Source organism: Pseudophryne corroboree, chromosome 1 (genome assembly GCF_028390025.1).
Source record: "Pseudophryne corroboree isolate aPseCor3 chromosome 1, aPseCor3.hap2, whole genome shotgun sequence".
Lineage (NCBI taxonomy): Eukaryota > Metazoa > Chordata > Amphibia > Anura > Myobatrachidae > Pseudophryne > Pseudophryne corroboree.
Window position 1 is genome coordinate 1,204,568,602 of NC_086444.1, and position 72,089 is coordinate 1,204,640,690.

At 46.5% G+C, this 72,089-nt stretch overlaps 1 long non-coding RNA gene across 1 annotated transcript; it reads right to left on the reverse strand.

The window, feature by feature from the left end:
• Window positions 1–10,465: 10,465 nt before the first annotated feature.
• Window positions 10,466–48,585, reverse strand: LOC135021041 (uncharacterized). The gene is made up of 2 exons (XR_010218408.1): window positions 48,437–48,585; window positions 10,466–10,934 (listed from the first exon to the last, which is right to left on the reverse strand). It is a non-coding gene; the product is annotated as an uncharacterized LOC135021041 (long non-coding RNA).
• Window positions 48,586–72,089: the final 23,504 nt, after the last annotated feature.

The following is a 72,089-nucleotide window of genomic DNA, read 5'->3' on the forward strand; positions in this document are numbered from 1 at the left end:
TTCACCTGCATCCAGCAGGCGAAGCAGAATCCCTGGAAACAGACCCATTTTTGTTCGAAAACGGGGCTGATTCACACGAAAACACACAGGTTTTACTGAACCTGTGTGTTTTCAGGAGAAGGGTTTTTTTTTACAGGCGATCCATCTGGATCGCCTGTAAAAAAAAATCGGTGAAACATTGGAAAAAAGTCTGCGATGTATTACCGGGGATAATTGGATATCCCCCTCTATCTGTTTGTTTTAACCTTCACTGCTAATTTCCATGATATTTGTAATTTTAGACATTATTTTCCGGCTCAGCGCATTGTACAATTGCATACCTCCCAACTGCCCCTATTTCAGCGGGACAGTCCCGCTATTCGGACACTGTCCTGCTGTCCCTCCCGCTGATGGGGGGGCAGTTGGGGGAGGCTTTGATCACCTACTGGCCGCTTCTCTGCTCTGCACAGCAGCGAGTGATCTCTGAATTGATGCTGGGCACGCCCCCCAAACTACAGAAAATGGGTCCTCGGTGCATGGCCATGTCCACTCCGTCATAGCTGCGCCCCTCCCACTCAAAGCCACACCCCTTTTGGGGGCGCGTGCAACTACGGCGCGCGAGTGTCCCAACTAAGAAGGATTCCAAGCTGGGAGCTATGCAATTACACTCCCAACAACATCACCCTGATCATGTAGTATATTTACAAACTATTCCTAAATTTGCACCATTGTATGATAGTAATAGTTGCAGGTGACAAACTACAGTATATAACAGTCATACAGATGTGTCCTCATACACTGTTGCTCAAGTTGCACCAAATAGCCCCTCTTGACTCGCCAGGTCCCACGTGACTCGGCCACTGAGAGTGCCTTTGTCACTGTGTCTTATTTGTATAAATGAAACAATCAGAAGAAACAAAATTACACTGCTAGCTTGCACAAATCAGCTTGATGTTTTACTGCCTGTGTCCAGCCCTCCTGTGTGCTGTTATGGACATTGTTAGCTGTATTCCCACTGTGGTGACATGCCGCACATCACTTATAAAGGACAGTGCATTGTCTTCCACCCGTGTCTACAGCAGCTCTATCTTCGTTTGGGTCTACCACAGCTATATATTGGTATGGGTCTATCGCAGCTCTGTCTTGGTATGTGTTTGCCTCAGCATTATCTTGGTATGGGCCTACAACAGCTTTACCTTGGTATGGGTTTAACACAGCTCTATCTTGGTATGGGTTTACCTCAGCACTATCTTGGTATGGGCCTACCACAGCTCTATCTTGGTATGGGCCTACCACAGCTCTATCTTGTTATGGGTTTACCTCAGCTCTATCTTGTTATGGGTCTACCGCAGCTCTGTGTTGGTATGTGTTTACCTCAGCATTATCTTGGTATGGGCCTACCACAGCTTTACCTTGGTATGGGTTTAACTCAGCTCTATCTTGGTGTGAGCCTACCACAGCTTTATCTTGGTATGGACCTACCACAGCTCTATCTTGGTATGGGCCTACCACAGCTCTATCTTGGTATGGGCCTACCACAGCTCTATCTTGGTATGGATCTACCTCAGCTTTAACTTGGTATGGGCCTACCACAGCTCTATCTTGATATGGATCTACCTCAGCTTTAACTTGGTATGGGCTTACCACAGCTCTATCTTGATATGGATCTACCTCAGCTTTAACTTGGTATGGGCCTAGCACAGCTCTATCTTGGTATGGGCCTACAACAGTTTTATCTTGGTATGGGTTTACCTCAGCACTATCTTGGTATGGGCCTAGCACAGCTCTATCTTGGTATGGGCCTACCACAGCACTATCTTGGTATGGGTTTACCTCAGCACTATCTTGGTATGGGCCTAGCACAGCTCTATCTTGGTATGGGCCTAGCACAGCTCTATCTTGGTATGGGCCTACAACAGTTTTATCTTGGTATGGGTTTACCTCAGCTCTATCTTGGTATGGGCCTACCACAGCTCTATCTTGGTATGGATCTACCTCAGCTTTAACTTGGTATGGGCCTAGCACAGCTCTATCTTGGTATGGGCCTACAACAGTTTTATCTTGGTATGGGTCTACCTCAGCTCTATCTTGGTATGGGCCTACCACAGCTCTATCTTGGTATGGATCTACCTCAGCTTTAACTTGGTATGGGCCTACCACAGCTCTATCTTGATATGGATCTACCTCAGCTTTAACTTGGTATGGGCTTACCACAGCTCTATCTTGATATGGATCTACCTCAGCTTTAACTTGGTATGGGCCTAGCACAGCTCTATCTTGGTATGGGCCTACAACAGTTTTATCTTGGTATGGGTTTACCTCCGCACTATCTTGGTATGGGCCTAGCACAGCTCTATCTTGGTATGGGCCTAGCACAGCTCTATCTTGGTATGGGCCTACAACAGTTTTATCTTGGTATGGGTCTACCTCAGCTCTATCTTGGTATGGGCCTACCACAGCTCTATCTTGGTATGGATCTACCTCAGCTTTAACTTGGTATGGGCCTAGCACAGCTCTATCTTGGTATGGGCCTACAACAGTTTTATCTTGGTATGGGTCTACCTCAGCTCTATCTTGGTATGGGCCTACCACAGCTCTATCTTGGTATGGATCTACCTCAGCTTTAACTTGGAATGGGCCTACCACAGCTCTATCTTGATATGGATCTACCTCAGCTTTAACTTGGTATGGGCTTACCACAGCTCTATTTTGATATGGATCTACCTCAGCTCTATCTTGGCATTGGCCTACTACAGTTTTAGCTTAGTATGAGCCTACCACAGCTATAGCTTGGTTTGGGTCCACCACAGCTCTATTTTGGTATGTGTTTACCTCAGCACTATCTTAGTATGGGCCTATCACAGCTCTATCTTGGTGTGGGCCTACCACAGCTCTATCTTGGTATGTGCCTACCACAGGTCTATCTTGGTATGGGTCTACCTCAGCACTATCTTGGTATGGTTCTACAGCTCTACTTTGGTATGTGTTTAACTCAGCTCTATCTTGGTATGGCCCTACCACAGGTCTATTTTGGTATGGGTCTACCTCAGCTCTATCTTGGTATGGGCCTACCACAGCTTTATCTTGGTATGGGTCTACCTCAGCTCTATCTTGGTATGGGCCTACCACAGCTCTATCTTGGTATGGGTCTACCTCAGTTCTATCTTGTTATGGGTCTACCGCAGCTCTATCTTGGTATGTGTTTACACAGCACTATCATTGTATGGGCCTACCACAGCTTTATCTTGGTATGGGTATAACTGGGCTCTATCTTGGTATGGGCCTACCACAGCTCTATCTAGGTATGGGTGTACCTAAGCTCTATCTTGGTATGGGCCTACCACAGCTCTATCTTGGTATGGGCCCACCACAGTTCTATCTTGGTATGGGTGTACCTCAGCTCTATCTTGGTATGGACCTACCACAGCTCTATTTTGGTATGGGTGTACCACAGCTCTATCTTGTTATGGGTCTACCTCAGCTCTATCTTGGTATGTGCCTACCACAGCTCTATCTTGGTATGGGCTTACTGCAGCTCTATCTTGGCATGGGTCTACCTCAGCTCTATCTTTTTATGGGTCTACCGCAGCTCTATCTTGGTATGGGCCTACCACAGCTCTATCTTAGTATGTGTTTACCTCAGCACTATCTTGGTATGGGCCTACCACAGCTTTATCTTGGTATGGGTGTACCTAAGCTCTATCTTGGTATGGGCCTACCACTTCTATATCTTGGTATGGGCCTACCACTTCTCTGTCTTGGTATGGGTCTACCTCAGCTCTACCTTGGTTTGGACCTACCACAGCTCTATCTTGGTATTGGTGTACCTCAGCTCTATCTTGGTATGGACCTACCACTGTTCTATCTTGGTATGGGTCTACCTCAGCTCTGTCTTCGTATGGGTCTACCACAGCTCTATCTTGGTATGGGTCTACTGCAACTCTATTATGGTTTGTGTTTACCTCAGCTCTATCTTGGTATGGGCCTACCACAGCTCTATCTTGGTATGGGCCTACCACAGCTATATCTTGGTATGTGCCTATCACAGCTCTAGCTTGGTATGGGTCTACCACAGCTCTATCTTGGTATGTGTTTACCTCAGCACTATGTTTGTATGGGCCTATCACAGATCTATCTTGGTATGGGCCTACCATAGCTATATCTTAGTATGGGTCTACCACGGCTATATCTTGGTATGGGCCTATCTCAGCTCTATCTTGGTATTTGTCTACCTCAGCTCTATCTTGGTAAGGATCTATTGCAGCTATATCATGGTATGTGTTTACCTCAGCTCTATCTTGGTATGGGCCTACCACAGCTCTATCTTGGCATGGGCCTACCACAGCTATATCTTGGTATGGGCCTACTACAGCTCTATCTTCTTATGGGTTTAACTCATCTCTATCTTGGTATGGGCCTTGCAGCTCTATCTTGGTATGGGTCTACAGCAGCTCTATTTTGGAATGGGTCTACCGCAGCTCTATCTTGGTATGGGCCTACCACAGCTCTATCTTGGTATGGCTTTACCACAGCTATATCTTGGTATGAGCCTGCCACAGCTCTATCTTGGTATGGGCCTATCACAGCTCTAGCTTGTTATGGGCCTTCCACAGCTTTAGCTTAGTATGGGTCTACCGCAGCTCTAGCTTGTATGTGTTTACCTCGGCACTCTCTTGTTATGGACCTACCGCAGCTCTATCTTGGTATAGGCCTACCATGGCTCTATCTTGGTTTGGGTTTACCTCAGCTCTATCTTGATATTTGACAACCTCAACTCTCTCTTGGCATGTGTCTACCTCAGCTCTATCTTGGTATGTGACTAGCTCATCTCTATAGTAGTATGTGTCTACCTCAACTCTATCTTAGTTTGGTCTACTTCAGCACTTTATTGGTACTGTGTGTGTCTGCCTCAGCTCTATTGTTGTATGTGTCTACCTCAGCTCTATCTTGGTATGTGTCCACCACAGCTCTATCTTGGTACATGAAAACACCGGTAATGTATCAGGCCTACAATACAATTGTCCAGAGCCGTAACTAGACATTTTGGTTCTCTGTGCCAGAGAGATTGCCAGCGCTCCCTACATTTGAAAACAAAAAGAAAACACACATTGAAGAATGCTAAGAGCATATATGCTTAGTGCACCTGTCACATTGCTCTCTGAGACAGAGCTCACAGTAATTGCTGGGTGCCTTGGGCAGTGCCAGTGACACTCCCAACACAGAAACACCACATGTCCACAGATCACATGGGAAAGCCTGCTTCTTACAAATAAGAACAAATCAAACCTCAGATTATGTGAATCTTGCTGTAAGAAGAGAATATGTGAACAGTGATGAAACTATTTTGGGTCTGAAAAGGTGGCCACGCCTCTCCAACACACCCATGATACTGTATAAAACACAACCACTATACGCACCACTTCTAGTCACCTCTCCTGCTCCTTAATGCCTGATCAGTGCTCTCTTGTCTGACAATAAAGATCTTTGAAGTTTTTTCATCCAACTTTTTATTAAAACACTGAAAGCAAGGATAGAACATAATGCATTTACTTAAAAAACAGTACAGCAGGTTTAACACAGCACAACGCACTAGACCAGAAAACGGGACTGGTGGAGTCCTCAGTGTGGCTCCTTAGGTGCAAGGGTAGGTCCCGCCCTGAGAATGGGAAAGAAGGGGGGGGGATGGTGGCATGAAGCCAAGGATAAGGAGGCAACATGGAAAGGAGGAGATGGAGGCATCACAGAGAGGAGGTGGTATGGAGAGGAAGAGAAGTAGGTAACATGGAGAGTAGTATATGGCATGGAGAGGAAGAGAAGGAAGTGGCATGGAGAGAGGAGAAGGAGATGGCATAGAGCTGAGGAGAAGGAGGCAGCATGGAGAGGAGGATAAGGAGGCAGCAAGGAAAGGAGTAGGAGGCGGAATGTAGAGAAGGAAAAGAAGGTGGCATGAGAGGAGGATAGGGAGGCAGCACAGGAGGATAAGAAGGCGGCATGGAGATGATAAAGAGATGGCACAGAGAGAGGGAGAAGGAGGAGGAATGGAAAGTAGGAGAAGGAGGTGGCATGGAGTGGAGAAGAAGGAATTGGCATGGAGGGGAGGATAAGGAGGCAGCATGGAGACAGGGCTGGTTCTAGACCTTGTGGCGCCCAGGGCAAAAGTTTCCTTTGGCACCCTCCCATATAGATATACAAAAAAAATCTGCACGCGCGCTCCCGGCAAGGGGCATGGCCTCGTTAAAATGGACATGGCCTCATCTGAAAAGACTACCCCTTACACCCCAGTTTTTGACCCTGCACCAACAGATCACGGCCACCACAGGAAAAAAAAAATTACCATCTTAAGCCCCACACAGTAATGCCCCCTGCACCATATTATGCCACACACCGCAATGCCCTTGATACATTAAATCCCCATTTTACACATTACGGCAGGCAATTGTCCCCATTTTACACATTACGGCAGGCAAGTGTCCCCATTTTACACATTACGGCAGGCATGAGTCCCCATTTTACACATTAGGCAGGCAAGAGTCCCCATTTTACACATTGCTGCAGGAAAGTGACCCCATTTTACACATTATAGCAGGCAGGTGTCCCCATTTTACACATTACGGCGGCAATAGTCCCCATTTTACGCATTACGGCAGGCAAGAGTCCTCATTTTACACATTACGGCAGGAAAGTGTCCCAATTTTACACATTATAGCAGGAAAGTGTCCCCATTTTACACATTACGGCAGGCAAGTGTCCCCATTTTACACATTATGGCAGGCAAGTGTCCCCATTTTACACATTACAGCAGGCAAGAGTCCCCATTTTACACATTACTGCAGGCAAGTGTCCCCATTTTACACATTGCGGCAGGCAAGTGTCCCCATTTTACACATTACGGCAGGAAAGAGTCCCCATTTTACACATTATGGCAGGCAAGAGTCCCCATTTTACACATTACTGCAGGCAGAGTCCCCTTCTACAAAGAAAGACAGAGTGAGAGAGAGAGAGAGAGAGAGAGAAAGTTATACTTACATTTGCAGCGGTACTTTTCCATCCCGCCTCCCGCTCTTCGGCCCACGCCGGCCCACCCTTCCTTCCTCCTACTAGCTTTGCTTGCTGGCTTCCCGGGCGGCTCCCCCTCCTCCCCATCGTCAGTACTTCACTCAGGGGGCGGGGTTTTGTGTAATGACGCATTTGCGTTGTGACGTCACGACGCAAATACATTATTGCACGAAACTCCGCCCCTGAGCAGAGTAGTAATGACAGGGAGGAGGGAGAGCATACAAACTGAGCAGGGACTCGGGAGGGAAAGTGGCGCAGCGGCGGCGGTGGCACCTTTCAGGGAGCGGCACCCCGGGCAAGAATCCTGCTTGCCCGCAGCAAGAGCTGCTACTGCATGGAGAGGAGGCAAAAGAGATGGCACGGACAGGAGGAGAATGTGGGCTGTAAGTAGGAACTCAAAAGCAGGACAGGGAAGATGTGAGACACAGCATGGGAGGCTGAGGGGCAGTGATTGTGCCACCGCCAGGGCTCTGTGCGATGGCTCCGCTCATACACCACTAGTTAATGTCAACCCTTTCCTGCCATTTTTTTCCCAGGATCCACCTCTCTTAGATAAAGGAGTTATACATTAAGTGTAACATTGGGTTCAATCTGCATATAATAACCAGTGACGCACCCAGGGGGGGTTTCCGAGCATGAGTATTATTAATACTGCTGCATGAGTATTATTAATGGCTGTCTAGCATCCTCTGCAGCCTGCTGTGTTCCTGGTGGCACTTGTAAGTGCTTAATAAAAGTTTACTTTATTTTAATTATAGTACATATATATCCATGTGCATACATATATACACATGTATATACAATATACATACATACATATAAACACACACACATATTATATATATATATACATGTGTATATATACGTGTACTGTATGTATATGTATATATATATATATATATATATATATACTGTATATATATATATATATATATATATATATATATCTCCTATATAATAGCCCAGATCTGTGACTTTGTGACTCATTTGCTAACGCTGGGTGGAGTCACAATACTGGGTGGAGTTAATCAAATGAGTCACAGATCTGGGCAAATCTATAGGAGACTAGGAGCAGAAGCAGATAGTATTGGCATGGCACAGGCAGGGGTGCATACCTCCCAGCTTTCTTCAGGCAGACAGGGGTGCATACCTCCCAGCTTTCTTCAGGCAGAAGGAGGGACACACGTGCGGCAAAAAGGGGGCGTGACCAACGAAAAGGGGGCGTGGCTTCACGGGAGGGCCCCCGTTTTCGTCAGTGAGCTGCTGGCATGCCTCCAGGGGCGGATTATGAGTCCGGTGGGCCCAGGGCACTTGAGACAGGGGAGCCCTATCTCATTGCTGTGCCTGCTGTGGGGCTGGGGGCGTGGCCTAATCGCGGGACGCGTGGCCACGCCCCCTTATGCAAATTCCGGGATTTTTTTTTTTTTTTATAAGTAATTTTGGCCCCTCAGCTAGGGGTAAATCCAGAGGAGGTGGTCGCTACCCCCTACACACCCTCACAGGCAGAAGAAAGCAGGGAGGCTGCTGCCTCCCTGCAACACCACAGACCTGCCAACACGCAGCAGCACAATGCTGTTGCTGGCAGGACGGGGAAGCATCTGAGCTGGGACAGAGCCACTCCAGCCAGGGGGGGGGGCTAAAACTGTGGGGCCCATGGTACGTACCCCCTGCCCCCCCCCCTTAATCCGGCTCTGCTGCCAGAACCCCGGGACAGTTGGGAGGTATGGGGGTGTGTGAGGGGGTATGCTGTACAGACAGACGGGCACCGGCTCACTGTGTGCTTCACCCCCCACATCAGCAAACTCAGCAGGGTCTCTTTGGCGCGGAGTAGCGTCACTTTCTGGTACACTCCATGCTTCTTAGCTGCAGTTTTGTGGGGCACCTGCTGCTGTGCAGGTTCCGTACTGCCTCTGTTATCTCCAGCCCCGGCAACCCCACCGCTAGCTGCAGCGCTGCCGCCCGCAGTGAGGTGCGTCCAGCTCCTTCACACACTTTAGCCAGCAGGTAGCGCTGCAGAAGTCTGAGCTGCTTGCAGGCTCCGACCCCTTCCTCCCTCCAGCCGCAGCATCTCCTGGGGGCTAACCAGTCACTCCCAGTCTCCCTTTACCACACTGCCCGGCAGTCGCGAGGTCCGCGCCGTGTGCATGCTATGACCCCCTCCTCCCTACAGTCGCAGCGTCTCCTGGGAGCTAACCAGTCACTCCCAGTCTCCCTTTACCACACTGCCCGGCAGTCGCGAGGTCCGCGCCGTGTGCATGCTATGACCCCCTCCTCCCTCCAGTCGCAGCGTCTCCTGGGGGCTAACCAGTCACTCCCAGTCTCCCCTTACCACAGTGCCCGGCAGCTGCGCGAGGTCTGCGGTGTGTGACTGAGGAGGGTGGGAGGGATGCTGACGGGCAGAGGAAGCAGGACTCCAGCCTGAGAGAGTCAGCCATGCCAAGTCTCCACCAGCAGCAGATCCCAACAGGTTGGAGTGGAACAGCAGCAGCCAGCAGCAGTGACTCCGGTAACACACATCTGTCTGTCACCACTGTTCTGTCCCTAATACCAATCTCTCCCGTGCCCTGTGTTCTGTCATGTCCCTGTCACTCCTGCCCTTGCCCTGTCACCCTTATCCTGGCCCTTTCACCCTTATGCTGGCCCTGTTACCCCTATCCTGGCCCTGTCACCCCTGTGCTTGCCCTGTCAACCCTATCCTGGCCCTGTCACCCCTGTCCTGGTCCTGCCGCCGCTACCCTGGCCCTGTCACCCCTATCCTGTCCCTGTCATTTCTGTCCTAGCCCCGTCACCCCTGTCCTGGCCCCGTAACCCCTGTCTTGGCCCCGTCACCCCTGTCCTGGCCCCGTCACCCCTGTTCTGACCCCATCACCCCTGTTCTGACCCCATCACCCCTGTCCTGGCCCTGTTACTGCATACCCTCCAACTACCTTTTTGGCAGGTACAGTACCCGCAGCGCCTCCAGACCCCTCCCCAATGCACCACACCTCCGCACCTTCCCCTCCACCACATGCGGCACTCCACCCCTCCACCACACGCTGTGCCTCCAGACCCCCTACACCACCCGTGGCTCCCACTCCTTCGCCCCTCCACCACCCACAGCACCTCCAGACCCCCTCCACCATCCACCCCCCCATATATGTCTCCCCCCACACCTGCCCCCCTCCACCCACAGCATCTGCAGACACCCTCCTACATCCGCGGTCCCCCCCTCACCCACCCCTCCCGCACCCATGGCACCAGTGCATCTGCTCCTCCGCCAGATAGGAAATACCAAGAACGGTGCTCGGGCGCGATATGGGCTGTTGTTCTAATGCTGCTGCTAAACAACAGGATTAGTCAATCCTGATACCTGAACATACACAAAGAGAAAACAAGGATAGCAGCGCTGAATTCAATTAATAATGAAAATTAAAAAGTGAGATGGATTGGATGAAAACAGATTAAAAATTTTTAATTAAATACTCTGATTAATAACCAATTAAAAGTCAATGTGACCACCGGCAGAATTAGTGAACCAGAAATGTCCGTTCCTTTTAAATAATTGGACACCAGTTTAGGCAGATTATACAGGCTTAGGAGCTGATTGCACAGTCCCGAAAAGGGTTATTACCGCTTCTTATGCCGCTGGAGGGAGAAATATCCCATAGAAGATCCTTCAGTTGGGAGTTGGTAGCATATTCTCAATCCTCACCAGTATGCGGAGCTTGACTTGCGGGATGGTCCTTGGTACACCTGTTGGAATCCACCAAATAGCAAACTCTGGACATCCAGTATGGTCCGGGCACTGGTTCAGCAACAAAACAACGGTGATCAGGGTGGCAGCTGACGCGTTTCGCTGCAGGTTCTGCAGCTTTTTCAAAGTGAAGTGATTGCAAGCGCTGAGTAGGTTTTGAGCTACTCTGAAATGACAAAAAAAAATTTGCAGGCGCTCTGCGATACAACCGTTCGCACTTCTGCTAAGCTAAAATACACTCTCAGTGGGCGGTGGCATAGCGTTTGCTTGCCTGCTAAAAACTGCTAGCGAGCGATCAACTCGGAATGACCCCCTTACCTTTATACTCATGGAAGATTGCACAAAAAATAATTCAATACAAGGTATACTTGAAACAAATATTTAGAACACTGGTAAAAGGATCGGTAGCTATATTATTATTATTATTATTATTATTATTATTATTATTTTATTATTATTACCACCTCTGTTTTTGTTACTATTGCTAACTTATAATTTGCTGTGAAATGAATCCATTTCAATGTAACAATACACAATATAATAGGCACACAAGTCACATACTGTATAAGCTGATAACAGACAATTAACATGTAGAATAAGTGACTGTAAAACTCATTTTAATGAGTGTGATCAGATGCAGGCTTTTATGACTAATTCAGGCTTTCTGTTACAATCATCCTGAACAATGATGTATAACCCACTGCGCAGAGGTCACCTGACTGGTGCATGTGACATAAGAGTTCATTGCTTTTATCATTGCATTTAATTAAGGACACAAATATGTGAATGCAAATGTCTTTGGAGGAAATGTGTGGGAATAAAAGGAAAATGATTCCGTCAAGTCAAAGATCACTGAAAAGTTCATGTTTCTGAGAATTGTTTTCAAGTTGAACTAACATTTTATAGAGGTTATTCATTTAGCGCACACTGTTTCCAATATGGTTATGGGTGAATTAATTTTTGTAGTCAGGTAAATTTATGGAGATTAAGAAAATTATACATTTGTTTTATTATTTTCGTATTATTATTATTATTATTATTAAAATGATAATAATATTGCTGTTTCTTTAATGAGTACAACTTTAAATAACTATACAGCATACAGTATGTCTTTCGTAAATGAAACTCCTAATAAATACCTATTAAAAGAGAAATGAATAAAGATAGTATGTAGATTACCTTCCCGCTAGGAACACTCAACAGGTGTATTTACCATGATACAAGTCACATGGCTACTGGTACATATAATATACAGTATATTCTATTTCAGATGCAGTAAAGACAGTGGTGTGGACAGAGCCGGCCTAACCAAAATGATGCCCTAGGCAAGATTTTTCCTGGTGCCCCCCAGCACCACCACTAGTTCTGCCTCTGATCCTGAACGCCTTTCCCACCACCATAACCCCTCACCCATAGCAATTCTCATTTTGGTATTCCTACCCCCTGTATTCTAAATAGGAACAGTGCACACATTCGCTGTGCAGCCCAAAAAGGGGCGTGTTTTTACTTGGAAGGTCATGGCCACAAAATAGTACTCCCAATTCAAATTATGCCACACAGTAGTGCAACTTTATTCGCATTATATCATATTATTCATGTTACATCACACAGTAGTACCAATTTACCTTATATACGTTACTCCTCACAGTAGTGCCCCTTATTAACATTAGATTAGAATTAATTGCTCTTTATTCACATTAGACCACACAGCAGTACCCTTTATATATTTACACCACACAGTAGAGCACCTTATTCACATAATGCCATACATAAGTAATGCCTTTTTTATGCATAATACATAGAGATGAGCAGGTTCGGTTCCTCGGAATCCGAACCCGCCCGAACTTCAGCCTTTTTTGCACGGGTCCGAGCAGACTCGGATCCTCCCGCCTTGCTCGGTTAACCCGAGCGCGCCCGAACGTCATCATCCCGCTGTCGGATTCTCGCGAGACTCGGATTCTATATAAGGAGCCGCGCGTCACCGCCATTTTCACACGTGCATTGAGATTGATAGGGAGAGGACGTGGCTGGCGTCCTCTCCGTTTAGAATAGATTAGAGAGACACTTGATTTACTAATTTTGGGGAGCATTAGGAGTACTCAGTACAGTGCAGAGTTTTGCTGATAGTGACCACCAGTTTTATGTATAATCCGTTCTCTGCCTGAAAAAAAACGATACACAGTCACATACCATATCTGTGCTCAGCCTCAGTGTGCTGCATGATATATCATCTATGTATATCTGACTGTGCTGAGTGCTCACTGCTCACACAGCTGAATTGTGGGGGAGACTGGGGTGCAGTTATAGCAGGAGTACAGTGCACACTTTTGCTGCCAGTGACCACCAGTATATTGTCTGCCTGAAAAAGTTAAACACTCCTGTGGTGTTTTTTTTATTTTTATTCTATAGTATAAACGCATTCTCCTGACAGTGTCCAGCAGGTCCGTCATTCATTATATTATATAAATATTTACCTACAGTAGTGTTATATATTTTTTTTTTCATCTCTATCATCTTTATCATCTCTATATTAGCAGACGCAGTACGGTAGTCCACGGCTGTGTCTATCTCTGTGTCGTCAGTGCTCGTCCATAATTGTATACCTACCTACCTGTGGTGGGGGTTTTTTTTCTATCTTCTTCATACTAGTAGTTTAGGAGTCTGCTGACAGTGTCCACCAGGTCCGTCATTATAATCCTACAGTAGTAATATATTTAGTATATTATCTATACTAGCAGATGCAGTACGGTAGTCCACGGCTGTGGCTATCTCTGTGTCGTCAGTGCTCGTCCATAATTGTATACCTACCTGTGGTGGGGTTTTTTTTTCTATCTTCTTCATACTAGTAGTTTAGGAGTCTGCTGACAGTGTCCACCTGGTCCGTCATTATATTATATACCTACAGTAGTAATATATTTAGTATATTATCTATACTAGCAGACGCAGTACGGTAGGCCACGGCTGTACCTACCTCTGTGTCGTCACTCGTCCATAATTGTATACCTACCTACCTGTGGTGGGGTTTTTTTTCTATCTTCTTCATACTAGTAGTTTAGCAGTCTGCTGACAGTGTCCACCAGGTCCGTCATTATATTATATATACCTACAGTAGTTATATATATATTTTTTTTATATCATTAATTATCATCTCTATACTAGCAGACGCAGTACGGTAGTCCACGGCTGTAGCTACCTCTGTGTCGTCAGTCACTTGTCATCCATAAGTATACTAGTATCCATCCATCTCCATTGTTTACCTGAGGTTCCTTTTAGTTGTGCCTATTAAAATATGGAGAACAAAAATGTTGAGGTTCCAAAAATAGGGAAAGATCAAGATCCACTTCCACCTCGTGCTGAAGCTGCTGCCACTAGTCATGGCCGAGACGATGAAATGCCATCAATGTCGTCTGCCAAGGCCGATGCCCAATGTCATAGTACAGAGCATGTAAAATCCAAAACACAAAAGATCAGTAAAAAAAGGACTCAAAAATCTAAATTAAAATCGTCGGAGGAGAAGCGTAAACTTGCCAATATGCCATTTACCACACGGAGTGGCAAGGAACGGCTGAGGCCCTGGCCTATGTTCATGGCTAGTGGTTCAGCTTCACATGAGGATGGAAGCACTCAGCCTCTCGCTAGAAAAATGAAAAGACTTAAGCTGGCAAAAGCACAGCAAAGAACTGTGCGTTCTTCGTAATCACAAATCCACAAGGAGAGTCCAATTGTGTCGGTTGCGATGCCTGACCTTCCCAACACTGGACGTGAAGAGCATGCGCCTTCCACCATTTGCACGCCCCCTGCAAGTGCTGGAAGGAGCACCCGCAGTCCAGTTCCTGATAGTCAGATTGAAGATGTCAGTGTTGAAGTACACCAGGATGAGGAGGATATGGGTGTTGCTGGCGCTGGGGAGGAAATTGACAAGGAGGATTCTGATGGTGAGGTGGTTTGTTTAAGTCAGGCACCCGGGGAGACACCTGTAGTCCGTGGGAGGAATATGGCCATTGACATGCCTGGTGAAAATACAAAAAAAATCAGCTCTTCGGTGTGGAAGTATTTCAACAGAAATGCGGACAACATTTGTCAAGCCGTGTGTTGCCTTTGTCAAGCTGTAATAAGTAGGGGTAAGGACGTTAACCACCTCGGAACATCCTCCCTTATACGTCACCTGCAGCGCATTCATCATAAGTCAGTGACAAGTTCAAAAACTTTGGGCGACAGCGGAAGCAGTCCACTGACCAGTAAATCCCTTCCTCTTGTAACCAAGCTCACGCAAACCACCCCACCAACTCCCTCAGTGTCAATTTCCTCCTTCCCCAGGAATGCCAATAGTCCTGCAGGCCATGTCACTGGCAATTCTGACGAGTCCTCTCCTGCCTGGGATTCCTCCGATGCATCCTTGAGTGTAACGCCTACTGCTGCTGGCGCTGCTGTTGTTGCTGCTGGGAGTCGATGGTCATCCCAGAGGGGAAGTCGTAAGACCACTTTTACTACTTCCACCAAGCAATTGACTGTCCAACAGTCCTTTGCGAGGAAGATGAAATATCACAGCAGTCATCCTGCTGCAAAGCGGATAACTGAGGCCTTGGCATCCTGGGCGGTGAGAAACGTGGTTCCGGTATCCATCATTACTTCAGAGCCAACTATAGACTTGATTGAGGTACTGTGTCCCAGGTACCAAATACCATCTAGGTTCCATTTCTCTAGGCAGGTGATACCGAAAATTTACACAGACCTCAGAAAAATACTCACCAGTGTCCTAAAAAATGCAGTTGTACCCAATGTCCACTTAACCACGGACATGTGGACAAGTGGAGCAGGGCAGACTCAGGACTATATGACTGTGACAGCCCACTGAGTAGATGTATTGACTCCCGCCGCAAGAACAGCAGCGGCGGCACCAGTAGCAGCATCTCGCAAACGCCAACTCTTTCCTAGGCAGGCTACGCTTTGTATCACCGCTTTCCAGAATACGCACACAGCTGAAAACCTCTTACGGCAACTGAGGAAGATCATCGCAGAATGGCTTACCCCAATTGGACTCTCCTGTGGATTTGTGGCATCGGACAACGCCAGCAATATTGTGCGTGCATTATATCTGGGCAAGTTCCAGCACGTCCCATGTTTTGCACATACCTTGAATTTGGTGGTGCAGAATTATTTAAAAAATGAGAGGGGCGTGCAAGAGATGCTGTCGGTGGCCAGAAGAATTGCGGGACACTTTCGGCGTACAAGCACCACGTACAGAAGACTGGAGCAACACCAAAAACGCCTGAACCTGCCCTGCCATCATCTGAAGCAAGAAGTGGTAACGAGGTGGAATTCAACCCTCTATATGCTTCAGAGGATGGAGGAGCAGCAAAAGGCCATTCAAGCCTATACATCTGGCCACGATATAGGCAAAGTAGGTGGAATGCACCTGTCTCAAGCGCAGTGGAGAATGATTTCATCGTTGTGCAAGGTTCTGCAACCTTTTGAACTTGCCACACGTGAAGTCAGTTCAGACACTGCCAGCCTGAGTCAGGTCATTCCCCTCATCAGGCTTTTGCAGAAGAAGCTGGAGACATTGAAGGAGTAGCTAAGACATAGCGATTCCGCTAGGCATGTGGGACTTGTGGATGGAGACCTTCATTCGCTTAACCAGGATTCACGGGTGGTCAATCTGTTGAAATCAGAGCACTACATTTTGGCCACCGTGCTCGATCCTAGATTTAAAACCTACGTTGGATCTCTCTTTCCGGCAGACACAAGTCTGCAGGGGTTCAAAGACCTGCTGGTGGGAAAATTATCAAGTCAAGTGGAACTTGATCGGTCAACAGCTCCTCCTTCACATTCTCCCGCAATTGGGGGTGCGAGGAAAAGGCTCAGAATTCCGAGCCCACCCGCTGGCGGTGATGCAGGGCAGTCTGGAGCGACTGCTGATGCTGACATCTGGTCCGGACTGAAGGACCTGCCAACGATTACGGACATGTCGTCTACTGGCACTGCATATTATTCTCTCTCCATTGAAAGAATGGTGGAGGATTATATGAGTGACCGCATCCAAGTAGGCACGTAAGTCAGTCCGTACGTATACTGGCAGGAAAAAGAGGCAATTTGGAGGCCCTTGCAGAAACTGGCTTTATTCTACCTAAGTTGCCCTCCCACAAGTGTGTACTCCGAAAGAGTGTTTAGTGCCGCCGCTCACCTTGTCAGCAATCGGCGTACGAGGTTACTTCCAGAAAATGTGGAGAAGATGATGTTCATTAAAATGAATTATAATCAATTCCTCCGTGGAGACATTGACCAGCAGCAATTGCCTCCACAAAGTACACAGGGAGCTGAGATGGTGGATTCCAGTGGGGACGAATTGATAATCTGTGAGGAGGGGGATGTACACGGTGATGAATCGGAGGATGATGATGAGGTGGACATCTTGCCTCTGTAGAGCCAGTGTGTGCAAGGAGAGATTAATTGCTTCTTTTTTGGTGGGGGTCCAAACCAACCCGTCATTTCAGTCACAGTCGTGTGGCAGACCCTGTCACTGAAATGATGGGTTGGTTAAAGTGTGCATGTCCTGTTTATACAACATAAGGGTGGGTGGGAGGGCCAAAGGACAATTCCATCTTGCACCTCTTTTTTCTTTAATTTTTCTTTGCGTCATGTGCTGTTTGGGGAGTGTTTTTTGGAAGGGCCATCCTGCGTGACACTGCAGTGCCACTCCTAGATGGGCCAGGTGTTTGTGTCGGCCACTAGGGTCGCTTAGCTTACTCACACAGCTACCTCATTGCGCCTCTTTTTTTTCTTCTTTGCGTCATGTGCTGTTTGGGGAGTATTTTTTGGAAGGGCCATCCTGCGTGACACTGCAGTGCCACTCCTAGATGGGCCAGGTGTTTGTGTCGGCCACTTGAGTCGCTTAGCTTAGCCATCCAGCGACCTCTGTGCAAATTTTAGGACTAAAAATAATATTGTGAGGTGTGAGGTGTTCAGAATAGACTGAAAATGAGTGGAAATTATGGTTATTGAGGTTAATAATACTTTGGGATCAAAATGACCCCCAAATTCTATGATTTAAGCTGTTTTTTAGGGGTTTTTTTTAAAAAAAACACCCGAATCCAAAACACACCCGAATCCGACAAAAAAAATTCGGTGAGATTTTGCCAAAACGCGTTCGAACCCAAAACACGGCCGCGGAACCGAACCCAAAACCAAAACACAAAACCCGAAAAATTTCCGGTGCACATCTCTAAACAACACAGTAATGCCCTCACACATATGACACACATTATTAATGTCCTTATAAACATACTCTAATGCGCCTTATTCATTATGCTAACCTTTATTAATGCCCTTATACACATAATGTCCCTTACACATTTGCTGCATATTAATGCATTTATACACGACACACATAATGCCCTTTACACATATGCCAAACATTATTGCTTAACCCACCCGCACACAGCACTCACACGGCCGCTAACACTGTGACCTCTGCCTCTGCTTGAATGCATCTTGCCTCAATACACCATACAGCAGGAGATGCCTGGTATGAGTCAGCTGGCAGCTCCCGGCCAGCTATGCTAAAGTCTGGCACCTTTTTTTGATGTTTTATTTGCATTACTATTAGAGATGAGCGCCTGAAATTTTTCGGGTTTTGTGTTTTGGTTTTGGGTTCGGTTCCGCGGCCGTGTTTTGGGTTCGAACGCGTTTTGGCAAAACCTCACCGAATTTTTTTTGTCGGATTCGGGTGTGTTTTGGATTCGGGTGTTTTTTTCAAAAAACACTAAAAAACAGCTTAAATCATAGAATTTGGGGGTCATTTTGATCCCAAAGTATTATTAACCTCAAAAACCATAATTTACACTCATTTTCAGTCTATTCTGAATACCTCACACCTCACAATATTATTTTTAGTCCTAAAATTTGCACCGAGGTCGCTGTGTGAGTAAGATAAGCGACCCTAGTGGCCGACACAAACACCGGGCCCATCTAGGAGTGGCACTGCAGTGTCACGCAGGATGTCCCTTCCAAAAAACCCTCCCCAAACAGCACATGACGCAAAGAAAAAAAGAGGCGCAATGAGGTAGCTGTGTGAGTAAGATTAGCGACCCTAGTGGCCGACACAAACACCGGGCCCATCTAGGAGTGGCACTGCAGTGTCACGCAGGATGGCCCTTCCAAAAAACCCTCCCCAAACAGCACATGACGCAAAGAAAAAAAGAGGCGCAATGAGGTAGCTGTGTGAGTAAGATTAGCGACCCTAGTGGCCGACACAAACACCGGGCCCATCTAGGAGTGGCACTGCAGTGTCACGCAGGATGTCCCTTCCAAAAAACCCTCCCCAAACAGCACATGACGCAAAGAAAAAAAGAGGCGCAATGAGGTAGCTGTGTGAGTAAGATTAGCGACCCTAGTGGCCGACACAAACACCGGGCCCATCTAGGAGTGGCACTGCAGTGTCACGCAGGATGTCCCTTCCAAAAAACCCTCCCCAAACAGCACATGACGCAAAGAAAAAAAGAGGCGCAATGAGGTAGCTGACTGTGTGAGTAAGATTAGCGACCCTAGTGGCCGACACAAACACCGGGCCCATTTAGGAGTGGCACTGCAGTGTCACGCAGGATGTCCCTTCCAAAAAACCCTCCCCAATCAGCACATGATGCAAAGAAAAAGAAAAGAAAAAAGAGGTGCAAGATGGAATTGTCCTTGGGCCCTCCCACCCACCCTTATGTTGTATAAACAAAACAGGACATGCACACTTTAACCAACCCATCATTTCAGTGACAGGGTCTGCCACACGACTGTGACTGATATGACGGGTTGGTTTGGACCCCCCCAAAAAAGAAGCAATTAATCTCTCCTTGCACAAACTGGCTCTACAGAGGCAAGATGTCCACCTCATCATCACCCTCCGATATATCACGTGTACATCCCCCTCCTCACAGATTATCAATTCGTCCCCACTGGAATCCACCATCTCAGCTCCCTGTGTACTTTGTGGAGGCAATTGCTGCTGGTCAATGTCTCCGCGGAGGAATTGATTATAATTCATTTTAATGAACATCATCTTCTCCACATTTTCTGGATGTAACCTCGTACGCCGATTGCTGACAAGGTAAGCGGCGGCACTAAACACTCTTTCGGAGTACACACTTGTGGGAGGGCAACTTAGGTAGAATAAAGCCAGTTTGTGCAAGGGCCTCCAAATTGCCTCTTTTTCCTGCCAGTATACGTACGGACTGTGTGACGTGCCTACTTGGATGCGGTCACTCATATAATCCTCCACCATTCTATCAATGTTGAGAGAATCATATGCAGTGACAGTAGACGACATGTCCGTGGCCCTCATTCCGAGTTGTTCGCTCGGTATTTTTCATCGCATCGCAGTGAAAATCCGCTTAGTACGCATGCGCAATATTCGCACTGCGACTGCGCCAAGTAACTTTACTATGAAGAAAGTATTTTTACTCACGGCTTTTTCTTCGCTCCGGCGAACGTAATGTGATTGACAGGAAATGGGTGTTACTGGGCGGAAACACGGCGTTTCATGGGCGTGTGGCTGAAAACGCTACCGTTTCCGGAAAAAACGCAGGAGTGGCCGGAGAAACGGTGGGAGTGCCTGGGCGAACGCTGGGTGTGTTTGTGACGTCAACCAGGAACGACAAGCACTGAACTGATCGCACAGGCAGAGTAAGTCTGGAGCTACTCTGAAACTGCTAACTCGTTTGTAATCGCAATATTGCGCCTACGTCGGTCGCAATTTTAAGAAGCTAAGATTCACTCCCAGTAGGCGGCGGCTTAGCGTGTGTAACTCTGCTACATTCGCCTTGCGAGCGAACAACTCGGAATGAGGGCCCGTAATCGTTGTCAGGTCCTTCAGTCCGGACCAGATGTCAGCATCAGCAGTCGCTCCAGACTGCCCTGCATCACCGCCAGCGGGTGGGCTCGGAATTCTGAGCCTTTTCCTCGCACCCCCAGTTGCGGGAGAATGTGAAGGAGGAGATGTTGACAGGTCGCGTTCCGCTTGACTTGACAATTTTGTCACCAGCAGGTCTTTCAACCCCAGCAGACTTGTGTCTGCCGGAAAGAGAGATCCAAGGTAGGCTTTAAATCTAGGATTGAGCACGGTGGCCAAAATGTAGTGCTCTGATTTCAACAGATTGACCACCCGTGAATCCTTGTTAAGCGAATTAAGGGCTCCATCCACAAGTCCCACATGCCTAGCGGAATCGCTCCGTGTTAGCTCCTCCTTCAATGTCTCCAGCTTCTTCTGCAAAAGCCTGATGAGGGGAATGACCTGACTCAGGCTGGCAGTGTCTGAACTGACTTCACGTGTGGCAAGTTCAAAGGGCATCAGAACCTTGCACAACGTTGAAATCATTCTCCACTGCGCTTGAGACAGGTGCATTCCACCTACTATATCGTGCTCAATTGTATAGGCTTGAATGGCCTTTTGCTGCTCCTCCAACCTCTGAAGCATATAGAGGGTTGAATTCCACCTCGTTACCACTTCTTGCTTCAGATGATGGCAGGGCAGGTTCAGTAGTTTTTGGTGGTGCTCCAGTCTTCTGTACGTGGTGCCTGTACGCCGAAAGTGTCCCGCAATTCTTCTGGCCACCGACAGCATCTCTTGCACGCCCCTGTCGTTTTTTAAAAAATTCTGCACCACCAAATTCAAGGTATGTGCAAAACATGGGACGTGCTGGAATTTGCCCATATTTAATGCACACACAATATTGCTGGCGTTGTCCGATGCCACAAATCCACAGGAGAGTCCAATTGGGGTAAGCCATTCCGCGATGATCTTCCTCAGTTGCCGTAAGAGGTTTTCAGCTGTGTGCGTATTCTGGAAAGCGGTGATACAAAGCGTAGCCTGCCTAGGAAAGAGTTGGCGTTTGCGAGATGCTGCTACTGGTGCCGCCGCTGCTGTTCTTGCGGCGGGAGTCCATACATCTACCCAGTGGGCTGTCACAGTCATATAGTCCTGACCCTGCCCTGCTCCACTTGTCCACATGTCCGTGGTTAAGTGGACATTGGGTACAACTGCATTTTTTAGGACACTGGTGAGTCTTTTTCTGACGTCCGTGTACATTCTCGGTATCGCCTGCCTAGAGAAGTGGAACCTAGATGGTATTTGGTAACGGGGGCACACTGCCTCAATAAATTGTCTAGTTCCCTGTGAACTAACGGCGGATACCGGACGCACGTCTAACACCAACATAGTTGTCAAGGCCTCAGTTATCCGCTTTGCAGTAGGATGACTGCTGTGATATTTCATCTTCCTCGCAAAGGACTGTTGAACAGTCAATTGCTTACTGGAAGTAGTACAAGTGGGCTTACGACTTCCCCTCTGGGATGACCATCGACTCCCAGCGGCAACAACAGCAGCGCCAGCAGCAGTAGGCGTTACACGCAAGGATGCATCGGAGGAATCCCAGGCAGGAGAGGACTCGTCAGAATTGCCAGTGACATGGCCTGCAGGACTATTGGCATTCCTGGGGAAGGAGGAAATTGACACTGAGGGAGTTGGTGGGGTGGTTTGCGTGAGCTTGGTTACAAGAGGAAGGGATTTACTGGTCAGTGGACTGCTTCCGCTGTCACCCAAAGTTTTTGAACTTGTCACTGACTTATTATGAATGCGCTGCAGGTGACGTATAAGGGAGGATGTTCCGAGGTGGTTAACGTCCTTACCCCTACTTATTACAGCTTGACAAAGGGAACACACGGCTTGACACCTGTTGTCCGCATTTCTGGTGAAATACCTCCACACCGAAGAGCTGATTTTTTTGGTATTTTCACCTGGCATGTCAACGGCCATATTCCTCCCACGGACAACAGGTGTCTCCCCGGGTGCCTGACTTAAACAAACCACCTCACCATCAGAATCCTCCTGGTCAATTTCCTCCCCAGCGCCAGCAACACCCATATCCTCCTCATCCTGGTGTACTTCAACACTGACATCTTCAATCTGACTATCAGGAACTGGACTGCGGGTGCTCCTTCCAGCACTTGCAGGGGGCGTGCAAATGGTGGAAGGCGCATGCTCTTTACGTCCAGTGTTGGGAAGGTCAGGCATCGCAACCGACACAATTGGACTCTCCTTGTGGATTTGGGATTTCGAAGAATGCACAGTTCTTTGCTGTGCTGCTTTTGCCAGCTTGAGTCTTTTCATTTTTCTAGCGAGAGGCTGAGTGCTTCCATCCTCATGTGAAGCTGAACCACTAGCCATGAACATAGGCCAGGGCCTCAGCCGTTCCTTGCCACTCCGTGTCGTAAATGGCATATTGGCAAGTTTACGCTTCTCCTCCGACAATTTTATTTTAGGTTTTGGAGTCCTTTTTTTTCTGATATTTGGTGTTTTGGATTTGACATGCTCTGTACTATGACATTGGGCATCGGCCTTGGCAGACGACGTTGCTGGCATTTCATCGTCTCGGCCATGACTAGTGGCAGCAGCTTCAGCACGAGGTGGAAGTGGATCTTGATCTTTCCCTAATTTTGGAACCTCAACATTTTTGTTCTCCATATTTTAATAGGCACAACTAAAAGGCACCTCAGGTAAACAATGGAGATGGATACTAGTATACAATTATGGACTGCCTGCCGAGTGCAGACACAGAGGTAGCCACAGCCGTGAACTACCGTACTGTACTGTGTCTGCTGCTAATATAGACTGGTTGATAAAGAGATAGTATACTCGTAACTAGTATGTATGTATAAAGAAAGAAAGAAAAACCACGGTTAGGTGGTATATACAATTATGGACGGGCTGCCGAGTGCCGACACAGAGGTAGCCAGAGCCGTGAACTACCGCACTGTACTGTGTCTGCTGCTAATATATAGACTGGTTGATAAAGAGATAGTATACTCGTAACTAGTATGTATGTATAAAGAAAGAAAAAAAAACCACGGTTAGGTGGTATATACAATTATGGACGGGCTGCCGAGTGCCGACACAGAGGTAGCCACAGCCGTGAACTACCGCACTGTACTGTGTCTGCTGCTAATATAGACTGGTTGATAAAGAGATAGTATACTCGTAACTAGTATGTATGTATAAAGAAAGAAAAAAAAACCATGGTTAGGTGGTATATACAATTATGGACGGGCTGCCGAGTGCCGACACAGAGGTAGCCACAGCCGTGAACTACCGCACTGTACTGTGTCTGCTGCTAATATATAGACTGGTTGATAAAGAGATAGTATACTCGTAACTAGTATGTATGTATAAAGAAAGAAAAAAAAACCACGGTTAGGTGGTATATACAATTATGGACGGGCTGCCGAGTGCCGACACAGAGGTAGCCACAGCCGTGAACTACCGCACTGTACTGTGTCTGCTGCTAATATATAGACTGGTTGATAAAGAGATAGTATACTCGTAACTAGTATGTATGTATAAAGAAAGAAAAAAAAACCACGGTTAGGTGGTATATACAATTATGGACGGGCTGCCGAGTGCCGACACAGAGGTAGCCACAGCCGTGAACTACCGCACTGTACTGTGTCTGCTGCTAATATAGACTGGTTGATAAAGAGATAGTATACTCGTAACTAGTATGTATGTATAAAGAAAGAAAAAAAAACCACGGTTAGGTGGTATATACAATTATGGACGGGCTGCCGAGTGCCGACACAGAGGTAGCCACAGCCGTGAACTACCGCACTGTACTGTGTCTGCTGCTAATATATAGACTGGTTGATAAAGAGATAGTATACTCGTAACTAGTATGTATGTATAAAGAAAGAAAAAAAAACCACGGTTAGGTGGTATATACAATTATGGACGGGCTGCCGAGTGCCGACACAGAGGTAGCCACAGCCGTGAACTACCGCACTGTACTGTGTCTGCTGCTAATATATAGACTGGTTGATAAAGAGATAGTATACTCGTAACTAGTATGTATGTATAAAGAAAGAAAAAAAAACCACGGTTAGGTGGTATATACAATTATGGACGGGCTGCCGAGTGCCGACACAGAGGTAGCCACAGCCGTGAACTACCGCACTGTACTGTGTCTGCTGCTAATATAGACTGGTTGATAAAGAGATAGTATACTCGTAACTAGTATGTATGTATAAAGAAAGAAAAAAAAACCACGGTTAGGTGGTATATACAATTATGGACGGGCTGCCGAGTGCCGACACAGAGGTAGCCACAGCCGTGAACTACCGCACTGTACTGTGTCTGCTGCTAATATAGACTGGTTGATAAAGAGATAGTATACTCGTAACTAGTATGACTATAAAGAAAGAAAAAAAAACCACGGTTAGGTGGTATATACAATTATGGACGGGCTGCCGAGTGCCGACACAGAGGTAGCCACAGCCGTGAACTACCGCACTGTACTGTGTCTGCTGCTAATATATAGACTGGTTGATAAAGAGATAGTATACTCGTAACTAGTATGTATGTATAAAGAAAGAAAAAAAAACCACGGTTAGGTGGTATATACAATTATGGACGGGCTGCCGAGTGCCGACACAGAGGTAGCCACAGCCGTGAACTACCGCACTGTACTGTGTCTGCTGCTAATATAGACTGGTTGATAAAGAGATAGTATACTCGTAACTAGTATGTATGTATAAAGAAAGAAAAAAAAACCACGGTTAGGTGGTATATACAATTATGGACGGGCTGCCGAGTGCCGACACAGAGGTAGCCACAGCCGTGAACTACCGCACTGTACTGTGTCTGCTGCTAATATATAGACTGGTTGATAAAGAGATAGTATACTCGTAACTAGTTTGTATGTATAAAGAAAGAAAAAAAAACCACGGTTAGGTGGTATATACAATTATGGACGGGCTGCCGAGTGCCGACACAGAGGTAGCCACAGCCGTGAACTACCGCACTGTACTGTGTCTGCTACTAATATAGACTGGTTGATAAAGAGATAGTATACTCGTAACTAGTATGTATGTATAAAGAAAGAAAAAAAAACCACGGTTAGGTGGTATATACAATTATGGACGGGCTGCCGAGTGCCGACACAGAGGTAGCCACAGCCGTGAACTACCGCACTGTACTGTGTCTGCTGCTAATATAGACTGGTTGATAAAGAGATAGTATACTCGTAACTAGTATGTATGTATAAAGAAAGAAAAAAAAAACCACGGTTAGGTGGTATATACAATTATGGACGGGCTGCCGAGTGCCGACACAGAGGTAGCCACAGCCGTGAACTACCGCACTGTACTGTGTCTGCTGCTAATATAGACTGGTTGATAAAGAGATAGTATACTCGTAACTAGTATGACTATAAAGAAAGAAAAAAAAACCACGGTTAGGTGGTATATACAATTATGGACGGGCTGCCGAGTGCCGACACAGAGGTAGCCACAGCCGTGAACTACCGCACTGTACTGTGTCTGCTGCTAATATAGACTGGTTGATAAAGAGATAGTATACTACTAATATTATATATACTGGTGGTCAGGTCACTGGTCACTAGTCACACTGGCAGTGGCACTCCTGCAGCAAAAGTGTGCACTGTTTAATTTTAATATAATATTATGTACTCCTGGCTCCTGCTATAACCTATAACTGGCACTGCAGTGCTCCCCAGTCTCCCCCACAATTATAAGCTGTGTGAGCTGAGCACAGTCAGATATATATATACATTGATGCAGCACACTGGGCTGAGCAGTGCACACAGATATGGTATGTGACTGAGTCACTGTGTGTATCGTTTTTTTCAGGCAGAGAACGGATATATTAAATAAAACAAACAACTGCACTGTCTGGTGGTCACTGTGGTCGTCAGTCACTAAACTCTGCACTCTCTTCTACAGTATCACAGCCTCAGGTCAATCTCTCTCTCTCTCTCTCTCTCTCAACCCTAATCTAAATGGAGAGGACGCCAGCCACGTCCTCTCCCTATCAATCTCAATGCACGTGTGAAAATGGCGGCGACGCGCGGCTCCTTATATAGAATCCGAGTCTCGCGAGAATCCGACAGCGTCATGATGACGTTCGGGCGCGCTCGGGTTAACCGAGCAAGGCGGGAGGATCCGAGTCTGCTCGGACCCGTGAAAAAAACATGAAGTTCGTGCGGGTTCGGATTCAGAGAAACCGAACCCGCTCATCTCTAATTACTATGTGACAAGGATGCACAAGCAGCTTCTGCTAATTAAAATTATATGTGACATGCCTATATTCTGTGTGTGACTGTGGCTGTACCTGCATTCGGGATTCTACATTACAGTGATTTCCAGGAATACAATGTAACATAGCATTTCATATGCAGATGCACACAGACTATTGGCATGTTGCATATCATTTTAACCAGCAGAAGCTGCTTGTGCCCCATAGGCATGCCAAATGCCCTAGGCATTTGCCTAGTTTGCCTATGCCTAGGGCCAGCTCTGGGTGTGGATAAGTGGGAGTTGGTTGCAAATTACTATTGCTTGGAACTCTCTGGTGGCCCACACCTGGCAAAGAGGCGAAAACAACATCCACTACATAGCATGCCCACAACCCATTCAGGATCCCAAATTCACAACGTGACCCAGACAGTGTGACCTAGCTACTTACATATCCGGGCCTGACATTTATCAGGGCTGTTCTGAGAACATCTTCTAAAATTTAGGCCTCAAGGGGGATGAGTCCACATTTGTTACATATCAGTGTGGTATTTACTTAAGCGATAATAATGGAAGCATCAGTTCAGCAGAAGACTCATAACATCTAAGAGTTCTTCTGAGCTGCTGGATATGGGAGGTTAGCCTCTTGCCAGAAAGCTCAAAACATGAAAGGTTAGACTTCAAAGTATCTAGTTAAAATGTATTTTCATGCAGACAGCAATAACTTTTTAACACTAGTTCAAGAATGCGATGTTTCTCCAATGTTATCTGAGCAGTGGTATTGTCAGCACTACTATGTGTCCTACAGAAGAATGCTTTAGTAGAAGAGTGGAGGCAGTTTTCGCGGTTGGACCAGTGAGAACAGCCTACTCCAGTTCAGTAGAGTTATGTATGGCTTATTGCAAAGTTTACTTACATGTCAACAGCCAAGGTGACCTTTTTTGTTTATCTCAGGGCTTCACCATGCATTCAGAACTATTTTGGAGCCTCCTCTGCTAATTTTTTTAATTATTCCAGTGCTTGATGTTTGGCTGTGGTGTTTAGGCTTTACACATGTCAGGCCCAAAACTAAAGTCAATTTAAGCATCACACAATCATATTTCTGTATCAGTAATAATGTACTATAGTCTATTTGTAAGACTTCCAAACTCTGCCCTGTCCTCTGATTCCAGAAGGCATCTGACCACAGATCTATATTCCCTATCCCCTGAAGACCATTACAAAAAAGTGATTGATGTTTCATAAAAGACAAGAGCCCAAATTCAAGGATGTAACAAGGTGTGTGTGACCAGTGCTGTCACCCAAGGGAGCAAGGCCTGGAGGGAGGTGCCACCATTACCCCAGTGGCACACTACTGCAGTTTGACGGGTACTTGAAATGCTAAATGCTTGTTGGACCAACAATAGTACACATCCAACATTTATCTATCTGACTGCTTCCAGCCCACTCTTTGTAACACCTATCTACTGTATCTGGCTGCTTCCAAAAGCAACTTGTGACACCTATCTAACTGGCTGATACCAACCCACTCTTTGTGACACCTATCTAACTGGCTAATCCCAACCCACTCTTTGTGACACCTATCTAACTGGCTGATCCCAACCCACTCCTATCTAAATGGCTGCTCCCAACCCACTCTTTGTGACACCTATCTAACTGGCTGCTCCCAACCCACTCTTTGTGACACCTATCTAACTGGCTGCTTCCAACCCACTCTTTGTGACACCTAATTAACTGGCTGCTCTCAACCCACTGTTTGTGACACCTATCTAACTGGCTGCTTCCAACCCACTCTTTGTGACACCTATCTAACTAACTGCTCCCAACCCACTCTTTGTGACACCTATCTAACTGGCTGCCCCCAACCCACTCTTTGTGACATCATTACATCATATGTTCTCGGGACAGAGTGCATTGGTGGCTGGCACAAAGTTTGGAAATACCATGCTACCACCCTTCCCAAATGGAATCGATAACGGTAATGAACTTCCAGAGAAAATAAAACATCACTGGTACACTACTGCTACCCACGTGTAGACTAGAAAGATTAAAGTTAGTAAGGAGACAGCATTAATTATCATGAACCATTACTTACAATGGGTTCTCAGTTGTATTTGATCATTAAATAACAAGAAAATTCAACTGATAACCGCTTTGAAGTTATTTTTCTGCTCTGATTAAGTAAAAGATAAAACTCAAATGCACATAAGGGAAACTGTAAACCAAAAGCTTGCCGCTTTCACATTGCAATAGCGGGTTGCACCCGGGACTTATGCACGGCTCCTTCCCGGGTGTGACCCGCTTGAGACCCCTAACAGACTGGTGGCACCAACTTGGCATATTGCCAGGTTGGTAACGTGAGCGGTGATGTGTGCGGAGAAGGCGCCTGGAGTTTAGATCATCTCTAAGCACCGCCGCTCCCTATAGTGCCATCTCTCCCTATAGTGCGAACGGGTCCCAAGTTGCATCGACACGGCAACCCGCTCACACTGCACTTCAACCCGGGAATAACCCAGGTAATTCTAACAAACCCTTTTCACCTTGATATGCATCGACCAGGCAATAAATTGGGTTATATTGGCTATGTGATAGGGGTATAAGTGATTACCCCCCACCAACACACACACACATTAGTCATGTTAGAGTTATTATACATGATCATATACTGTACAGTAGGTTTCGGCTTTCTCTTGACAATTATTGTTTTCATCATTGGGTAGTTTTTTTGTTTTTTTTAAAACAACAGGAGACTCATTGATGAAGATGCTATTGTTTTTTTTTTTTTTTTTTAAACTGGTGACAAAAATTAATCACATGACCACCATTGTGTTTGTGGTAAGTCGGGTATTGCACCTAATGTATTTTTTGACTGCTGTTGTTTTTGCTCAGTGTTCTTGTTCAACTTTAAAGTGTTAGTCTAGGCTCAAAGTTCGAGTTTTCATTTCACTGTAAAAACTAAGGCATTGCATTAATTATAAAAGTTTCCTTTTCAGCTCAGACATATCTGACCCTGTTCTCTTTTCTTATTTGTAGCACATTTCTTTTGTCTATCTAAAGTTCAGCAATTGATTGTGAAAGTCCAAACTTCAAGGTTGATTCTGCTGGTTTTAAAGCCACTTTGAAACAAATATGTGCTAATCTACTCATTAAATACCTGTATTATTCAAGCAGCTATAATTGATTGAGCTTATTTCAAGGTAGATGCTAGAATCAAGTCCCTCAATACGTCACAAGGTCCCTTCAGCCCCTCCGATATAGAACCAACCCTTATTTCAAGTCATGGATGGTTTCACTTCCTCACTTTATTTTGTAAAACAAAGCCATACCCATAGATTCCTAATAGTGTGTGTGTGTGTGTGTGTGTGTGTGTGTGTGTGTGTGTGTGTATATATACAGTAGCGGATCTTGCCACAGGCAAGCAGGACTTTTGCCCGGGGCGCCACCTTCCGGAGGGCGCCGGCGCCATCCGGAGGGTGCCTGCGCCTTCCGGAGGGCACTGGCGCCATCCGGAGGGCAACGCACCATGGCAAAATCCGCCACTGTGCCCTTTGCAGTGTCCTCCGCTTTGCCTCCCCCCCTCACTGGTCCCCCGCTGTGAAGGGAACCAGACGCTACGCGTCTAGTTTCCCTTCGTGGAGAGGACCTTTGCAGTGCGGTGCGCGATGACGTCATCGCTCACCGCACAGCATTGTGGCACAGACGCTAGGGGTCATAATTGACCTCTAGTGTCTATGCATCCGAGGAGAGGAGCGGCGCTGGCGGAGGTCTGCAGCGGTCTGGAATAAGGAGCGGGGATGTAAGTATATATTTTTTTTCTTTCAGCGGCGCTACAAATGGGGGCGTAACTGACCACGCCCCCGTATTAAGCCATGCCCCTAACGTTTTGCTTGGGGCGCCACAAGGGCAAGAACCGGCCCTGTGTGTATATAGAGACAAAAGTATTTGGACACCTTACCATGTATTACACCAACAGGGACTGTAATTACATTGTATTCAAATACATATACTTTAATATGGAGTTGTTGTCATCGTCCCTCTCTTTGCAGCTATAAAAGCTTCCACTCTTCTTGACAAGATTTTGGAGTGTTTCTGTGGGAATTTGTGCCCTTTCATTCCGTAGAGCATTTATCAGGTCATGCACTGATGTTCTCCATTCCAGTTTATTCCAAAGGTGCTCGATAAAGTTGAGGCCTGGGCTCTGTGCAGGTCAGCCAAGTTTTTCCACACCGAACTCATCAAACCATGTCTTTATAGTCCTTGCTTTGTGCACTGGGGCACAGTCATGTTGAAATAGAAAAGGGCCTTCTCCAAACTGTTGCCACAAAGTTGGAAGCATAGCATTGTCCAAAAATGTCTTAGTATCCTGAAGCATTAATATTGCCCTTCACTGGAGATAAGGGGCCTAGTCCAAACCCTCAAAAGCAGCCCCATACCATGGCGACTTTTACGTACCATACGCCTTAACAGTCATTGACCCTGCTCTGTGATTTTGTGTGGTCTTCTGCTTCATGGCTGAGTTGCTATTGTTCCTAAATGCTTCTACTTTCACTTATAGTTGACCGTGAAATATCCATCAGGGATGAAATTTCATGAACTGTCTCATTGCAAAAGGTGGCATCCTATCACAGTACCACGCTTGAAGTCACGGAGCTCTTCAGAATGATCCATTGTGTATAACAAAAGTTTGCAAATGGAGACTACATGGCTAGGTGCTTGGTTTATATACAGCAGTGACCATGCTAGTCGTGGCTATCTACTCACGATTCAAGCTGACCATGGCACTGACCTGTATGGGAGGGTGGCCAATTAGAAGCCATTAGTAAAGAGAAACCACATCAAAACTCATCTGCTGGAGTTTGACAGAAAACATCAGAGTGACCTAGCTAAAATGTGCGATAAGTGTTTGTTGTCAAATGAGACAAAAATGTCCCTTTCTGATCCGAATTCAAAACTGATGTGTGGTGCAACTGCAAATGGGATGGTATCAGGATTTAGGCACTTGGGATGCTGGCGGTCAGAATACCGACAGCGGAATCCCGACACGCAGGATCCTGACACCTTCTAGGTAAGTATACTAAGCCAGATTCCCTACCCCCATAATCCCAAACCTCCCTTCCCGCAGTCTAAGCCTAACCCTCTGCGGTGGTGCCTAATCCTACCTCCCACTTCCCTCAGCCTGAATTTAACCCTTCCACCCCTGCAGCCTAATCCTCTCCGGTGGTGCCTAATCCTACCTCCCACTTCCTTCAGCCTGAACTTAACCCTTCCACCCCCACTGCCTAACCCTCTCCGGTGGTGCTTACCCTACCCCCCCCCCCTCCCCACACACACACACACACACACACACACACACACACACACATCATAGCCCTAACCTCACCCTGAAGCCTAAACCTAACACACACACTCCAAGGCCTAACCCTAAGCAGCCCTGGCATACTTCTCTTTGGCATGTCAACATTACGTTCAATATCAGGATCCCAGTGTCTGTATTCTGAGTAGTGTCAGGAATCCGGCATCGATGTTCCGGCTGCCGGCAACACAAACGCAGGGATCCTGGTGTAAACATAAATTGCCTAGTCTTCAGGAAATACCACAGTGAAGTATGGGGCTGGCAGCATCATGTTGTGGCAATGCTTTTTCTCAGCAGGGATTGGGCATTTTGTTGAAACTGAATGACCGATGGATTGTGCGCAAATTCAGGGAGGTTCGGCAAGAAAACAGCTTCAGTCTACTGATGACCAAAGCTTGGGACATAAATTTGCCATCCAGCAGAACAATGATCCCAAGGCAAATCCAGATCTCAGCCTACTATTTGAAATTGTAGCCCAAAAGCTTAATCCAACCAACCTAAGCAACCTGCACAGTGCCTGCCATGGGAATTGCAGCTCCTATCTGGCTCCCCCTCCTCCCTCCCATACTGTACTCTGCCGGGGGGCGGAGTTTTGTGGAATGACGCAGTTGCATTGTGACGTCACGACGCAACTGCATCATTTTGCGATACATCGCCTCGCAAGCGGAGTTCTATGGGCAGGAAGATAGGGAGCAGAATAACAGTGCTGGCGGGCTAATACCCGCCAGCGCATATACACCCCTTGGCAATGAGCATTACTCTTGGCAACCAGCATGGATCCCAGAGCATGAAACCCCTATCAACGTGCATGGATCCCAGAGCATTACACCAAGTGCATGAATCCCCTGGCAACACGCATGACATCCAGCACATGAAACGCCTGGCAACAAGTATGGATCCTAGAGCATGAAACCCCTGGCAACAAGCATGACACCCAGCACATGGCACCAGTGCATGAAACCCCTGGCAACAAGCAGGGAATTTAAAAGTAATTAGTAGCTTTACTGTGGGGGCATAATTTATCACGGGCATAGCGGTGTGTGGCATAATATGGTGCAGGAGGCATAATATGGTGCAAGGGGCATTACTGTGTGGGGTTTAATATGGTGGACTGTTTTTTTTTTTTTTCCTGTGGTGGCCGAGGTCTGTTGTTGCAGGGTCAAAAACTGGGGTGTAAGCTAGTCTTTTCCTGCAAGGACAAGCCCATTTTAGAGATGCCACGCCCATTTTAACGAGACCACGTCTATGGGCGGCGCCTTTTTTTAATGCTCGCACTGGGAGCCAAATTGTCTACAAACAGACCTGCACACTCACAGTGTGCAGACTTGGTAGAAACCATCGGCGTTTCTATAATGGGTTCAACGGGTGCGGTGCACACGGGCCCCTGGGTCAAGGGGGGGGGCCCACAATGCACCCATTGAATCCATTTTAACACTTACCTTTCCGGAGTCCAGCACCGGGACCTGCAATCACGGTGGAAATCGCCACAAAAATGGCCGCTGCGCATGGTTGAATACTTATGCAAGCAGTTTTTTTTTTTTTTTTTCAAATGGCAGACATACAGTACAAAAAATAATTTAGAGTTTGTGAATTTCCTTCAAGAGCCTTCTGGTTTATAATACAAATACTGTCTATAGCTATTGGGGGTGTCGTATGGCTGACTGGCGGTCTGCTGACCGCCGGTCAGCTTACCGACGCCGGGATCCCGGCAGCATACTGACGCCGGGATCCCGGCGGGGAGGGACGAGTGCAGCAAGCCCCTTGCGGGCTCGCTGCGCTCGCCACGCTGCGCTCGCCGCGCTGCGGGCTCGGTGGCGACCTGCGGTCGCCACGGGTTCTATTCCCACTCTATGGGTGTCGTGGACACCCACGAGTGGAAATAGTCCCTGTTGGTCGGCATGCCGACCATTGGCAAAGTGAGCCGTCGGGCTCGTGGAGGAGGTCATGTGACTGTCGGTCAGCTGACCGGCGGTCACATGAATACCACCCGCTATTGGTGTCAGTGTAATTTTTTATACAGATAACTTGACTTTTTAGAGGGCTGAAAATTTTTGCAAGCCACTTTATTTACTGCCTATTTATACTTCACTCTGCAACATGGGCGAGTGTTCAGCTTTCAGGATGTAGCTTCAAAAGTTCTTAAATGTTAAGTGGAATGCCTATGTTTCTAGCTTGTGGTTTATTTCAATATAGAATACTTGTTGTACAGTACTTGTTGTTATTACGCACAAATATCTGAACCATGCCTGACAGTATCCGTGTTTTCAATTTAGAAATGTTACAGTGGAAATGTTTTCCCTTGCGATCTTTGGTTGTTCCATTTCCTCTTTCCCGTAAGGCAGGTGAATATACAACGTACTTGCAGCACATTCTCCAAGACATGGCGAAACACGTAGCATCTCCAAAGGTCATCACCATGAGGGATGTCTCATGAGGGACAATGAGGTCAATGAGGGATGTCTCAAGTTCTACACCATGGAGAAGTTTTGTGTTTTTTCAATACCAAGATACACAGATTCCAGGGGTAACCGGTCTTTAGGTCGACAACACTTAGGTCGACACTCAATAGATCGACCAATATTGGTCAACATGCATTAGGTTGACATGGTCATTTTTTTAAAATTGTCATACTTTACGATCCGCATGGGCTACGATTGGGAATAGTAACCCGTGCCGAGCGCAGCAGTAGTGGAGCGAGGCACCTTGCCCGAAGGGGAGGGGACACAGTGCACTAATTGGGGTTCCCCGTCACTTTACAAAGAAAACTACACACACAAAGAAAAACGTACTGTATGTCGACCTTTTTCCATGTCGGCCTTATCCAAGTCGACATATTTTATATGTCGACCTAGTCACTGTCGACCAATAGTGGTCGACCTAATGACTGTCAACCTAATGACTGTCGACCCAACGAACCACACCAATTCCAGGCATAAATGTATAGTGCTCTGTAAAGGGCTGATTCCTCTTCCATCTCATATGACAAAAACTATTATTTGTGTATTTTACTGCTAATTAAATACTCTACAGTTCCTTCTAGATTATGGTCACCTATTTAGTGGCTCATTGATTTTATCGCTATCTTATTTTTTTTTCTTTTTTCTTTTTTAGTTTTCCATTAAAAGTCTTGTAGTAATGCCTGGTAATAAAAATGAAAGAACAAGCCGAAATGACAGAAAAATCATCTGTGTTTTGTTTGTACACTGCTTCGTGGCCTGCTGGTCTGTGGTTACTGGAGTTATGCACTTTTTGTATGTTTTCTGCTGTCATGAAAAAAACCTGATAATTTTGGGCGTTTTTTGGGGGGGGGGAAATTAGCCAGTTAAGCGGTTAAGCAGTGGCAGGGCTAAGGGGGTCATTCCGATCCAATCACACGCTGCGCTTCGTCGCAGCCGTGCGATCGGATCGGAACTGCGCATGCACTGCGCCCACATTGTGCAGGCGCGTCGTTGTCTGGCGACATCCGTCGCTGGGCAGCAACGCCGCTAGTGAAGAAAGCGGTCGCAGCGGCGACCGCACGAAGATTGACAGGAGGAAGGCATTACGGGGCGTCAACTCACCGTTTTCTGGGCATGAAGATCTGAACTCAGGCGTGTCGGAGCTTTTGGAGGGCGGATGTCTGACGTCAATTCCGGGACCTGTAACGCTGGATTGATCGCACAGGGTAAATAAGTCCTTGCCCTGGTCTTGTTTTACACACAACTTTTTTTGCATAGCAGGGCAGCACAAGCAATTGCAGCCCTGCTATGCAAAAAAACACTCCCACTTGGGCGGCAGCTAGATGATCGCACGGGCAGCAAAAAGTTGCTACGTGCGATCAACTCAGAATGACACCTTAAGTGTTTTGGCATCTAAGTAAGGACAATTGGTAAAATGTGCCACACTTACCAATAGGACCCTTGTAAATTACACCAGCATTGTGCCACGCTAATTGTGGCGACATCCTCACTGGGATAAAATAAAACACCCTTCATCCACATCCCGATACCCAGGATACCAAACGAGATACTGCCGGGATGCCGGAGAGGTAAGCGGCGGAGGGGGAGGTTACGTTTAGGCTGAAGAGGGGGTTAGGTTTAGGCTGAGGGGGAGGTTAGGTTTAGGCTGCGGGGGAGGTTAGGTTTAGGCTGCGGGGGAGGTTAGGTTTAGGCTGAAGAGGGGGTTAGGTTTAGGCTGCGGGGGAGGTTAGGTTTAGGCTTCAGGGGGAGGGTTGAGATTAGGCTGTTGGGGGGGATTAGGTTTAGGCACCCACAGGGAGGGTTAGGCTGCGGAGGGGAGGGTTAGGTTTAGGCTGCAGTAAGTGAGGGTTAGAAGGGCATCAGGGTGTAGGAATTCTCACAATCTGGAAACCGCGTTTGGTTGTCTGTCCACCAGCATCCCAACCGCCGGCACTTCGAACCAAACCTGATCTGGCCAGCTTAGGTTATCTATGTGGAGGAGACCTTGGTCGAGACCAAGAACCCTAAGAGGTCTGTTCCCTTCTCTGGAACAGTTTAGCATGACCCACTTTGTCCCCAAATACGAATATTTTAGTTTCTTCACACACAAGGACAAATCTTAATAATTACAGGCTGTCCTCTGAAATTCTGGATATCTAGCACAACAAATATTGTACAAATGTTTTAGCTTAATTCACTGGCAACCTTGAGGTTTTATTTAATTGAGCAGAACAAAATCTGTATGTATAGAGAAAACAAACAGTGTTTAAAGGGAAATTAAGTCTCTCTCCGTGCTTTGTCTTTCGTATGGCTAAATTCATTGAATTTGGCCTTAATTTTATTCAGTGCTTTTATTTCATGAAAAAGTTACCATAGTCAGGTATTTACTTAAAGTTACAAGTTGATACAAGGTTTATAGTACCCCTGAGTACCGCCACTAAAACACTGATTTTATTTTTCTGGTGTGGAGACTGTTGATAAAATTACAAGTTGACTTCTTCCGGTCTGAGTCATAATACTTAAACACTTACCTGACATGGTCGCATTTCCGCGGCTAGGTGGGCTTTCGCTGATATGCGACGGGTTGGGTACAAAATCCCTGACAGTGGCATCCCGAAAGTCAAAATATTTAAATCCTACATGTAACCCACCCCTCCTGCAGCCTAACCCTAACTGTCCTATTCCATAGGAAACCCAATCTGCCCCCTCCAATCTGCCGCCAAACCCTAACCTCCCCCTCCCCTGCAGCCTAACCCTAACATCCCCTTCCCACAGCCCAACCCTAATCCTTCTCCCTGGAAACCTAACCCTAATGTCTCCATGCTGGAGCCTAACTCTAACCTCTCCCACACCCTAACCATCCCCACCCACAGCCTAACCCTAATTGTCCCTTCCCATAGACACAGCCTAACCCTAACCGACCCCCTCAAACAGCCAAACCTTAGCCCACCCCTCCCGCAGCCTTACCATAAACATCTCCCAAGTAGCCTAACCCTAACCATCCATTCCTGCAGCCTAACCTTCATCTACCCCTCCAACAGCCTAACTGCCCCACCCCACAGACTAACCCACCCCACCCACTGCCTAACCCTCATCCACCCCTCCCGCAGCCTAACTATAACTATCCGCTCCTGCAGCCTAACCCACCCCTCCCACAGCCTAACCCTATCCGATATTCCTTCAAAAATTGTGTGCAATTGCACCGAGACGAATTGATGCTGTTTTGAAGGCAAAGGGTTGCACATCAAACATTGATTTGATTTAGATTTATCTTCTGTTCATTCACTTTGCATTTTGTTAATTGATCAAAATAAATTATTAACACTTCTATATTACTCTGACATATTTTTCCACACCTGCCTAAAACGTTTGTACAGAACTGTATATAGTGAAATATGGGGGGGGGGATCTTACTGATACAGGCATTCTATGGACACTGGTGAGTGAGGGAGTTTGTGCCACTGGTGCTCTGTTACTGCTGCGGAATTTATTGACACTGGGGGTGGGAGGTAATATGGAATGGGGCACAGCTGGGGGGGTTTCAAGTATTTTGTTTTCAATAAAATCTTATAATCATCATCATCATCATCATCATCATCATTTATATAGTGCTCTCCCCAATAGGACTCAATTACTCAAGATATATTTAAAAATCTTTTTAAAATATGCTCTAAACTGTTTTAAACTTATTTAAATATTTTAAAAGACCAACAATGTCTTAGCAGGTTTACAAAAAATGTGTTTCTTATCTGTTCTAATAAATGACATAATTATGAATTAAATGCCAGCGGATATTATTCCCTCAAGTATCTACCAAAATCTTATAATACAAACAGTCTCATTTTTTGAACATTCTTGGAACTTTAACTATGATTTTATGTTTGAATGCTTTTTAATCTGTTGCTTTTACTATCTAAACATCTGTCTTCCTGGCATTATCTATATAATCTGTCTTCCTGGCATTATTCGTGTCATAGGCAGTCCATGCTATATTATGGTAGAGAAAACGTTTCAGTCTAATAGCAAATCATTTTCACAAGGGTGATAAATCAAATTTTGTTTGCAGAACTTCAGAAGTGTATTTATCATGCACCATAGCATATTAATTTGCCACATTCAAGGTTCTGGCAGTTCTTCTGCTCTTTATTTTAAAACTATTTCTTAGACATTACAGTAAATGTGACACTTCCAAAACTTTTTAAGCAGTGGCTTTACTGCCCCTCGGAATAAGCCAGCAGTGACAATTTCGGATGGCTTATATAACCATTCATTCTGGTGAACAGCATTTCACAGAAATACTTTCCAAAATTGATTTCATATCTTTGGAGTCACAAGCAGTTACTAAAGTGGAACTGTTATAGGGGAAGGCGGCATCTCAAGGAATTTCGGGCGCTGAGAAAATAGACAGGCATGAAATTGGTGTCACTGTCACAATCAACCAAATAAACTGGAATAAGTTCTTTATGTAGTCAATAGAAACATTTACTTGGCTAAGCTGCCTTCACAGGAATGGCTCATGTTTTAGGTACTTTCTCAAATAGTGTGCTAGGACTGCCAGCGTTCCAATATGCTCTGTGAAACACTGCTCTCTCCGATTTCAGGTTGAAGGATTTAAAGGAAGGGATTTCAGACAAATTAGGTTATACATTATGGATCAATGCAGCCCTGACTCTATAAAGTATATGTAGGATGTACAGTAAATATGCCACTTAGCATAATGTTGTGTGAGCCAGCCTTAGCAATAGAATATGTAAATATTGGTTTGAGTAAATGACCAAAGAAATGGAGAATGTCTGAGACACTATTATATCTCTCCGCTAAATAAAACAAATGTGATCCCAACGCTGCAGAATGCATAATTTCAAAATGATGCAAATTAGAGTGAATGTTTTAGAATAAACTGTGACGTATTGTGTATTTGTGTTACTGGCAGGTGTCTGCATTTTACAGGAGATTTTCAGCGGTTACACACTGCTAATCTAACCAATTTATTAATACAGGAGCAGATTTGCGGAAACATTTCTGAATGTCGACATTACATACAGTACCACACCCAATAGAATGGTTTGTTGCCTACATTGGTCTATGAGACAAGGGGGGGGTATCAAACTTTTGAAAGAACGGAGATGTTAAAAGTGAAAACGTTGCCCGTAGCAACCAATCAGATGCTAGCTATTGATTTTATAGTCTGCACTTGATAAACTCTAGCTTCTCCACTCTTTAAAAAGGTTTGATAGCTTACCCCAATGTATTCATCCCCTGAACTCCATTTTACTACCAGTGTTTTCACTTATCATTTTTCCCCCCAAAAAAACCTGGAAAAACTACCCCTGTTGGGACAAACCGGTCGTGTGCAGTAAAATTGGGGAAAAAATAATTTTTGGAGGGTGGGATTTTAAAAATGGCCTCAGACTTCTGCCTATTGGTCCATGAGTCTGTCAGTCATTTCCGTAAAGATAAGTCAGTGCGGGTGGGGTTACAGCCGGCAGTACGTGATTCCTTCACCACCATGATTGTGGTTCCAAAACACCACCGGCCCCTGAGATAATCAGCTAGTGACTGTAGACAAGATGGTTACGGTTCTCTACTTTTGTCACTGGTGCCTGGCCGGGCATGTTGTACGTATAATTAGATACAATGGTTCCAGACCGATAGGAGTAAAACTACAGATCTAGGCAGAAATATCAACCATCCAGCAACACCCAGAAGGTAAGAGGATAGGCATTGATGTGAATAATATATTATCACTTTAGCAAGGCACACTGTACATAGATGTTATTCCTCTGGATATAAATTGGATATGAATGCTGCTGTCAAAGATTTGATTTATTTTTATTTTCCCTGTCACTGAGATCTAGACATAAATATAGATGTTGTTGTTTTCCAGGGAACAGAAAGTTTTGGTAAAATAAAGCTGAAAGGCTGCCTCGTAGCTATGCGGTACCCTGAGAGAGAAGAAGAGCATCACTGTGTAATGATAAGTGATAGCAGTGGTGCTTATTGCACGTGAACAGGCTGGGACTTTGATCTAGTGTATTCTCTTTTCTTTCTTAATTGTTTCTCCAAAAGAGAAAGCACCTGAAAGATTATTAACACGGGGTTTCTCAAACATGAGGGACATGTACTAAGCAGTGATAAGAGCGGAGAAGTGAGCCAGTGGAGAAGTTGCCCATGGCAACCAATCAGCACTGAAGTAACATCTATAATTTGCATACTGTAAAATCACACAGAGCTGCTGATTGGTTGATGGAGCAACTTCTCCACTGGCTCACTTCTCCTCTCTTATCACTGTTTAGTAAATGTCCCCCGTGCTCAAGGCATCCCTAAATAGTCCAGGGGGTAAATGCAATAAGGTCCGCATTGGCTGTGATCTGGGATTTTGTCCAAGATGGCCATATTTTTAAAGCGGCAATCATTTACCAGGCAAAACCAGGTCAGACTCTATTACATTTACCCCCAGGTATTGAAGATTTCCTTGCTTGTGCACAGATGGTATAATCAAACTGACTGAGATACTTATTAAGTCACCTGTGCTTTAAGGGTCTATTCCAGGCATGTCCAAACTGCGGCCCTCCAGCTGTTGAGAAACTACACATCCCAGCATGCCCTGACACAGCTTTAGCATTCTCTGACAGCAAAACTGTGTCAGGGCATGCTGGGATATGTAGTTTTACAACAGCTGGAGGGCCGCAGTTTGGACATGCCTGGTCTATTCAGATAGCAATAAAAAGCCCTTTTTCAGTGACAAGTGTTTGCCCGCGGCTTCATTCACATGGATGTCTATTATTACTCACTGGAAATAATTTTACAAAGACAGTAGTGGCATCTAATATTGTGGTGTTTATTTTATATTGTAGACATTATCAAAAAATTTATTTGTAAACAATATTTGCCGTGTTTACTTCAGGGATCAACACAAAAAGATTCTGGGGGCTACTAACACGTGAGCAAGCCACATAAAGCTGCCCATGGGAGGAGCAGCTGGTCCTGAGATCTACACCTGCAGTCCTGAGCATTTGTCCCTGCGACTTGTTGATCATCATAGTGAAGCAGACGCAGTGTCGGACTGGGGCATGAAGGGCCAACCAGGGAAATGCAATCACAGGGACCCACTAAGGGGAGTTGCCATATGCTACAAGGGGTGTGGCCACATGACCAGAGGGAAGTGGCCAGCCATTATTGGCACCACCTATCATAATATATAAAGAAAAAGCACTCTACCTTGCTGTCCACTTGAAGCTGTTGTGTATGTGCCTGAATTACACCAGGAGAGAAAAGTAGTCTATGCGCCTGGGTTACACCAGGAGAGAGCAGTAGTATATGTGTCTGGGTTACACCAGGAGAGAGCAGTAGTATATGTGCCTGGGTTACACCAGGAGAGAGCAGTAGTATATGTGCCTGGGTTACATCAGGAGAGAGCAGTAGTATATGTGCCTGGGTTACACCAGGAGAGAGCAGTAGTATATGTGCCTGGGTTACACCAGGAGAGAGCAGTAGTATATGTGCCCGGGTTACACCAGGAGAGAGCAGTAGTATATGTGCCTGGGTTACATCGGGAGAGAGGAGTAGTATATGTGCCTGGATTACACCAGGATAGAACAGTAGTATATGTGCCTGAGTTACACCGGGAGAGAACAGTAGTATATGTGCCTGGGTTACACCTGGAGAAACCAGTAATATATGCGCTGTGGCTATACTGGAAGAGAACAGTAGTATATGTGCCTGTGTTACACCAGGAGAGAACAGTAGTATATGTGCCTGGGCATGTTTTTATTTATGTACAGCTTCCATTTTATAACAAAATATAAACATTATAATCATATTTACAATTATATACATAATAAATAAATAGAGATCATTACATCATGATATTTACCGTTTACATAACTCAAATATGTTTTCCATCACTTTATCATACTTTCATTTTAAACATTTTCCTTGATCCACATAATTTCTGTGAATCCATTTCAGGAAACCCCCCCAACATTTCCCACTTAGCTGACTCAACATTTAACACACATTTATCCATCTATCATAAACCCTCCACCTCTATACACTCCCACATTTATCCACAATCCTACCTTCATTCATACCATTCACCCTCCATACATACCGGACTACCAACAAATAATTATAACTAGAGTAACATATCTGCATATTTTAAGGTGTATGCAAACCCCTTCTTTAAAAAAATTAAACAGCAAAACCTAATCAGCTGAGAAAAAGTGACCAGGACAGAAAACAACATGAGACTGAAAAGAAGATATCTTCCACCACCCACTAAGGGGGTTTCAACTGGCGCCACAATCTGGACCAGCTGACAGTGTCCAATCTCTTCTTCTCCAGATCCATCATCCGACTCACCTCATGAAGAATACGACCCACCACCTCTTCACAGGGAAGGACTTTTCCTCTCAAACTAACCAGACACCGTGCCTGCCACGTGTGGAACCTAACCGCTAAGCTGACTAAAAAAATTGTGCCTAAATCAAAGCCCCCATACCCTTTGAATACCCCGTAGACCCATTCCGGGTAACTGAGCCCCGAAAGGCAAGGGATGCCTATGGCACCCGACACTGTTTTGTAAACCTTTATGTTAAAGGGACATCTACAGAAGAAGTGGTCCATGGTCTCCTCCTCCCCTTGACATTCCTCCCGTGGGCAAACACATTTATCGGCACTTCTAAATTTGATGTTTCCCCTAACATAAAGCTTCCCTTGAAAAGAGAACCAGGCAATATCCCTAAACTTCAGAGGCACCCTCTGGGAATTTACCAGATTCAATCCTTCTGTGAGAACATTACCTGGGCAGTCTTTCAGGGCCAATGGGACATAAAAGTGGGAACACAAGACCCTCTTCCCCAACTCCTTTCTCGAGAGATCTCTTATATCACCCACCTGCAGGCCCCATCGCCTAATCACTTTCAGACACTGGATCACATAGATCGGGAGGTGGCCTCGCTGAGCCCGAAAAATTCTCAGTCTGCCATCCTGTAACCATACTCTAATAAAGGGAGACACCCATTCCCTAAAGCCATTTACCCACCGAGGGGGCGTCTCTAAGCAGAGACCACCGACATTTAGCTTTAAAAAAGCTGTTACAAAGAAGACTACGGGGTTAACCATATCCAAGCCCCCTTCTGCCCTCGGTCTGTAAGTGATACCTCTTTTCACAATGTTCATCTTGTTCCCCCACAAAAGTAGAAAAAACAAGGAATTAATTCTCGTCCACAAAGATTGTGGCAAAAAACATACATAGCTGACATACAAAAACATTGGGATCAGGTAAGTTTTACACAGGTCCACCCTTTCCCTCAGAGAGAACTTCCATCCTATCCAGCTCTTTACTTTACGGGTTGCACCATCCAGTTTCCCGACCCAATTTGTACTTGCATAGTCACCATGATCAAATTTGATGCCCAAGATTTTTATACATTGACTGGCCCTGGGGAGGCGGTCCGGAAGATCAAACTCATTGCCTTCCTCCCCCATCCAGAAAGCTTCACACTTGTCCTGATTGATTATGGAACCCGAAGCACTTGAATATTCCATGATCAGTTGGTCTACATCACATGCCTCTGCCACCGATGACAGGACTACTGTGACATCATCAGCATAGGCTACTACACTCAAAGGAAACTCTGGGTTCAGCTGCACCCCTTCCAACATGCCACCCTCAACCCTTCTTATAAAAGGATCTATTGCAAAGACATACAAAAGAGGGCTCAGGGGACACCCCTGACGAACACCAGAGTCTACCGGAAATGCAGGCCCTACCCAACCATTCACAAGTGGGAAGCTCTCGGCCTTTTTATACAAAACTTTCAACCAATTTACCGCCCTTATAGGGAAACCATACCTTTCAAGTAAGGCCCACAGGTACTCATGATTGACCCGATCAAAAGCCTTAGACTGATCCAATGCCAGCAGAAACTTATTCAACTTTCCAGCCCTGCACCTTTCAAGAGCCTCCCGGACACCAAGGACAGCAGTAAAGGTACTGCGGCCCTTTACAGTACAGTGCTGGGAAGGCGAAAGTACAAGCTCTGAAAATTCCCTTAGCCTGTTGAAAAAGATTTTTGCCAGAATCTTTCTGTCCGTATTGAGAAGAGCGATGGGGCGCCAGTTCTCAATATGGACCGGGTCCTTACCTTTGGACAGCAAAATAAGAGCTGACTGTCTCATGGAAGGAGGGAGTTCACCCTCACCCAGGCTAGTATTATATACTTCCGTAAGACGAGGAGCCAGGATATCTGAGAATTCTTTATAGAATTCAGCTGTTAAACCATCTGGTCCTGGAGATTTTTTGGGAGTTAACCCGCCAATTGCCTCTCTGACCTCCTCCACACCTATTTCGCTGTTCAAACAGTCAAAAGAAGCATCTGGCTCCACAAGACCAGGTGTCTCCCTCAGAAATGCCTCCATCGTTTCTCTGTCAAGTGCCTTCGCAGACAAGAGTTCCGCGTAATAGGACCTGATGACTTTAAGGATGCCTTCCTCACCCTTCTGAAGCACACCCTCTCCATCAACAAGCCCTCTTATCTCTTTAACATCAATCCCCCTTCTACAACTCTGGTAGGGATCCGGGGAGTGGTACTTTCCGTAATCCCTCTCCAAAATCAAAGAAGATAGACGGCTATACTGATGTTCTCTCATTTGTGATTTCACCCGGGAGATTTCCCCACTATCCCCCTGTTCAGAGATCAGGAAATCTAATCTCCTTCTTAGAGTATAGTAGGTATTTTTTTTAACCAAGTTTCTTTTGACTACTAGCCTCCTGAAAAGACTTCGGGCTCTCTTTTTTACTTCCTCCCACCACTCCGATCTACTCCAACCAGCCTCCAACAGTGACTCCTGCACCTGAAAAAACTCCCTGAAAGACTGTCTCACTTCCTCTTCCTTGAGAAGCTCAGCATTCAGACGCCACAAACCCCTTCCTTTCTGGAAGGATTGCGAGGCATTCAAAACAAAACTTAAGTACCCGTGATCGGAGAACTCTACAAACTCTACCTCTGAAGGTAAAGTGCTTGAGGACTTCTTAACAAAAAACCTGTCTATTCTAGATCTGCGCTGACCACAAAAGTAAGTGTACCCCGTGAGGTCTGGTTGATGTTTAACGTGCACATCAACCATACCTGCCTGACTAACCATACTAACTAAAAAATTCTCATCATAGCCCAGCCTCAGTCCTCTGGAGCCTCCCCTGTCTTTTGGCCTAATGATGGCGTTGAAATCGCCCCCAAAGATAACTTGCTGGGCCGTGAAAAGAAAGGGTTTAACCATTTCAAAAAGACATTTCTTGTCCCAGCAAGACTGGGGGCCATAGATATTGATAAGCCTAAGGTTATGTCCTCTTAAAGTGACATCCAAAATCATACACCTTCCCACTTGTAACTCAACAACCTTGCGCACGGTTACCATGTCGGTAAAAAGTACCGCCACCCCACCGTACGGCTCAGCAGCAAGAGACCAAAAAGAGGGCCCGCGCCTCCACTCACTTTTAGCTTTGTGAAGGGCTGCTAATCTGTTGATCCGGGTCTCTTGTAAGAACAAGATGTCCACGTTCTGGTTGTCAAAAAACTCAAAAGCCAGATACCGAGCACGTACGGATAACACGGAAGCCACATTCATTGTGGCACATCGAATAGGATGGGGATCCATGGTTCCAGATTGTTGAAATGGACTATGCACATACATTACTCTAGTTATCACCACCACCCCCACCACCAACACCACAATCCATACATGCCACCCCATTCATTTCCTCAATCACAACCACATCCACACCCGCACCAGCCTCTTTAGGACCAGGGTCAGGGGGTTCCCTTGCATCCAGTGACCCAGGGCCAGACACATTATTTTGATTGCTCTGACTCTCAGATTCACTCTCTGCCTCTTTCCCTATCACCATCACTTCCTCCTCAGCAGCAACCACCTCCAAACCTACCTCCTCATCCTCAAACAGTGGCTTCCCAAACTCCTACTCCTCTTTTCTTTGCTCCAATTCAATCCCTATTGGATCCCACTCTAAACTTTCTGCTGCAACATCCTCTATTTCACTGTCTGCATTTCCTTCTCCCTCCTCCCTCCTTCTCTTCCCTACCATCTTAATTACTTCTTTCCTTTCTTTGTTCTTTCTTCTCTGTCTTCTAGGTTTAAGTTTTGGTTCCCCTTTTTCTAGAACCACTTCTCCCTCATCTTCCTCATCTGTCAATACGCCAAACCTATTTGAAAGAATCACCTCTTCCTGCACTTTCCTCTTTGTTGTTTTTACACCTTTTTTTCCCACCTGAAACCAGGATTGGGACTGGGATTGAGGCTGTGATTGGCCCTGAGGCTGAACTTTGCTTCCTTCTGACACTATTTTTCCAATTTCCCATGACATTTCTTTCTCTTTGTTCACTTTAACTACTCCACCCCTAGTAATTCCCATTTCTGAACTACTACATTCCTCAAAATTCATGCAACCCCTGTTGTTATGATTTGCCATGGGGCAACGACTGTAGGGATGTCCCATCTCCCCACAAAGGTTACATTTCACCTTATTACATGTTCTAAATGTATGTCCACTCTCCCCACACATCGAACATTTCACACCCCCACAGTCACCACTGAGGTGGCCAGCCTCACCACACTTAAAACATGTCCTTGGTTGACCAGTATAAAATATCTGCACCCGGTCTCGACCTATGTACGCAGCAGATGGAATATGACGCACACCGGTCTCCCAAGGATACAGACGTACACTGGCCAACCAAGCACCTCCCCACACTCCCATTGTGTGGTCCGTTTTCCTAATGTCAGATTGCAATTCACATTGCCTGCTTAACCAAAACCTGATATCTTCCATAGGTATAGATTCATTGCGGACCAGGATGGTCACTTTTATGTCATTTTGCTTCTCCATCAAATCCGCCTCATACTTACAGTAACCATCCTTGTCCTTGTTTACAGACCACTTTCTCCAAAAAATAAACAATGTTTCCTTATTATAAAAGCTGACATCATACTCAACAGATTTTAAAGGGTGAATACAGGCATATAAATCTCTGTAAGTAACCCCAAGAGAAAAATTAACCTTAGAAAATCAGTCTTAGGTGGGGGGTCACCATCACCCACCCACCTAAACTGTACTAGGTTCCGTCTCACTCTCTGGCCACCACTACCACCACCAAATCTTGTATCCTTATTTCCAGAATTTTTCCCCATATCTGCCGCCTTCTGTGCATAAGACATTTCTTCAGGGTTATGCTTACCCGCACTCCCTCCACCCTCTGTCACTGAAAAAGAAACAAGAGGAGCTAAATTGACATTTTCACTTTGCAGTTTTCCCCCAACATTTTTATCCTTTCCTTCTGGAATGTCTTTAGAATTATTTTTCTTTACTTCTGCACTGATTAACGACAATGCTTCCTTCACCCTGGCAGGAGCTGGAATGTTCCCATACATTGACTCTGCAACTACTTTCTCACCAGCATCCAAAGTCTCTGGATCTAGAGCTGGCAGACCTTGAGCCAAACCATCAGTTATTACAGTCTTCCTCACTGCCATTCCCACACCTCCCTGCACTTCTTTGGACACAGACTGCACAATTACACTAGGACCTGCATCAGATTCAAGCAAAATGTTAACAGGCTCATCCTCCATGCCACCCTGCGCCCTGCATAGACCCGACGCCGGATCCTGCCCTCCGGTCCTCACCGGCCTGTCACCTATAACAGCATTTTCATTACTGCTACCATTGCCCGGCACCTTGGCAGCCACGGGTAACCCCCGGGAATCCCCTCCTGACAACACCTGCACAGATCTTACCTTGCTTGGCGCACCACCAGGGATTCCCGAGCCGCTGTCTGCTCCCCTCGCCTCTGCTTCCATCTCCATAGCAGCCGATGATGCTGTATCCAGAAAAACCACAGCCTCTTCCTGGACAGGCACACTCTGGAGCTCATCAATAGCTGGGGATTCCATCATCTCCACACCCTCTTCCTTCTCCAGGTGAATCAACTCCTTTGATGAGGGTGTAACCTGATTTCTATGCACTGCAGTTAACTCCTTCCCTGCTGGTATGGAAACTTTTGCCTTTTTCTTCTTTACTTCAAATTCCTTCAGCGATGTTATTCTGCCCTTTATATTACACATGGTTGCTTGTATTTCATCCATTTCACCCTGGATCCTGACCCGCTCCAAATTACCAATTGTATTACACTTTCTCTTGCGAGCATAATACCGGGATTTAAGTTTAGCAGCTTCTGCCATTAATTCCTTTAGGCCTAAATGGACCCAGTAATCTTCCTCTGAAACATCATCATCACAGTCTGAGTCCTCTGTATCTGAGATATCTTCTGTTACATTGACATTAACCCCTTCCTTGCCTGGAGGCTCAGCCGCTGCGGCGACTGTTCCGTCCCCACCAGTAATCTTACTGGCAGAGGTGCCTTCCACAGACTTAGGGGTACACAATCTTCCTGCCGATCCCTGCTGCTTCACAGGGGCTCCGGCAACACTGCTGGTACTCCTTGTAATCCGTGGCTGGCTGGCTGATTCCACCGTCCCTTCCTGTCCCCCAACCCCTATAGCTGGGGAAGGGGGTGGCGTGAGGGATGCCTGCCCCTTCTTCATACCTCTGGGACCCAAAGGCAGCAGCCCCGGGCCCAGGCCTTCCACCTGCTGAAACTTCCACTCTCCCCCTGCTAAGAGCAGCAACTCCTGCCCAGGAATCCTGCAGGGGGGCGGGCACTCTCACTCTGCTGCACTGCTGGGCTCTGGAGCACAGGAGCTCCTGCACATACGTCTGCACACCAGGAGAGAGCAGTAGTATATGCGCCTGGGTTACACCTGGAGAAACCAGTAATATATGCGCTGTGGCTATACTGGAAGAGAACAGTAGTATATGTGCCTGTGTTACACCAGGAGAGAACAGTAGTATATGTGCCTGGGTTACACCAGGAGAGAACAATATTATATGTGCCTGTGTTACACCAGGAGAGAGCAGTAGTATATGTGCCTGGGATACACCAGGAGAGAGCAGTAGTATATGTGCCTGGGTTACACCAGGAGAGAGCAGTAGTATATGTGCCTGGGTTACACCAGGAGAGAACAATATTATATGTGCCTGTGTTACACCAGGAGAGAGCAGTAGTATATGTGCCTGGGATACACCAGGAGAGAGCAGTAGTATATGTGCCTGAGTTACACCGGGAGAGAATAGTAGTATATGTGCCTGGGTTACACCTGGAGAGAACAGTAGTATATGTGCCTGGGTTACACCAGGAGAGAACAGTATTATATGTGCCAGAGTTACACTAGGAGAGAACAGTAGTATAAGCGCCTTGGTTACATCTGGAGATAACGGTAGTATATGCGCCTGGGTTATACCAGGAGAGAGAGCAGTAGTATATGTGCCTGGGTTACACCAGGAGAGAGAGCAGTAGTATATGTGCCTGGGTTATACCAGGAGAGAACAGTAGTATATGTGCCTGGGTTATACCGGGAGATAACAGTAGCATATGTGCTTGGGTTATACTGGGAGAAAACAGTAATATATGTGCCTGGATTATACCGGGAGAGAACAGTAGTATATACGCCTGGGTTACAGCTGGAGATAACAGTAGTATATGCGCCTGGGTTATACCGGGAGAGAACAGTAGTATATGCACCAGGGTTACAGATGGAGATAATAGTAGTATATGCGCCTGGGTTATACCGGGAGAGAACAGTAGTATATGTGCCTGGCTTACATCTGGAGATAACAGTAGTATATGTGCCTGGGTTATTTATTTATTTATTAGCAGTTTCTTATATAGCGCAGCATATTCCGTTGCGCTTTACAATTAGAACAACAATTATAGAACAAAACTGGGCAAAGACAGACAGACAGAGGTAGGAAGGCCCTGCTCGCAAGCTTACAATCTATAGGGAAATAGGCATTGATACACAAGGGTAGATGCTACCTGTTACATAATGGTTCCCCAGATTGCTAGGTTCTTAATGGGTTGTATATGATATGATCACCCAGCAATGTTGGAAGACAAAATGTGAGTTTATGTGGTCTGTACAGAGGGGATGTAACTTGATAGGGAAGCTGTTAAGGTTATGTGTGTGAGTCTGAAATTTGGTAGGCTTGTCTGAAGAGATGAGTTTTCAGAGAACGTTTAAAGGTTTGGAGACTAGAGGAGAGTCTTATTCAACAGAGTGGGTGAAGCCTGGAGATAACAGTAGTATATGCACCTGGGTTATAACGGGAGAGAATAGTAGTATATGTGCCTGGCTTACATCTGGAGATAACAGTAGTATATGCGCCTGGGTTATACCGGGAGACAACAGTAGTATATGTGCCTGGCTTACATCTAGAGAGAACAGTAGTATATGTGCCTGGCTTACATCTGGAGATAACAGTAGTATATGCGCCTGGGTTATACCGGGAGACAACAGTAGTATATGTGCCTGGGTTACACCTGGAAAGAACAGTAGTACAGTATATGCGCCTGGGTTATACCGGGAGAGAACAGTAGTATATGCACCTGGGTTACAGCTGGAGATAATAGTAGTATATGTGCCTGGGTTACCACCAGGAGAGCATAGGCAAACGCAGGGGGGGTATCCAGTTGCCTGGAAACCCCCCTTAGCTTGGCAAGTGGCTCAAATTATGACAATAGAAATGGTATAGAATACGATCACTAGAGGTGCAGCCACGTCATGCAGTGTAAGGGACAGAGCGGAGCTGCTGCACATGCCCTGTGGTAGCAGCTTCTTCTACCAAGTTTGCCCCCAATCAGTGCACTGGACCAGAGAGTATCTACTAGGAATAAGAGACAGGAGCCTTACCATGGGGTGGGAGAATGTGTGCTTACAAAGGCCCTCATTTCGAGTTGTTCGCTCGCTAGCTGCTTTTAGCAGCAGTGCAATCGCTAGGCCGCCGTCCTCTGGGAGTGTATCTTAGATTAGCAGAAGTGCGAACGAAAGGATCGCAGCGCGGCTACAAAAAAATTGTGCAATTTCAGAGTAGCTGCAGACCTACTCCTAGATTGCGATCACCTCAGTCTGTTCAGTTCCTGTTTTGACATCACAAACATGCCCTGCGTTCACCCAGCCACTCCTGCGTTTTCCTGGCACGCCTGCGTTTTTCAGCACACTCCCCGAAAACAGTCAGTTACCACCCAGAAACACCCACTTCCTGGCAATCACTGACCAATCAGCCGAGTGACTGAAAAGCGTTGCTAGAGCTTGTGTAAAACTACATCGGCTTTTGTGAAAGTACGACGCACGTGCGCACTGCGCCCCATACACATGCGCAGAATTGCCGTTTTTAAGCCTGATCGCTGTGCTGCGAAAATCGGCATCTAGCGATCAACTCGGAATGACCTCCACAGTGCAGTACTGGTTCCATTAAGTTTGTGTATTTATTTCTTATGGTTTGTCTAACCTTTTCCTGACCACAGCCTATACTATAACCCATCTATAGTGTTAAATATTAATACTGCATTCCATACAGTATCCAGTGTATAAAAAGGCCAATGAATAAATTAATGTTGAAGGTTATTACTAGGTTCTTCTACCACTCCCGAAGTCTCCCACACTTGCTCTAATGTTCCACGGAGTGGGAGATTGTGGACTTCATTTGGAAACCCCCTTGTAGAAATCCTGTGTTTGCCACTGCAGGAGAGAGCAGTAGTATATGTGCCTGGGTTACACCAGGAGAGAGCAATAGTATATGTACCTGGGTTACACCAGGAGAGAGCAGTAGTATATGTGCCTGGGTTACACCAGAAGAGAGCAATAGTATATGTGCCTGGGTTACACTAGAGAGAGCAGTAGTATATGTGCCTGGGTTACACCAGGAGAGAGCAGTAGTATTTGTACCTGGGTTACACCAGGAGAGAGCAGTAGTATATGTGCCTGGGTTACACCAGGAGAGAGCAGTAGTATATGTGCCTGGGTTACACCAGAAGAGAGCAATAGTATATGTGCCTGGGTTACACTGGAGAGAGCAGTAGTATATGTACCTGGGTTACACCAGGAGAGAGCAATAGTATATGTACCTGGGTTACACCAGGAGAGAGCAGTAGTATATGTGCCTGGGTTACACCAGAAGAGAGCAATAGTATATGTGCCTGGGTTACACTGGAGAGAGCAGTAGTATATGTGCCTGGGTTACACCGGGAGAGAACAATAGATACAAATAATGACCCCAGTAGAGTGCAAGACACACATAATGACCCAAGTAGTGCCAAATACACATAATGACCCCAGTAGTGCAGTGCCAGATACACAGGAGCCCCCAGTAGTGCAGTGCAAGATACACAGATGCCCCCAGCAGTGCACTGCCAGATACACAGATGTCTCCAGCAGTGCCAGATACACGGATGCCCCCAGCAGTGACAGATACACACCACAGATGCCCCCAGCAGTGGCAGATAAACAGATGCCTCCAGCAGTGCCAGATACACAGATGCTCCCAGTAGTGCAGTGCCAGATACATGGATGCCCCCAGCAGTGCAAGATACATAGATGCCCACAGCAGTGCCAGATACACAGATGCCCCCAGCAGTGCCAGATACACGGATGCCCAGATATCCGGATGCCCCCAGCAATGCCAGATACAGAGATGTCCCCAGTGCCAGGTACACAGATAATGCTCCCACCGTGCTGCTTACTGCTGATGCTCCTGTGTCTGAGGCCTCTGACTCTGCCTCACACAGTCACCGCCGCTGCCAGGGCTCTGCTGCTGCTCCCACTGATACTGCTGCCTGCTGCTTCATCTGAGGGCCGGGGAGAGGATCGCGCACATCTCCTCCCCTCAGTCCGGTCCTGTGTCACTGCCGCCAGCCAGGATCACCTGCTCCCGTGGTTGGGGAGGAGAGCACAGTGCACAGCGCACCTATCCTCCCCTCAGTCTGATCCTGTGTCACCACCGCTGCACGGGATCACCTGCTCCCGTGCCTGGGGAGGAGAGCACAGTGCGCAGCGCACCTCTCCTCCCCTCTGTCTGGCACTGTATCACTGCCGCCGCCCGGGATCACCTGATCCCGTGCCTGGGGAGGAGAGCACAGTGCGCAGTGCACCTCTCCTCTGTCCGGCACTGTGTCACTGCCGCCACCTGGGATCACTTGCTCCCGGGGCTGGAGAGGAGAGCACAGTGCGCAATGAACCTCTCCTCCCCTCAGTCTGATCCTGTGTCACCACCGCTGCACAGAATCACCTGCTCCCGTCCCTGGGGAGGAGAGCACAGTGCGCAGCGCACCTCTCCTCCCCTCTGTCTGGCACTGTGTCACTGCAGCTGCCCGGGATCACCTGCTCCCTTGCCTGGGGAGGAGAGCACAGTGCACAGTGCACCTCTCCTCCCCTCCATCCAACCCTGTGTCACCGCCGCCGCCCAGGATCACTTGCTCCCGGGGCTGGAGAGGAGAGCTGTTAGGTTCCTGGTGCTCAGAACAAGGGAGATGTTATGAAGCGAGTCCAGAGCACCAGGACGTAACGCTGGGAAAGGGGAATGGAAAGGGAATAGCCCCATGCGCCCTATCTCCGTTGTCTCGCCCGTGCTGTCAGTACACTCTTGCGAGACTATGGTTGCTTGAGCCCATGGCAGCCGCGTTTTAAGGGCGGATTACGTCTGCCCAACTTCGATGCCCTCTCAGGTCTTAATAAGAGACAAAGAGTGAACCGAGACAGGGTGATAACAAGGGGCCCTCTGACTAAACAACAAGGCCAGGGGCTACTAACAAACCTCAAACCAAAGTATGTGCGGCTTGCCGCCAAAGGAAAAGAACAACAAAGGAAATGCTGACCACACGCCGACACAATTCTTTTGTGTACCGGCGGTGACAGCATAAGCAGAACCCTCTGCAAAACACCAGTGACAGAAATAATAAGGGAATACAGCGGCCTAGGCCGACGGACGCGGCAGTGCCGCTACTCACGGAACCGGTACGAATACTGGCAAACTGACAGGAACTCCCAATGCTGCTGACACAGACTCTCAGAACTGGAGGACAAGCAGAATCCCAAACGACAGACCGGTGGACACCAAGAAGCCAGAAACTTGACCAGGCACAGGCAAAGGACCTGGACCTCAGGACAGGAACGCCTCACGGCAGGACACAGGATCAGACATAGGAATCGACACAGGGACTGACACAGGAATCGACACAGGAAGCTCAGGAACTAGCAGGAACCAAGCTCAGAACTCAAGCAGACTGGAAACCCAGAAATATCACCAGCGTCTGTGAATAGCACTGAGCCAGCATATAACAGAGAGGCCTAATTAATAATCTCATGCAGCTGCCCTGTTGCATGACTCCAAACTGACAAGATGCAATTAGCAGCCTTGTGAGGCTGAACACATGGGAACAAGCTGCAATTACACAGACTCACCAGCGGCAGCAACCAAGAGTACTCCTAAACAGAGCAATGGAAAATCCTGGCCTGCGAAACAACTTATAAACATAAAATAGGAATGAACCACTACCTGTGGTTCATAGCAGTATCCCCTCCTAAAGGGTGAGTTCCGAGCACCCCATGACACCCACGGGGAACATAAACAGAAGAATAACATAAAATACCTAACTGACATGCAAAACCGGAATGAGCCACAGCCGTGGCTCATAACAGTACCCCCCCCTTGAGGAGGGGTCAAATGACCCCAAAATACAGACTATCCAAAACAAGGGATACAAAAAAAAAACATGACACACTGGTCTAACAGACACGAAACCAGAAACAAGCTGCAACCACAGCTTGTAACAGTGCCCTCCCGCTGACGGTGGCCACTGGACACAAGATAAGGAAAAAAAAAATTTTTTTATATCAAGGCAAGAGTCAAAATTATTTCTTTTTCTTCTTCTTCTTTTTACAAAGCTCTTTAGGTCTGACCAAGGTAATTCCCCAAACATTGTCTGAACTGATGGTACCACCCAGCAAGGCTGCGTTCAAATCAGAGACAGATTTCTTACCCTTGGGAGCTGAACTTTCTGGCAAAGTACTATTATTAGAAGAAGAAGTCAGAAAAGCACATCCTGCAGTCAAAACAACGGGCTGGGACTCTTGTGCCGACTTTACAGTATTTGGTGGACTCTCAGCAGACAAGACGGGTGACTTAGAGGAACCTGAACCAATTTTTTTGGAACTATATCTTTTAATAATTGCATCACTGAATGCTGGGGGATCCTGAAGAATGGGATCTTCAGCTTTCATTAGGCTGGTCGCCCACTCAAAAGGCTCTCCTCTAAAAGAATAAATCAGATAAAGCACAAGGTTCTCTGAAGTGATGCCCAGAAATGGTCTAGACAACATAATAATGTAATAGTGTTTGTAAAGCACCAGAAATTGGGCTAAGTCCCCATCAAAGATTATGGATGTTGAGATATCATAGTCAGGATCTGTTTCCTTCCCATCTGACTGACTGGAGTGCTTTGCTAGGACCTGGTCACTATTGACCTTACTCGAGGCTGAGACTCTCTGAACCCCACCCGGGGCAGTGACTTTCTGAACCCCACCCGGGGCAGTGACTTTCTGAACCCCACCCGGGGCAGTGACTTTCTGATCCCCACCCGGGGCAATGACTTTCGGGAACCCCGCTGGGGCAGTGACTTCCGGGAACCTCGCTGGGGCAGTGGCCTCCGGGAACCCCGCTGGGGCAGTGGCCTCCGGGAACCCCGCTGGGGCAGTGGCCTCTGGGAACTGCGCTGGGGTCAGCACCTCGGATTCTTTTACTGGGACCGAGCCGTCGGCCTCCCCCACTGGGACCGAGTCATCGGCCTCCCTCTCTGAGTCGATAGTTATCGAAACTTCTCCCGGGACTATGACTTCCTGGACTTTTGCTGAAGCTATAACCTTCAGCACCTCCACTAATGCTACGCCTCTTAAGTTCTTTCCTGGGGAAGCGACCTCTAGACCCTTCTTAGAGGCTGAGACTCTCTGAACCCCACCCGGGGCAGTGACTTTCTGAACCCCACCCGGGGCAGTGACTTTCTGAACCCCACCCGGGGCAGTGACTTTCTGAACCCCACCCGGGGCAGTGACTTTTGGGAACCCCGCTGGGGCAGTGACTTTCGGGAACCCCGCTGGGGCAGTGGCCTCCGGGAACCCCGCTGGGGCAGTGGCCTCCGGGAACTGCGCTGGGGTCAGCACCTCGGATTCTTTTACTGGGACCGAGCCGTCGGCCTCCCCCACTGGGACCGAGTCATCGGCCTCCCTCTCTGAGTCGATAATTATCGAAACTTCTCCCGGGACTATGACTTCCGGGACTTTTGCTGAAGCTATAACCTTCAGCAACTCCACTAATGCTACGCCTCTTAAGTTCTTTCCTGGGGAAGCGACCTCTAGACCCTTCTTAGAGGCTGCATCTCTCGAGACCCCACTTGGGGATATTACTTTGCTTCTCGAGTTCCCTTCTAGAACTATGGTTTTAGATACCCTTTCTGGGGTTGCGCTCTTCAAGTCCCTACCTGGGGTAACAGCTTCTGAGACCCCTTCTGGTATGGAAACCTGAGCTATAATATTTGATGTCCCTCTATAAGCTACAGCATCGGGTACCGCTCCAGCGCTCTGGGCATCGGGTACCGTTCCAGCACTCTGGGCATCGGGCACCGCTCCAGCACTCTGGGCATCGGGCACTGCTCCAGCACTCTGGGCATCGGGCACCGCTCCAGCACTCTGGGCATTGGGTACCGCACAAAGATCCTGAGCATCGGGCACCTCTCCAGGACCCTGGGCAATGGGCACCACTCCAGGACCCTGGGCAGGATTCTCTTGTCACCATACTGTGAACAAGAGTCTCTTTAGAGATAGATGTACTCTCAACGACTTCTGGCAAGATGAGCAAGATTTTAGTCAGAAGGTTTTGCAGTTGCTTTAAGGATTGCTGCAAAACTTCTAGTCGCTCTGGTCTCAAAGCACTGAAAGCAGAGTTCAGGGCTGATAGAGATGCCTGCAGGGCTTGCATAGTAGACATGGGAGGATTTAAAACTAGACAAGACAAGACAAGGCAAGACTAGACAAGGCAAGACAAGACTAGACAAGGCAGGACTAGACAAGGCAGGACTAAATTTTTGCTAAACAAAACAAGACTGGTTTTTTTTGTTTGTTTGTTTTTTAAACACCGGACTGGATTCTAAACACCAGACTGGATTCTAAACACCGGACTGGATTCTAAACACTGAATTCTAGACAGGACTGGATTCTAAACACCGGATTGGATTCTGCACACTGTGCTCTAGACAAGACTGGATTCTAAACACCGGATTGGATTCTGCACACTGAATTCTAGACAGGACTGGATTCTAGACTAGACACTGGACTGGGCCAAAAAAGAAAAAAAGTTTTATTTCTTTTTTGTGGTATGGCTGGTGATAATGTTAGGTTCCTGGTGCTCAGAACAAGGGAGATGTTATGAAGCGAGTCCAGAGCACCAGGACGTAATGCTGGGAAAGGAGAATGGAAAGGGAATAGCCCCTAGCGCCCTATCTCCGTTGTCTCGCCCGTGCTGTCAGTACACTCTTGCGAGACTATGGTTGCTTGAGCCCATGGCAGCCGCGTTTGAAGGGCGGATTACGTCTGCCCAACTTCGATGCCCCCTCAGGTCTTAATAAGAGACAAAGAGTGAACCGAGACAGGGTGATAACAAGGGGCCCTCTGACTAAACAACAAGGCCAGGGGCTACTAACAAACCTCAAACCAAAGTATGTGCGGCTTGCCGCCAAAGGAAAAGAACAACAAAGGAAATGCTGACCACACGCCGACACAATACTTTTGTGTACCGGCGGTGACAGCATAAGCAGAACCCTCTGCAAAACACCAGTGACAGAAATAATAAGGGAATACAGCGGCCAAGGCCGACGGACGCGGCAGTGCCGCTACTCACGGAACCGGTACGAATACTGGCAAACGGACAGGAACTCCCAATGCTGCTGACACAGACTCTCAGAACTGGAGGACAAGCAGAATCCCAAACGACAGACCGGTGGACACCAAGAAGCCAGAAACTTGACCAGGCACAGGCAAAGGACCTGGACCTCAGGACAGGAACGCCTCACGGCAGGACACAGGATCAGACATAGGAATCGACACAGGAACTGACACAGGAATCGACACAGGAAGCTCAGGAACTAGCAGGAACCAAGCTCAGAACTCAAGCAGACTGGAAACCCAGAAATATCACCAGCGTCTGTGAATAGCACTGAGCCAGCATATAACAGAGAGGCCTAATTAATAATCTCATGCAGCTGCCCTGTTGCATGACTCCAAACTGACAAGATGCAATTAGCAGCCAGGTGAGGCTGAACACATGGGAACAAGCTGCAATTACACAGACTCACCAGCGGCAGCAACCAAGAGTACTCCTAAACAGAGCAACGGAAAATCCTGGCCTGCGAAACAACTTATAAACATAAAATAGGAATGAACCACTACCTGTGGTTCATAACAGTATCCCCTCCTAAAGGGTGAGTTCCGAGCACCCCATGACACCCACGGGGAACATGAACAGAAGAATAACATAAAATACCTAACTGACATGCAAAACAGGAATGAGCCACAGCCGTGGCTCATAACAAGAGCACAGTGCGCAATGCACCTCTCCTCCCCTCTGTCTGGCACTGTGTCACTGCCGCTGCCCGGGATCACCTGCTCCTGTGCCTGGGGAGGAGAGCACAGTGCACAGTGCACCTCTCCTCCCCTCCATCCAACCCTGTGTCACCGCCGCCGCCCAGGACCACCTGCTCCCGGGGCTGGAGAGGAGAGCACAGTGCGCAATGCACCTCTCCTCCCCGCAGTCCGACTCTTGTATGCCCCGCCCTCACACAAAAGAGGGCATGGGTAATACTCGGCAGGGCCTACCGGTGAGTTCACTGGCTCCCCGGTTGCCCAGTCTGAGCCTGAGCAGACATTACAGGAAACTGCAGGCGCTTGAAATGAAAAGAAAAATTGTTGGGAATAAGTAGTATACGTGGTATAAACACAGTCTCACCTGCGCCAGATCTCAGTAAAATTTCTGCCTCAGTTATCTTTGCTTTGGTGGAAATCTTGGAAGAGAACGCAGTTTAGGACCTTTCACATGCGCGTATCGGTGTACGTGCATGCGCAGATGTGCAGAAATCGCTTCATAATGATTTTTGCACATCAGCAACAGGGTCTGAATTAGGCCCATAGTAATTTTGGATTTAAGGATCCTGTGCAAATTCCAAGAAAACATTTTTTTTTTTAATCTCCATATTTCATAAGCAATCCCCAGAAGTATATTTGTCCCAAACAAATTACATTTATATACATATAGTAATTTTTGGCTTGAGGAGCCTGCACACTGCACGGACCGAGTGTCAAGCATCAAGATGCTGAAATGAACAAAAACTCCAACATTTTTTTTCTTGCCTGCATTGTTCATACTAGGGATGAGTGGGTTCGGTTCTCAGAGAACCGAACCGTACCGGACTTCACCATTCGAGCCCAGATCAGAGTCAGGTTCGGGTTTTCCCGCCTGACTCGGAAACCAGAACGAGGCAAAACATCATCATCCCGCTGTCGGATTCTCGTGGGGTTTGGAATCCATACAATGAGCCGTGCATCCCCGCCATTTTCACTCCGGCATTGGAGAGTGTAGAGAGAGGACGTGTCTCCGTTCTTTCAGTGTCTTTGTCTTGTGCTGTATTTGTCCAGTCACAGTGGTTGTGTCCTCTTGCTGCCATATGTCCATTGCTTTTGTGTTGTACTGCATCAGTCCAGTGGTGGTGTATTGTGCTGCATCAGTCCAGTGGTTGTGTCCTGTGCATCAGCCATCAGTCATTCCAGTGACCAGGCTGTCACAGTGGTATACGCTGCTGCTATATGTCTAGTGCTGCAGTATAATAATAATAATAATAACAAGTCCCTTACAGTGTTGCTGTGTTGTCCTGCATCAGACCAGTGGTAATGTCCTGTGCATCAGCCATGAGTCATTCCAGTGACCAGACAGTCAAAGTGGCATACTCTGCTGCCATATGTCCAGTGCTGCCATATAATAATAATAATAACAACAAGTCCCTTACAGTGTTGCTGTCTTGTCTAGCATCAGACCAGTGGTAGTGTCCTGTGCATCAGCCATCAGTCATTCCAGTGAACAGGCAGTCACAGTGGTATACTCTGCTGCCATATGTCCAGTGCTGCCGTATAATAAAAATAACAACAAGTCACTTACAGTGTTGCTGTGTTGTCCTGCATCAGCCATCAGTCATTCCTGTGCCGCATATTGTGTTATATAACTCCAGAAAAATAATGGAGCACAAAAATTTGGAGGATAAAATAGGGAAAGATCAAGAACCACTTCCTCCTATTGCTGAAGTTGCTGCCACTAGCCATGACATAGACGATGAAATGCCATCGTCGTCTGCCAAGGCCGATGCTCAATGTGATAGTAGAGAGCATGTAATATCCAAAAAGACAAAGTTCAGTAAAAAGACCCCAAAAAAGACATTTAAATCGTCTGAGGAGAAAAGTAAACATGCCAATATACCATATACGACACGGAGTGGCAATGAACAGCTGAGGCCCTGGCCTATGTTCAGGACTTCACATGACGATGGAAGCCCTCATCCTCCCGCTACAAAAATTAAAAGAGTTAAGATGGAAAAAGCACAGAAAAGAGCTGTGCGTTCTGAGATGGTATCACAAATCCCCAAGGAGAGTCCAAGTGTGTCTGCGGTTGCGATGCCTGACCTTTCCAACACTGGACGGAAAGAGGTGGCTCCTACCACCATTTGCACGCCCCCTCCAAGTGCTGGAAGGAGCACCCACAGACCAGTTCCTGATATTGAAATTGAAGATGTCACTGTTGAAGTACACCAGGATGAGGCTATGGGTGTTGCTGGTGCTGAGGAGGAAGTTGACGATGAGGATTCTGATGGTGATGTGGTTTGTTTAAGTCAGACACCTGTTGTCCGTGGGATGAAGAAGCCCATTGTGATGACTGTGCAAACTACCAAAAAAGCCACCTCTTAGGTGTGGAATTATTTTTCCACAAATCCGGACAACAGGTGTCAAGCCATCTGTTGCCTCTGTTAATCAGTAATAAGTAGGGGTAAGAATGTTAACCACCTAGGAACATCCTCCCTTATACGTCACCTGCAGCGCATTCATCATAAGTCACTGTCAAGTTGTGAAACTTTGGGTAAGAATGTAAGCAGTCTACTGACACCTAAATCCCTTCTTCCTCTTGTACCCAAGCTCCTGCAAGCCACACCACCAACTCCCTCAGTCGGGAACATCAGTACTCCTGCAGGCCATGTCACTGTCAAGACTGAGGAGTCCTCTCCTAACCGGGATTCCTCCATAGGATCCTTGAGTGGTATGCCTGCTGTTGCTGCTGCTGTTGTTGCTGCTGGGAGTCGATCGTCATCCCAGAGGGAAAGTGGGAAGACCACTTGTACTTCTCCCAGTAAGCAATTGACTGTCCAACAGTCAAGAGGAAGATGAAATATGACATCAGTCATCCTTTTGCAAAGCGGATAACTGAGGCCTTGACAGCTATGTTGGTGTTAGACGTGCATCCGGTATCCGCCATTAGTTCAGTAGGACTTAGAGAATTGTTTGAGGTACTGTGTCCCCAGTATCAAATCCCATCTAGGTTCCACTTTTCTAGGCAGGCGATACCGAGAATGTACAGAGACATCAGAAAAAGTGTCCTAAGTGTCCTTAGTATCCTACAAAATGCAGTTGTACCCACTGTCCACTTAACCACGAACATGTGGACAAGTGGAACAGGGCAGACTAAGGACTATATGACTGTGACAGCCCACTGGGTAGATGTATGGCCTCCCGCAGCAACAACAGCAGTGGCACCAGTAGCAGCATCTCGCAAAAGCAAACTCGTTCCTAGGCAGGCTACGAAATGTATCACTGCTTTCCGTAAGAGGCACACAGCTGACAACCTCTTACGGAAACTGAGGAATATTATTGCAGAATGGCTTACCCCAATTAGACTCTCCTGGGGATTTGTGATATTGGACAACGCCACCAATATTGTGCGTGCATTACATCTGGGCAAATTCCAGCACATCCCATGTTTTGCACATACAATTAATTTGGTGGTGCAGACTTTTTTTTTAAAAATGACAGGGGTGTGCAGGAGATGTTGTCGGTGGCCCGAAGAATTGCTGGCCACTTCCGGCATTCAGCCACTGCGTGCCGAAGACTGGAGCACCATCAAAAACGCCTGAACCTGCACTGACATCAACTAAAGCAAGAGGTGGTAACGAGGTGGAATTCATCAACAATAGAGAACAAATTTTTGTGTAACCAGATCAAGTGCGCTCAACAGCAGCCCAATGGACAAGCAGGTGAAGTGGCTTCTACCCAAACCACTAAACAATACACAAACAAACAATATCACCACTTTATCCTTCGGCGCTTTTAGATCGGATGAATGACAGTTTCTAAACTCTGCCTCCTCAGGTGTTTCTCCAAAGCGGACAAATTCTCACAGCTTCTATATTCTCAAGAGATAAAGAAGAGGAAATCTCATAGTGTATCACCCCTTCAATAATTTTGACACACAGGGTTAGTAATATAGCCTCCTACCGGATTTGGTGGTCTACTGACTAAGTAGACAATAACACTTTTACTGGAGCCGCTATAGCCTGTTATGAATCCCCTCCTTCCTTTAATATTCTTTCAATACTCCTCCATTGCATATGGAATAAAAGAAAAGCTTCCAATAGTGTAATAAATGTAATAAAATCCAAAAAAAAGAACACAGTGCAAATAGCAAATTATGGATGGACTCTCACCTGGTCATATGGTCTACCATGTAAAAAGTAGACATAAGCGTATTATTAAACAGTGTCACAGGCGTCCCCGAATACCCACTGTACCATCTGACCTCTGGAGAGCTTCACCAAAACAGTCCTCAGCCAACGCGTTTCGATACCTAAGTATCTTCCTCAAGGCATGAGGAGGAAGTGCCTTAGACTGCTATTTATATCCAGTCTATCTAATTACAAGTAAATCCTATTTCCAGACATGGAGTTTCTATCCATTCTAAAAACCCATTCCTCTCTATACATATTAAAAACTATCTCATCCACTTCAGCTTTTCTTTAAGCCGCCTTTCCCGCAGATTACAGCGAGACCGTGTCACTTCCGGTTTTGCATCACTTCCGGTTTTACGTTACTCCCGGTTTCGTGTCACTTCCGGTTTCGCGTCATTTCCTGTCCTTTGTTCTTATTCCATCATATTTCTGTGAGGAATTTGTAATCAGACGGAAATGTCCTCAGTACTGGCGGTGGCCATTTTGGGGTTGACAATCCCATTCAAAACCATAGTATACGTCCATTTTTAAGTGGATTACTCTCTAAATAATAAAAATAAGTCAATATATATATTAGAAATTGAGACACAACGATCATAAATCTTTCTTAAACTTCAATAATAAAATTTAGAATATTCAAATAATATATAAAACTTCATAAAAACCATTTTAACTCAAAGTCCTTATTCAGTCCCAACGGTATTAAAGTTTTATACTAATAAATATATTGCATTTCTGTTTTGGCTAAAAATTGTGCACCATCTTTATTTCTAACACTTGATATCACCTTTGTATATGGGCAGTATCACATTGAGGAACTTGTTTAAAGTGCATAGATAGTGCATGTGTCTCCACAACTTTTTTAATATTTCTTAAATGCTCTGTAACTCGCACTTTTAATTAGAGATGAGCGGGTTCGGTTCCTCGGAATCCGAACCCCCCCGAACTTCAGCCTTTTTACACGGGTCCGAGGCAGATTCGGATCTTCCCGCCTTGCTCGGCTAACCCGAGCGTGCCCGAACGTCATCATCCCGCTGTCGGATTCTCACGAGGCTCGGATTCTATCGCGAGACTCGGATTCTATATAAGGAGCCGCGCGTCGCCGCCATTTTCACACGTGCATTGAGATTGATAGGGAGAGGACGTGGCTGGCGTCCTCTCCGTTAGAATAGATAGAGACACTTGAGTTGATTTACTACTAACTTAGTAATTTTGGGGAGCATTAGGAGTACTCAGAGTGCAGAGTTTTGCTGATAGTTAGTAGTGACCACCACCAGTTTTATTTATTATTTAATATAATCCGTTCTCTGCCTGAAAAAAAACGATACACATTCACATACCATATCTGTGCTCAGCCTCAGTGTGCTGCATGATAATATCATCTATGTATATCAGACTGTGCTGAGTGCTCACTGCTCACACAGCTGAATTGTGGGGGAGACTGGGGTGCAGTTATAGCAGGAGTACAGTGCACACTTTTGCTGCCAGTGTGACTGACCAGTGACCACCAGTATATTGTCTGCCTGAAAAAGTTAAACACTCCTGTGGTGTTTTTTTTATTTTTATTCTATAAACGCATTCTGCTGACAGTGTCCAGCAGGTCCGTCATTCATTATATTATATAAATATTTACCTGCAGTAGTGTTATATTTTTTTTTGTTCATCTCTATCATCTTTATCATCTCTATATTAGCAGACGCAGTATGGTAGTCCACGGCTGTGGCTACCTCTGTGTCGTCAGTGCTCGTCCATAATTGTATACCTACCTGTGATGGGGTTTTTTTTTCTATCTTCTCCATACTAGTAGTTTAGGAGTCTGCTGACAGTGTCCAGCAGGTCCGTCATTATATTATATATACCTGCAGTAGTGATATATATATATTTTTTATATCATTATCATCTCTATACTAGCAGATGCAGTACGGTAGTACACGGCTGTAGCTACCTCTGTGTCGTCAGTGCTCGTCCATAATTGTATACCTACCTGTGGTGGGGGTTTTTTTTCTATCTACTTCATACTAGTAGTTTAGGAGTCTGCTGACAGTGTCCAGCAGGTCCGTCATTATATTATATATACCTGCAGTAGTGATATATATATATATATATATTTTATATCATTATCATCTCTATACTAGCAGACGCAGTACGGTAGTCCACGGCTGTAGCTACCTCTGTGTCGTCAGTGCTCGTCCATAATTGTATACCTACCTGTGGTGGTTTTTTTTTTCTATCTTCTTCATACTAGTAGTTTAGGAGTCTGCTGACAGTGTCCAGCAGGTCCGTCATTATATTATATATACCTGCAGTAGTGATATATATATATATATTTTTTATATCATTATCATCTCTATACTAGCAGACACAGTACGGTAGTCCATGGCTGTAGCTACCTCTGTGTCGTCAGTCACTCGTCATCCATAAGTATACTAGTATCCATCCATCTCCATTGTTTACCTGAGGTGCCTTTTAGTTGTGCCTATTAAAATATGGAGAACAAAAATGTTGAGGTTCCAAAAATAGGGAAAGATCAAGATCCACTTCCACCTCGTGCTGAAGCTGCTGCCACTAGTCATGGCCGAGATGATGAAATTCCATCAACATCGTCTGCCAAGGCCGATGCCCAATGTCATAGTACAGAGCATGTAAAATCCAAAACACAAAATATCAGTAAAAAAAGGACTCAAAAATCTAAAATAAAATCGTCGGAGGAGAAGCGTAAACTTGCCAATATGCCATTTACCACACGGAGTGGCAAGGAACGGCTGAGGCCCTGGCCTATGTTCATTGCTAGTGGTTCAGCTTCACATGAGGATGGAAGCACTCAGCCTCTTGCTAGAAAAATGAAAAGACTTAAGCTGGCAAAAGCACAGCAAAGAACTGTGCGTTCTTCGAAATCACAAATCCACAAGGAGAGTCCAATTGTGTCGGTTGCGATGCCTGACCTTCCCAACACTGGATGTGAAGAGCATGCGCCTTCCACCATTTGCACGCCCCCTGCAAGTGCTGGAAGGAGCACCCGCAGTCCAGTTCCTGATAGTCAGATTGAAGATGTCAGTGTTGAAGTACATCAGGATGAGGAGGATATGGGTGTTGCTGGCGCTGGGGAGGAAATTGACAAGGAGGATTCTGATGGTGAGGTGGTTTGTTTAAGTCAGGCACCCGGGGAGACACCTGTTGTCCGTGGGAGGAATATGGCCATTGACATGCCTGGTGAAAATACCAAAAAAATCAGCTCTTCGGTGTGGAAGTATTTCAACAGAAATGCGGACAACAGGTGTCAAGCCGTGTGTTGCCTTTGTCAAGCTGTAATAAGTAGGGGTAAGGACGTTAACCACCTCGGAACATCCTCCCTTATACGTCACCTGCAGCGCATTCATCATAAGTCAGTGACAAGTTCAAAAACTTTGGGCGACAGCGGACGCAGTCCACTGACCAGTAAATCCCTTCCTCTTGTAACCAAGCTCACGCAAACCACCCCACCAACTCCCTCAGTGTCAATTTCCTCCTTCCCCAGAAATGCCAATAGTCCTGCAGGCCATGTCACTGGCAATTCTGACGAGTCCTCTCCTGCCTGGGATTCCTCCGATGCATCCTTGAGTGTAACGCCTACTGCTGCTGGCGCTGCTGTTGTTGCTGCTGGGAGTCGATGGTCATCCCAGAGGGGAAGTCGTAAGACCACTTTTACTACTTCCACCAAGCAATTGACTGTCCAACAGTCCTTTGCTAGGAAGATGAAATATCACAGCAGTCATCCTGCTGCAAAGCGGATAACTGAGGCCTTGGCATCCTGGGCGGTGAGAAACGTGGTTCCGGTATCCATCATTACTGCAGAGCCAACTATAGACTTGTTTGAGGTACTGTGTCCCCGGTACCAAATACCATCTAGGTTCCATTTCTCTAGGCAGGCGATACCGAAAATGTACACAGACCTCAGAAAAAGACTCACCAGTGTCCTAAAAAATGCAGTTGTACCCAATGTCCACTTAACCACGGACATGTGGACAAGTGGAGCAGGGCAGACTCAGGACTATATGACTGTGACAGCCCACTGGGTAGATGTATTGACTCCCGCCGCAAGAACAGCAGCGGCGGCACCAGTAGCAGCATCTCGCAAACGCCAACTCTTTCCTAGGCAGGCTACGCTTTGTATCACCGCTTTCCAGAATACGCACACAGCTGAAAACCTCTTACGGCAACTGAGGAAGATCATCGCAGAATGGCTTACCCCAATTGGACTCTCCTGTGGATTTGTGACATCGGACAACGCCAGCAATATTGTGTGTGCATTAAATCTGGGCAAATTCCAGCACGTCCCATGTTTTGCACATACCTTGAATTTGGTGGTGCAGAATTATTTAAAAAACGACAGGGGCGTGCAAGAGATGCTGTCGGTGGCCAGAAGAATTGCGGAACACTTTCGGCGTACAGGCACCACGTACAGAAGACTGGAGCAACACCAAAAACGCCTAAACCTGCCCTGCCATCATCTGAAGCAAGAAGTGGTAACGAGGTGGAATTCAACCCTCTATATGCTTCAGAGGTTGGAGGAGCAGCAAAAGGCCATTCAAGCCTATACAACTGACCAAGATATAGGAGGTGGAATGCACCTGTCTCAAGCGCAGTGGAGAATGATTTCAACGTTGTGCAAGGTTCTGCAACCTTTTGAACTTGCCACACGTGAAGTCAGTTCAGACACTGCCAGCCTGAGTCAGGTCATTCCCCTCATCAGGCTTTTGCAGAAGAAGCTGGAGACATTGAAGGAGGAGCTAACAATGAGCGATTCCGCTAGGCATGTGGGACTTGTGGATGGAGCCCTTAATTCGCTTAACAAGGATTCACGGGTGGTCAATCTGTTGAAATCAGAGCACTACATTTTGGCCACCGTGCTCGATCCTAGATTTAAAACCTACGTTGTATCTCTCTTTCCGGCAGACACAAGTCTGCAGGGGTTCAAAGAACTGCTGGTGAGAAAATTGTCAAGTCAAGCGGAACGCGACCTGTCAACATCTCCTCCTTCACATACTCCCGCAACTGGGGGTGCGAGGAAAAGGCTCAGAATTCCGAGCCCACCCGCTGGCGGTGATGCAGGGCAGTCTGGAGCGACTGCTGATGCTGACATCTGGTCCGGACTGAAGGACCTGCCAACGATTACGGACATGTCGTCTACTGTCACTGCATATGATTCTCTCACCATTGAAAGAATGGTGGAGGATTATATGAGTGACCACATCCAAGTAGGCACATCAGACAGTCCGTACGTATACTGGCAGGAAAAAGAGGCAATTTGGAGGCCCTTGCACAAACTGGCTTTATTCTACCTAAGTTTCCCTCCCACAAGTGTGTACTCCGAAAGAGTGTTTAGTGCCGCCGCTCACCTTGTCAGCAATCGGCGTACGAGGTTACTTCCAGAAAATGTGGAGAAGATGATGTTCATTAAAATGAATTATAATCAATTCCTCCATGGAGACATTCACCAGCAGCAATTGCCTCCACAAAGTACACAGGGAGCTGTGATGGTGGATTCCAGTGGGGACGAATTGATAATCTGTGAGGAGGGGGATGTACACGGTGATGAATCGGAGGATGATGATGAGGTGGACATCTTGCCTCTGTAGAGCCAGTTTGTGCAAGGAGAGATTAATTGCTTCTTTTTTGGTGGGGGTCCAAACCAACCCGTCATTTCAGTCACAGTCGTGTGGCAGACCCTGTCACTGAAATGATGGGTTGGTTAAAGTGTGCATGTCCTGTTTATACAACATAAGGGTGGGAGGGCCCAAGGACAATTCCATCTTGCACCTCTTTTTTCTTTCATTTTTCTTTGTGTCATGTGCTGTTTGGGGAGTATTTTTTGGAAGGGCCATCCTGCGTGACACTGCAGTGCCACTCCTAGATGGGCCATGTGTTTGTGTCGGCCACTAGGGTCGCTTATCTTAGTCACACAGCTACCTCATTGCGCCTCTTTTTTTTCTTCTTTGCATCATGTGCTGTTTGGGGAGTATTTTTTGGAAGGGCCATCCTGCGTGACACTGCAGTGCCACTCCTAGATGGGCCAGGTGTTTGTGTCGGCCACTTGGGTCACTTATCTTAGTCACACAGCTACCTCATTGCGCCTCTTTTTTTTCTTCTTTGCGTCATGTGCTGTTTGGGGAGTATTTTTTGGAAGGGCCATCCGGCCTGACACTGTAGTGCCACTCCTAGATGGGCCAGGTGTTTGTGTCGGCCACTAGGGTCGCTTAGCTTACTCACACAGCTACCTCATTGCGCCTCTTTTTTTCTTTGCGTCATGTGCTGTTTGGGGAGTGTTTTTTGGAAGGGCCATCCTGCGTGACACTGCAGTGCCACTCCTAGATGGGCCAGGTGTTTGTGTCGGCCACTTGGGTCGCTGAGCTTAGTCACACAGCTACCTCATTGCGCCTCTTTTTTTCTTTGCGTCATGTGCTGTTTGGGGAGTGTTTTTTGGAAGGGCCATCCTGCGTGACACTGCAGTGCCACTCCTAGATGGGCCAGGTGTTTGTGTCGGCCACTTGTGTCGCTGAGCTTAGTCATCCAGCGACCTCGGTGCAAATTTTAGGACTAAAAATAATATTGTGAGGTGTTCAGAATAGACTGAGAATGAGTGGAAATTATGGTTATTGAGGTTAATAATACTTTGGGATCAAAATGACCCCCAAATTCTATGATTTAAGCTGTTTTTTAGGGTTTTTTGAAAAAAACACTCGAATCCAAAACACACCCGAATCCGACAAAAAAAATTCGGTGAGGTTTTGCCAAAACGCGTTCGAACCCAAAACACGGCCACGGAACCGAACCCAAAACCAAAACACAAAACCCGAAAAATGTCCGGTGCACATCTCTACTTTTAATGCTCTACTGGTTCGCCCAATATTACATTTATTGCAGGAGCATTCAATTCCATATACAATGTTAGTAGAATGACATGTTATAAATTCTTTTATTTCAGCTTTCTTTCCATTAATATCAACACTTGTTTTTTTGTTTCCAAAAGTATTTTTAATGCTCTTACATCCCAAGCAAGATCCACATCTGTAGACACCAACCGATGTGATAATACTCTGTTTTGGGGATGAGGGGCAAAGGCTCCTCACTAATTTTGATCTTAAGTTTGGAGCCCTTCTAAAAATACACACTGGAACTGCAAGAAGATCTTGTCCTATTATAGGATCTTTCTGGAGTACTTTCCAGTGTTTTCTAAGGATATTTTGTACCTACTGGTATTGTGTTGTATAAGTAGTCGTGAAAGCCCATTTATATTAATCATTAATGGTATCTTTATCTTTCTGTTCCCTCCTACCAACTAATAAGTCCTTCCTCTCAATTTTTGAGACGGTTTCTAAAGTTGTCATTAAGGTTGTCTCGTCATAACAACAAGATTTGAAGTTATCCTTCATCTCAAGTGCCTGTGTTTGAAAGACTTCCTGACTTGTACAATTCTTTTTAAGACGTTTAAATTGGCCCGTCGGGATTGAGTCAAGCCAGTTTTTATGATGGCAGCTCTCCATATTTATATAGGCCCTTGAATCCGTAGTTTTTACAAAATTTCTGGTCTTAACTTGTCCTTCTTCTATATAAACAGTTAAGTCTAAAAAATCAACAGTTTCTTTACAATAATTAAAAGTTAAGACTAGATTTAAATTATTATTGTTTAAAAATATACAGAATTGTTCTAGAAGGTTAAGATCCCCTTTCCAAATAAAAATCACATCATCTATATATCTTCGCCAGGACACTAGGTTCGCCCCGTATGGATTATTATTCCATACTGATTCTTTTTCCCATATGCCCATAAATGCGAATCTATATAGTAGTAAAGAAACTGTTGAGATTTCCTCTTCTTTATCTCTTGAGCATATAGAAGCTGTGAGAATTTGTCCGCTTTGGAGAAACACCTGAGGAGGCAGAGTTTAGAAACTGTCATTCATCCGATCTAAAAGCACCGAAGGATAAAGTGGTGATATTGTTTGTTTGAGGTGGAATTCAACCCTCTATATGCTTCAGAGGATGGAGGAGCAGCAAAATGCCATTCAAGCCTAAACATCCACCTACGATATAGGCAAAGGAGGGGTAATGCACCTGACTCAAGCGCAGTGGAGATTATTTTCCGTCTTGTGCAAGGTTCCCCAACCCTTCAAACTTGCCACACGTGACTTCAGTTCAGACACTGCCAGCTTGAGTCAGGTCATTCCCCTCATCAGGCTTTTGCAGAAGCAGCTGGATAAATTGAAGGAGGAGCTAAGATGGAGAGATTCCGCAAAGTATGTGGGACTTGTGGATGGAGCCCTTAATTCGCTTTGCCAGGATTCAAGAGTGGTCAATCTTTTGAAATCAGAGCACTACATTTTGGCCACCGTGCTCAATCCTAGATTTAAATCCTATGTTATATCTCTCTTTAAGGCAGACACAAGTGTGCAGAGGTGCAAAGACCTGCTGGTGAGTAAATTGTCAATTCAAGCGGAATGTGACCCGTCAACAGCTCCTCCTTCAATTTCTCCCGCCACTGGGGCTGCAAGGAAAAGGATAAGATTTCCTAGCCCACCTGCTGGCGGTGATGCAGGGCAGTCAGGAGTGAAAGCTGACATCTGGTCCGGACTGAAGGACCTGCCAACGATTACTGACATGTCTACTGTCACTGCATATGATTCTGTCACCATTGAAAGAATGGTGGAGGATTATCA